The sequence below is a fragment of the Pogoniulus pusillus genome, chromosome 17 (genome assembly GCF_015220805.1).
Source record: "Pogoniulus pusillus isolate bPogPus1 chromosome 17, bPogPus1.pri, whole genome shotgun sequence".
Taxonomy (NCBI): Eukaryota; Metazoa; Chordata; class Aves; order Piciformes; family Lybiidae; genus Pogoniulus; species Pogoniulus pusillus.
This window is the reverse complement of record NC_087280.1, coordinates 10634487-10706024: the sequence shown is the minus strand read 5'-3', so window position 1 is coordinate 10706024 and position 71538 is coordinate 10634487. Positions and strand designations below refer to the sequence as shown.

The 71538-nt window shown below is 45.0% G+C and overlaps 1 protein-coding gene across 1 annotated transcript; it reads left to right on the top strand.

Moving 5' to 3' along the window:
- The first annotated feature begins 37909 nt into the window (after positions 1–37909).
- Positions 37910–53016, top strand: MAPK6 (mitogen-activated protein kinase 6). The gene is made up of 6 exons (XM_064157604.1): positions 37910–38067; positions 43945–45159; positions 45827–45971; positions 48965–49129; positions 49777–49978; positions 50584–53016. Exons 2-6 carry the CDS (start codon positions 44605–44607, stop codon positions 51680–51682), a joined length of 2166 nt encoding a protein of 721 aa, XP_064013674.1. The 5' UTR covers positions 37910–38067; positions 43945–44604; the 3' UTR covers positions 51683–53016.
- The last annotated feature ends 18522 nt before the right edge of the window (positions 53017–71538 follow it).

The following is a 71538-nucleotide window of genomic DNA, read 5'->3' as shown; positions in this document are numbered from 1 at the left end:
AACAAAGGTGCCATCTCCTAGTGTTACTGATACTTTTTTTAACTTGTTTTACTCAGTAATTCTAATGCAACAGCCAGAGGAAAGCTGCAGCACGAGTTCAGTTTTATGCAGGGCTGGTTTCGTGATTTCTTCATTTGTAATTACAGTTTCTGCCAGTGCCTCTTTGGTATTTTTGATCCAACCTCAGGCTGAAGAGAAAGTGCCACATTCCCTAGCCCAGAAGACATGAGTAAGCGTGTTGACTTGGATTCGGTGCAAGATGAGCATTGCTTTGCCTTCAGATTATCTAGATCAGATGCTATCCGGTACTGGGAATCTCATTCATCCAAACTCAAAACATTGTCATCTGGCAAAACCAAAATGCTGCCAAGCAGTGTTTAATGAGGAGCTCAGGCCAAGTTCTGGCCGTGGCATGGATACTGCACAGTTGCCTGGGAAGGCAACAAGTCAATGTGTGTACGTGAGTGCAGCACCAGGCTGCTGATGGTGCTTTCAGGGTAGCTCTGCCTGCAAGCAGTACAGAAACACCTGCAGCGCTCATTACAATGGAGCTCATTGCATCATACTGTTAAATAAGTATCTTCTTCTGGTAACTGTCAAATGTCAAAGAAAACAAATGAACAAAAATCAGCAGAGGTCTCTGGAGTCCAATGACTGTGAGAAGGATATTTTAGGTCTCTAGAGGCTGAGTTCTATGAAAGTGAAAAGGGCATTTTAGGCTTCTCTAAAGGTTAGTACTTGGTGAAACACCTAAGGGTCATTCAAAGTTTCATGGTCAATATTGGAAACTGTGTCAGAGCACAGATAGCATCAGTGTGTGTCTGTGTCTATGGTTCAGCTCCATGATCTCTATCAGATTTGGCATTGTCAGTTGCACAACTCCTAATGTTTCCAACAAGGCAATGTTTGTACAGCGGATGGGAGCCTTCATTTTCAATCCAAAACCATTCACGAGTCTGCTCCAGAGGTCAAATCCTCAAAGGGTTTGGTAATTCCCCCATTGTATTCTTCATGTGATTCCAGTACAACCTGGCTTTTACTTGGAAGTATGTGAGGGGCTATGGCAAACTCCTCTGGACTGTTATGTTAAGCAAACTCTGGTATCTCTAGACTTTGCTTAACAGTTGCAAAATGGTTAGCCAGTTAATATTTATCCTACTGTTACTAAAAGTCACAGTTCTTCGGAGAGCAGGACATATGACAGTAGTGATTAGGAGCTGTTCCTTGAGTTAGAGCCCCCCAAGCTAAATTAAAAGCAACTGTAACCTGAGCTAAATGACTAAAGGACATCAGATGGCTAATCCTTGAAAGATGCAATTACCTTCAGTTCCTATCTCTTTTGCATGGGAATTTAATTCCTAATTTACTATAGAATCTTTGTGAGTCCCTGGGGATATCTACTCCATTAAAGGACTCTTTTAAAGTCCTGCTTGAAATCTCCCAGCTGATGACTGGTTTTAGTCTAACATCTTCTGTGCAAAATGGCATAGACCACATCCTGTCTAGAGATTGCATCATTTCAGGAAGAACAAAAAGTGCAGCAGTGATCAAGGACAAAAGCAGTTGTAGGTTTTACTAGAGTTTAAGCATTTGAGTTAGGATGGCTCAAAGGGGCAAGGTTTGTGTGAAGTTGTCTGCGAGACAGTGTGAGTAAGTCCAGGACATGATACAAAGACACAAAAGGTGTTTTTAATCTGTCTGCCTTGGCTCTGAATTGTAATGATGTATTTGAAAGAGTTTCAGCTGGTGTCCACTTCCTTTTGACTCCTCTGGAGCTGTGCTGCCTGTTGCACTCCACAAAGAGTCACAGCCACCCTTTAGTATTTCAGACCATGCATAGTGCCTGCAACGTCTTGGGAGGTGCCACCTGTGGGCACTAAGAAACTACCTCCTTTCCGCATTGCCCAGGTCTCTGTGAACCAGAATTGCTCTCTCAAGATGCAGTACAATGCTTTTGAGAAGGCTGCTAGTGGATGAAATGTGCTGGATTGCCAGTGTGGCTTCAGTATAAAATTGGCTGGCAATCCTTGTCACAAGGACTTGTTTCCCAAGAACTTGTTTCCTGACATAGAAGGAACAACTTTGGACTAGTTTGGAGTCAGCTGGCTGCCAGCAGCCTGTCTGGGAGAGGTGATTCTGCACTTGTAAGTACCATACCCAGTTCTCATCTCCTCAGTTCAAGAGAGACAGAGGCAACTGGAAAGAGTCCAATAGAGAGCTACAAAAATTATGAGGGGACTAGACCATCTCTCTTATAAGGAAAGGCTGAACAATGTGGGGCTGTTCAGCCTGGAGAAGACTGAGAAGGGCTCTTCCCGATGCTTATCAATATCTAGAGAGTAGGGGCCAAGAAAACAAGTCCAGGTGCTTTTCAATGGTGCCCAGTGACACCAGTGGACAAGGGGCAGTGGGCAAAAACTGGAACCTAGGACGTTCCTTCTTTCCTTTGAGGATGATGGAACATTGGAACAGGCTGCCCAGACAGGCTGTGGAGTCTCCTTCCTGGGAGAGGTTCGAAATCTGTTTGGATGCTATCTTGTTCAACCTGCTGTAAGCAGACTTGCTTTAACAGAGGGGCTGGACTAGATGATCTCAGAAGGTCCCTTCCAACCCCCACCATGCCGTGATTCAGTGCAGCCAGCTGCTGCCTGGGAAGCTGTAGCCGACCACGCGGCTCCCGCACCAAGCCACTGGAAGGACTGACGTGCTTAATGGGATGCAGGCTCCCCAGCTGAATCAGCCTCGGCACGGCTTCTGTTGTGTCAACTCTTTCTGCTGTTGGAAACTCTGCTCCACTGCCATCTGTAAAGGCTGGCTGTGTACCACTGATGTCGTGCCAGCGCCCATGGCTGCTGTTAACTGGGGAGTATGAGCCCTGCTCCTGGGCATTGAGAGGAGGTGGAGAAGGGCAGCTTAAAACTTGACCTTTTTTCCCTGGGGCAGCTGAGCTGAGGTGAGGGAAGGCTTACAGCCTGGCCAGCAGTGCATCTACTTTGCTCCGGGCAGCAAAGCAAAAACCATGGTTTTGTGGAGAGACAGCGAGAGGGTGGCAGCTGTGTCAACCCACGCTGCATGCTTAGTCTAATAAGGTTTTGTCTGCCAAATGCACGTGGGCTCTGCTGCCTCCAAACGTTGTTTCCAACCACAGCCACTGTCACCCTTTGTTTGGGGCAGGCAGCTGTGCCGGGGCTGTGCTTGCTGGGGGGCTTTCAGGGCCTAATGGTTTTTCATGCCTCCTCTTCCCTTGTCACATTGAAATGAACACAGAGAGAAACAGGGATACATGCAGGGAGCACCCTTGACACTTGCCTCCCTGAGTTCCCAACTGTCTTTGCCTAGATGCAGTGAAACTACTTTCACATTACATAGTCAGGGACTAGGTAAGGGAATGGTCACACTGGCTCAGATCAAGACCAAGATGTCCAGTGAGACACAGACAAGTAATTCTCCAGATGTGTTCAGCGGAGGTGCAGCTACAGCTGGGTCTGTGATTTGGATGCTCTGACTGAAGGAAGCAGTGGACCACATTAGAGAAGAGCAGTAATAGTGGCAAACCCCAGCAGAATTAATAGCAGTGCAATTGTCCTGCCCCATATTGTGTATGGAATGACTGACATCGGGGTTACCTCACCTAAGCTAAAAACAATTCAAGAAGGAGAGGACAGGCTCCAAGTGTAAAGTCATACAAAAGGACTTCAGGTCTGTGGTGTATCACATAAAAACACATGGCTGAATCTGCTGTCAAGAGGTTTGGTGTGAAGGAGGAGAAGCCTAGGGCTGGACTGCTGCCTTTCTGCGGCAGCCAATCTGAGTACATTTACCTGAGAAAGAGGGACAGTGACGCTTCCTTGCTTGCAGGCATGTTTTTACCACAGGTGGGGGCCCTATGGGAAAGAGCACTATGCAGATGTCAGATATGGAACCCACAGGAGCTGGTCTGCAGCAGAAGACATAATGGTTGGTTGCTTCTATCCCAGCAGCCTGCTTGCTTCTGAACTACTCGAGTGCCAGAGAGGTGGACGGGAGCTGAGCCAAGCATTGCACTTGAGCAGCAGCTTGCGTTCATGGTGTAAAGCTGTAGCTGGTGAGCATGAGCACACATGGGGAGTGTGTGAGCATGTGTGCTCGAACCAATGGCTCTCCCTGCATGCACAGCAGATGCTCCTACATCTACAGCCATGTAAGCCTGGTGGCTCCATACTGGAGAGCAGAGAACAGCCTGTGTTTTGTCTTGTGACTGTATCAGTGTTGCTGCAGGCATTTTCAGGTCTGTTTTAAAGTGTGGCAGAGGGTTGATGCTGTATGCAAGAAGAATTTGATTTTACTGTCAGCAGAGTCCTGCACTGAGCTCCTCTGGGCCATGAGAATTTATGCAGCCAATGTTGTCTCTTATGCAAGTCTTGTGGATAGCAACATAGGGACCAAAGCAGGGATGTGGCAGCATGACAAAGGGATGGGTGCTTGAGGCACAAACTTCAGGGAAACCTAAGTATTTTTTAAAGACAGATGAGGAAGGAAGGAGGTTTCTAGCTCTTGTGCTTGCAGAGTCTTGAGAATGTGAAGGGGTTGCAATCTCTTTTTCATAGAAAGTTGCATACTGGTACTACTGCCTCTTGAAAAGCACCTAGGTCAGAGTATTCCACTCCCAAACATTGCACAAAACTAATGAACAACAGGGAAAATACTGCTAAAAGAGGAGCCCTTCTTTAGGCTCATCCAGCAAGCTGAGGGTGCTTTACCTGCCTGGTATGCTGGCTGCAGGGTGGAGAAGCGTAATGGGAGAAGAAGGATGGTACTGGGGATAGGTCAGGAGGGACAGCACTGTAGCTGGCTGCAGGGTGAAGTGTGATGGGAGAAGAAGGATGGTACTGGGGATAGGTCAGGAGGGACAGCACTGTAACCCCAAGTTCCCTCGTAATCACCACCAGTTAAGAGCAAACAACAGCAAGGTTGCAACAACGTCTGTGTGGGGCTCAGTGCAAGTCCTCATCAAGTGAGACACTGCACATCTGCTCCCTTAGGCTTTACCCGGGTGCTTGGGGTTGGCTCCAGCTCCTGGCAAAGCCCCTGAAGCCCTTTCAAGGTGGCTGGACTGTGCACTTCTATCATTCTCTTATGAGAGGATCTGAACACTTCAGGGCTGAGGAACTCTAAGGTTTAAGCTTTATGCCAGTGGCTCCAGTTTGTACTTTGGTGGCATTTGATGAATTTCAGGGAACAAGGCTGTTTTCAGCATACTTTTCTAAAACCCTCATTGCTCACTCTGCAGTGCAGCATCTTCTACAGTTAAGGCTGTCTATAATTTCTAGCCTTGACAGCCTTCACCACGACCTGGCTGGAGTCTGATCTCTTTAGGTACTGCAGGGCTTCTTGAATGGATGCTTCAGCACAGATCTGATTCTGCCTGGATCTGATGCACAGAGGAGCTGAAAGCTCTTCGTGTAGATTGCTCATTGAAATGCAACCCTCATCTCAACAAAGCTTCTGTCTGACAGTGTCCCCTTTGACAAACTGGCAATCCACGATAATAGAGAATTTTATCTCCATTCTTAAACATCATCAGGCATAATTATTAATGTCTTCCTGTTTCACAATAAATAACATTGAGACCTTAGTTTTTCTGAAAGTGAAGGCATGCGAGTTACATCTGCACTGTGGGCGAGCTGTGCATTTGCTGCTTCTGCAATCAGCTAACAAACCCCTCCAGATTTCCAAGGCCAGACTGTTGCTGTTGGCAGTTTATCTCCTGACTCAACAGCAGAACATACTCTCGAGGTGAAAAGCTGGGCCTGTTGAAATCAGTGGCAAAGTCCTGCTTGTTTTACTTGAGTCAGGATTTCTCGCTTCATCTCTTCATTTCTGAGAAGGCAGAGGAAAAACTCCTTTCTTCTAAGTGCCTTTTTCCGAGTGCAGGCTGTGTAGATGTTCTGATTTTGGACCTGCAGAAGACAAGTAAGGTGTTAGAGGTGCTGCAGCCCTGTCCTGCCCTAAGTGAGATGTGTTTTGGGAAGGAGGAGTGGGAGGACTGGGTCTGTCAGTGCACCCTGCACATGGTAGGTACATGGCTTGCCAACAGTACCTGTTTTTCACTCCATCAGAATTGAAACACACATCAAGAACATACTCCAAAGATTTAATTCTGGTTAGGATTTAAGCCAGGAACATCTCTTTTTAGATCCTTTGGTAACTTGTGTAGCTCCTTCGTCTCGTTAGGCAAACTCTGTGGCTTGACGCAGTTCATACAAACTCATCTGGTCTCTGGCTTCTTTGTGCTCTGCCCACTGGTGTTCACAGCAGCATGTCCTCACCAGGTAAGAAACACAGGTGTTCATTGGACTGTAAGAAAATCTTGGAGGCATTTATTTTTTGTGGGAAAGGTGGAGAAGTGCTCCTGTGCTGTCATCTCGTCTTTCACAATGGTCTGTGTTAAGCTGCTGTCTGAAGGAGCAGGGCTGGACAGGGCTTTACAGAGTCTCTGTTGCTCCTCACTCAGTTGAAGGCATTGGTGTTGAGGAACCCTAGACACACCTTTCCCCCCAACCCAAACACAGTGCCTGTGCATGTGCTGGCACCTGGCTGCAGGAGGGCCCTACCAGCAGGCCTGTGGTGTCTCTGCTCTCAAGACAAGCCCCAGCAGAAGCAGTGGTGCTGAGCCCTGGTCTGCCTTACAGAGATGGGGTTATAAATCCAGCAGTTCTTCCAGAGCAAGGGCAAACACTTAACCTTGGGGCTGGATGAACCACCAGGGGTCTGCTGGAATGGTGCCAGGCATAGCAGTAGTGAAATGTGGATATCTGTGTGTATTTCCCTGTTCACTTGCATGCTCAAGACATCAAATTGATTCATTTATATTCAGTTACCACCTATCTTCAATCATTTAAACTCTGCCAGCTGTGTTAATGATGGCTGCATCACATCAGGCACTTCTGCTCTCTCCCACGCTTGTTATTTTTCCCACTGGCTGTTCTGTCTGGTTCATGAGAGTGCTACAGTGCAGTTTCTTTCACACAGTCTCCTCAGGTAGGAAACTGCATTGTAGACTATATATTTTTAGCATTACTTAATTTGGACTGGCAAGATCCTAGGTTCCTGAGAGCTGAGAGAAACCTCATTGCTTGGATCAGCCAGCTGCAGAGGCTGAGGCACACTGAAAAAAATTGTATATTATTATCTCTGGAAGATTTTAAAAGCATATGCCTCCCCTCCAGTACTCCAGACTATTGAGCTTTATCAGTTTCACTCCAAACTACAAATGCTTTTTGTGTAATGACAGCTCTTTAATTAGAACTTGGAAGCAGTAGCATCTGCTGATTACAGCATGGTCCGGCGTGTTCATATTCCTCAGTTTTATTTCCAGCTCTGCAGCTAAATTGGTGCATGCCTCAAGGCAAGTGACTTCACCTCTTAGAGTCTTTATTTCCATAGATGAGATAAAAACCTCCACCAGACCTCCCTGGACAGAACCTGCCTAAATGGCACAGTCTTGGGTTACTTTACCATGTTGGGCATAATTAAGAACTCATGCATCAGTTCAGTGGATGAGGGGTTGGGATTTGCCTTATCCAGTAATACTCTGTGAGATACTCCAGGTTTGAACAATGGAAATTTTATAGACTTCAATTAACCATCTGGGCAAGAAGCAACAGCTTCACAATAATGAGTCTTCACTTGCATGGAATGCTGTTTAGTGTCTGATCTCTCCTCGCTAAAGAGAGGTATTAACAGCTGTTGATCCAGAGTGCGTTTCTAGAGTGATGAAAAAGGGGAAAACCCCTCTCTGTTCAAAGTGATGCTGCTTTCTGCTAGTAAAAGGGTTTGTTTCCCAAGAGGGATGTTATATACTCGCAGTTATGGAAACAACGCAGCAATGCTGTGCAGAGAGAGAGACAGCACAGCTAATTCTGCTTTCTGCAGCCTTTCCCCACAACCTGAGTTGGGGGTACTGGTGTAGATGAAGGAAGAGGACAGCAGTTGCTGTGCTGCCTCTTTACACTCTTCAATTTGTGATTAACATTTTGAACAGGAATAGAGTAGTTATCCTTACAGCCAAAGGTGACAGAGTGCTGTGCAGTCCCCTACCAAGTCAGTGCAGTTCCCTTCACTAAGGGGAAAGGGATTCCAAAGGCAGGCATCAGAAAATTGTCTTCAAGTAGCACCACTCACTAGATTGAGCTGGGGCAGAGTCAGAAGTAGCCAAGGAATGGAAGTCATATCAGTAGTGAGAAGTGGCAGAGGACAGTGAATTGCTTGTGGGCAAGCAGTGATGTAAGTAGCTACAAGCAAGTTGCAATGTTTTCCTAGTCTTACTTAAAAATGTTCCCAAAATGCAGGAGTACAGCGTCACAGAACGCCTGGTGTTTTGTAATGCTGCAAACACCGACCTTAAAAGACTCCAGCAATCTCCCTGGGAGTTTCATCCGTTTGCAGTGGAAACACAAGGTCTTTAATAGTAAGAATGTCTCAATAACTTTCCGGGATTTTTTCCACTTTGGCACAGCTGTTCCCTGACAGATTGCAAAAGAGAGGAATTCAGTACTAACAGCTTGATCCTGCAGGATGCTGAAGCCTTTCTGCCCGCAGCCCTGTGCCCTCAGCCCCTACTCAGGTCAGCTCAGCCTCTCACAGCATTACTCAGCTTTTTGCAGCGTGGATCCTCTCTTAACCTCTTGGCCTTGCCACCGACTTTGTTTGTGTGGCAATGAGCCGAAGCCAGTGCCACTCTCTGAAGGGACTCATTAGCCTTTCTGCTAGGAAAGGGCTTGGCGGGGTTGTAGGAAAGCTGCAGAGTGATGGTATGACTGGAAAATTTATGCCTCATTTTTTTCCTCTTATAAAAGCAGCATCTCCATGCAGGGTTTAGTAACAACAGCAGCATGACTGAATTGTTTATTACATTGTATCAAGGTTGTGTAGAGGAAATGTCAAGGGAAATGGCTTTCTCCTGTTTCTAAAAGTAAGTGTAGACTCCAAATGGGTGTTCCTCCTGATAGAATTTAACAGTTTGGGAAGGGGTGGGTTTTTTAGTTGATTAAACAGGGAAAAAAAAGATATCTTTGCTATGGCTGGCATGGTTAACATTCATTAAACTCCTCCTTCAGACATAAAATACCTGCTATTACATAAAGAGTTCCTGAGCTTTACCCTTACAGCACTAATAGGGTTACTGGTAAAGTTCTTGCCAGCTTCATCAGGCCAAAGGGGTTTCAAGCTGTTCTGGCCCTTCCTGGTATTTGCTTCCTCACAGATCAGTGTATTGCAGAATCCTCTGCTGTTCAAATGAAGGCAGAAAACATGTTTTCCCTTTTCCTGCCCTGCCTTCTTTTGTGAGAACAAGGGAGAAAAACAGATGCTGAAGCAAAACAAACATGAGCAGGGAAGGATGATGTTTGATTACTTAGGGTGCAACTTAGCTGGAGAGAATGGTTTTAATACACCTATGGAAGTCTACGTAAGAAAAAGAGTTCCTCACTCCTCACCCAGCACCTCCAGGCTGCTGTTGCTGCTGCTCTGCACTGGGAAAGCTTCTGCCCTCTGCAAGAGGATCCTTTCTCCAGAAACAGACCCAAGCTGTGGCACTGGGTTGTAGCTGGGAATGGTGACTTTATTTTTCTGGCTTAGCAGCTAGAAAACCCTTCTCCTTGCAGCACATCAAGTCAATTGTTGCTTTGGCCCCAGTGCCAAATTCATTGCTGCCAAAGCCCAGCCATGGGAAGAGCATAAAGCCAACCTCTTCCCTGTCTAGCTTGAAAGTCCTGTATCCTCTGCTGTAAGGAGCTCCTAGAAGAGCCTATGCTGCTGGCATAAAGGATGGCCAGATGGTGAACCAGCTGTGGTGGTAGGGAACTCCTGACTCTCTTGGCAAGGACACAAGTGCTGATGTTTGTGTTCCCAGTGCATAATCAGACAGGACACCTCCAGTCACCTGCTGCAAGGAGTTTAAGCTGGTCAGACTGATACCTTTCAGCTGCTGGGATGGTAATTTTTTTTAATTGCTCCAATTGCCCTTCAAGGAGAAAATGCAGAGAAGGAGGTTTTAACACTGAGCTCAACCTCTTCTAATAACTCCTCTAGGCCTGCTTTGGAAACTTCCTATTTGACCAGTGTTAAAGAACAGGTGATTATTTATCTGAATGAAGGCTGCTTTTGCTGCCCTTCACTAACCTCTTGCTCATTAACTACAGCAATATAAGTAGGCTTTCAGCTCATAGAACCCAAGGTCCTGCACCTGGGTCGGGGCATCTCTCAGCATTAATACAGGCTTGGGGACTGATGTGACTGAGAGCAGTCCAGCAGAGAAGGACTTGGGGGTACTAGTGGGTGAAAAGCTGGACATTAGCCAGTAACATGCACTTGCAGCCCAGCAGGCTAAATAGAAGGAAGAAGCTTTTTACACTAAATGTGGTGAAGCACTGACACAGGTTGCCCAGAGAGGTGGTAGAAGCCCCATCCTTGGAAACATTCCAGGTCAATTTGGATGGGGCTCTGAGCAACCTGCTCTAGCTCACTGCAGGACTGTTAGATTAGATGAATTTTAAAGGTCCCTTCCAATACAATGATTCCAGCAAGTGTGGAGCTGGGAGCAGCCTGTTCTGGCTCCGGTGCTCCTTGGGACCTGCTGCCTTCACTGTGGGGCTTGCTGCTCCCCTGGCACTCACTTTTTGCCTTCGAGAAGCAGAGCTGGTTCTTTCCATCTGCCATCAGCAGTGTGACCTTGCATGTTTATTTGGAAAAGCTGTCTTAAAAGCTATTTAGAGCTGTTCTCTATTGCAAAGGGGAAACTCAAAATTGAGTGAAGAGTCACCCCATAGCAAGTGATTTCTCTTGGGTAGCAGTGTGCACTGGTTTCTGTATCTGCAAAGGATAATGGTTACAGCTTTTTCTATCACCAAGTGTCACTGTAATTTTGTCCACAAGATCCTAAGGCCAGGCCTACACAGAAGTTCATGTTAACAAGGAAATGCTGGTTGACATTTCTTTTTACACCATTTCTGTACCATTAAAATCCACTGTAGGTATATAATCATATCAATTTTTTTTTCCTCTTTAGGTTATTTTTCTTGCTGAACTGGGAGATGATCTGCCAGCAAAAGTCCCCTTCCTGGGAAGGTTTGTAGTTTTTTATTGCATTGAGAAAATCTGGAGACAGGACTGTTATATCAAGAGTTTTCTTAGTCTATACTGTGTCTACAGACCAGACATTGAGGAGTATTTTGGAGAGCAGGTAGTTGCCAAATTGCCTTTATCAGCTTGACTCCTGGGGACCAAAGCCCATCAGCTATCAGGTGTCAGTTCTGACAAGGTGACTGCCTCTTTGTACCACCCAGCACCATCAGTTTTGCCACTGAGAAACAGCTTCTGTTAGAGACAGGATACACAGCCTTTCCTACAGAAACATCAGCATCAAAAGCATGGAGGGGAAGCTATCTTTCACTTATATATACTTAAGTGAATAGAATAACTGAGGTATAAAAGCAACTTCTGAGTGGAGAATCTGAGTACTCTTTTGATCCTGATTCAGCAAACTGTTTAAGCATATCCTTATCTCTACTGCATATCTGCCTGGTTACAAAATAAAAGAGAATTGAAGTGTAGTAGCCAAATCTCCAATATGCTGATTTAAGGCTTTTCCTCCCTCTGTGGTTTTCTTCTGTCTGTGAGAGAAAATAAAAGAGAGAGAGAGAGCAGCTTCTGGCTGTTCTGGCAGCCCTGAATGGCAGCTCAAAAGGCACAGAACAGCCTTTTATCCAGGGAGAGGAGCAGCATGTCCATCACATGAGAGGGGAAGAGTTCCCACATTCTTCAAGGCTTGCAATGGTGTTTGTCAAGCTACAGTCCCACTTAGGAGCCAGGGGTGATATTCCTGACACTGGGCATGCCATCCAAGTGCTATTGTGTCCTGCATTTTTGACATTGCTGAGTTAGTAACAGATAAGGAGAATAAGCTGCTAAAATGAGTAAGTGAAGTAGGCTCCCAGCTTAGATTACAAGAGAGGGAAGGCACAAGGTCATGGCTGTAGCATGGAGTGCTCAGAGTAGCCACAAAGTGGAGGGAGAAAAAAGCTCATCAGGCAGCTGTTCAAGTGTTGGAAAGGTTTATGGTCCTTATTCCCAGTGGACAGCAAACAGATGTGGTAATTAAGGCAAAGAACCTCATTGTCAGGTACAGAGATTTATGTTCAGAAATGCTGACAGCTCAGGGACAGGTTTGATAGTTGAAACCATCGATATGTAGAGCTGCAGCCTGTGTGCTCTGCTGCTCCTGACTTGCCTATTCTCCTTCTGCCTTAGTTCTCCTTGGAGCCCCTCAGCTGCTGTTTTCTTCACCAGCCTGAAAACCCATGCCCTGTCAGCAAGAGAGATTTGAGTTTTGTTCAGACCTGCCCTGAGGTAGTTGTTCTGAATGGAGATTCTGGAAACACCTGTGGCTTCATCAGTTTTGCTTTGGGTTTTGGGTAGAAACCTGCTCTCAAATCAAGGTTTGCATGCTGCAAAAAGAACGAGGCAGAATCATTCGCACAATCTGATGGAAGTTAAAGTATCATATTTGTTCAGGCCCAGAATGTCCTCTTTTCAGTTCCCAGGGTGCTAGGACAGCAAAGACATCTCTTGGCAAGAACAGAGGCAGCATGCATCCTTCCACTTCTCACCCTTCTCCCTCTCCAGCCTTACCTCCAGGAGATTTTATCTGTGAAGGTTCTGGCTGATATCTGGCTGGATTGTGTCAGCAGTGAGGGCACCCTAGCTTTGTGCCACTGTGCATGGCAGTGACAACTCACAGCACATGATGCCTGGCAACACACTTGACTATCAGCTCTCTCAGGCTGGCCCTGGCTGAGGAGATGGGATGACATGATCTGTTGCTCAGTGTTGGAAAGGGTAGTGGAGGACAGAGTCAGAACAGAGCAGAATGCCAACCATGGGGCATTCAAATCTGAGGGCCTGCTGAAGACCAGCAGAGTTCCATGGCTGGGTGCTTTGATGGCAAAAATATAGAAGCCTGGGATTTCAGTCCCAAACTTCACTCTGACTATGGGATTGGTGAATGGAATAGGTGGATGTCTGAGGAACATGGAAATAGTTAACCCTCTTGAAAGGGCATGATGATGCAGAGCAGTGTCATGACCTGCAGCAGTCCTGCTGGCTATCTGTATAGTCCTGCAAACTTTTTGGCCCTTTTGGTTGTGTGTGTTGAATATAGGGTATGAACCTTAGGGATTCATGACCTGCTTCTTTTTGACTGTGGGCCTGTTGCTGATACTCAGGTAGTCACTGATTTTGCTGTGTGATTCCTAATCAAGCCCAGGTTTTGAGAGCACTGCATATCATTGAGCTTAATCTTTATTTCAGTGCTAACCCACTGCCCCAAATGCAGCTTTCCTTCCTTTCCCTTGTCTTGTAGCTCTGGTTGGGTGCCTTGGATGCACACTGGATGATTTCTCCATGTCATGTGAAGGATGAGGTTGTAGCTGTGCCCATTACTATATAAGTTCAGTATCTTTTAGAAGTGCCTGGACTGAAATTTGTAAGTAAGGAAAGCAGGGATTAAAGAGCAGACTCCCAGCCCACCCTCCCATTCCTGCCTTCTCAGCCCTAGCAGAAAAGCAGTACTGGTCTTAGGACTCAGTGTGACATCTTAATTATGCAATAGCTCTGTCCTGTAACAGGTTAAAAAGAGCCAACTGTAAGTACCACAAAATATTGAGAGGGCCTGTCTGATTTGAGATCATGTGTGGCATGTTTCTAATTGTCATTGCGTGTCCCCACCCCTAAAGCCACCCCCTCTCCAAACACACAAGTGGAGCCGCTAGAAGAAAGAAGCTCTGTGACTTCTCAAGCTGAGGAGAGACACTGCTCCATTTGTCCTCATACAGTATGCTCTCCATGCTGGAGCTGGAAGTCATTAGCTGGCATGTTTCCACCTACTTCAGACTCTGATCTAAGCTTATTATGGTAGAGTTTCCTTTTTGGATCCGTGCAATGCTGATTTTGCTGCCACTCTAATGAAAGAATAGCTGTTTGGTGGCTTAAACACTACCCCTTTGCTTCCAACGTGCCCTTGTGACCTGCTCAGAAGATATGGGCTTAATAATGCGGGATCATAGGTAGTTAGGGTCCCACCTGCACAGTGGGAAGGAAGCATATGCCTCTTTAAATGGGAAGCTCTCTGGGATACAGGAAATCTGCTCCGGAACAGGCAGCGCCGGAAGGTCCTGGCAGTATATATGAGCCATATGTAACCTGGAGCATTATTAAGTATGTTTCTTGTCCCTTGGGACAAAATGAGGAAACGAGCCCCATTCATCTTTGCAATCAGCAGGAGTTTGTCTGAACAAGTGGGGTAGGACTCAAGATGTTGCCTAGCCTTCTGGCGAAAGAGAAGCATTGAAATGAAGTATAATGCTGCACTAACTCTGCCTGTAGTGAACTCAGAAAATGAGAACAAAAGGGTTTAGAAGTAGGATGTTGAAAGCAAAGCTGTGACTAGGTGGTCCTGGATAGATTCAGTTGAGGGATATCTAAACTGTTTATCCTTTCCCAGTGGTAAGGAGTGTCATGAATAAAGCAGTGTGTGTGCTTTGATTGACAATTAATGGCTGCATTTCAGCTCCGTCCCTTATCGCACCACAAGTAATAGTTATTGAACAAAGCTGTGTCCAGCCTGGGTGTATAAACACATTAAACAGTTTCCATCTGAACTAGATATGTTCATCTAAGGTATCCTGTAAGTACAAGGTATATACCTCTAGTGATAGCATCTGTTTCAGAAAGGAAAAACCACCACATCATTCAGGCTGTTGTAAACATCACTGAGAAGAGCTACAGTTTCCCTGAGAATAGCTGCTACTGCACTTTACTGCAAGAACATTTGTATAAAGGATTTCATGGCACTTTAATCTCCTGAGCCTCATGCACAACAACTGCTGTGATTTTTTTCCCTTCCTTTCTTCCCCTTTCTCTACCCTGTTCCCCCCTCCTTGTAATAGTTGTTTGTTCTAGAGTTTGTGCTCTTGAGAAAGAACTTTTCCTACCTTCACTAGCATTAGGAACTGTTCATTTACAGGGTCAAGACTGAATCAGCTACAGTGAGGATATGGCAGGAATATTTCCTGTTGTTTGGAGTAGTGTATCTGTTGTGGATGACATTCTTCTAGCCCCTATATACACACTGCCCAGAGAGGTGGTGGAGTTGCCATCCTTGGAGGTGTTCAAGAAAAGACTGGATGAGGCACTTAGTGCCATGGCCTAGTTGACTGGACAGGGCTGAGTGATAGGTTGGACTGGATGATCTTGGAGGTCTCTTCCAACCTGGTTGATTCTATTCTATACATCCAAAGCTCTTGTGTCAAGTCAGTAGGCAGCAGGGTCAATTGCTCCTTATAGATTCACTTGTTACAGCTGGGCATGTACAACAAGGACTCTCAGCATCTCTTATATGCAGCCACCTATCTTCAGAGAATTTACAGGACCATATAAGGATGGTCATGTCTATGCTGCCCTGTTACAACTTCCTCCCAGCTGTGAACTTAAGGTTAAATGTTTTACCATCCAAGTTGCTGAAACTACTTTAGCTGGCCCACAGAAGGGCAGTGAGGGAGGCTGAGCAGGCAGAGCAGGTAAATCAAAGAGATGGGTTTCTCAGGCAATCTCTCAGCCTGCTTCAGCATCTCTGTTGAAAGTATGGGAGCTGCTGGTGCTGAAGGCAAAATTGCAAGTGTTTAGCCATAAGCTCTGGAAGGAGATACCAGCCAAGAGAGCATCCCATAGATAGATCTGCTGACAACTCCTTCATGCTGAGCTGGCAAAAAGCTGAGGGCTTGCTGGGTGGCCAGCACCCAGCAGACAGGGCAGTCCATGCAGGTGGCAGTGCTGAGGTCCAGGTGCTTAATCTGTAGCATTATTAGTTGTAGTGGTGGTTGCTCCCAGCTGAGGTCCTTGGCCTAGCTGTATTAGCTGTCATAAGTAGAGGTGCTAATTGGACATCAGATAGCCGAGGGCCATATAGCTTTTCTTTTGGATTTCTTCTGCTGAGCCTTGCAGGTTGGTACTGGACACCTCTTAATGAGCATGCAAATGGGCAGCTCAAAACCTGAGTTCCACATCCAGAAGCACGGGGCAAATTAGGGCACTTTGCTCCCTTGTGCTCAGCAGAGCTTGGCTAGGACATGGCATGTACTTTGTTCCCTGCGTCCCTCAGGAGCTACTCTGGGAGCATGAGCTCCAACGAGAAGCCAGAATACAAGGGGCAGAGAGGGACTTGCCCATACCAGACTTCACCAGCCTTGGCAAAAGTGTGGGGCCCTCCAGGGAGCTGTGGCCTCTGAGCTGTGTGGGCTTGTTCCCATAAACTGACCTAATCTCTCCTTGGCCGTCCTGGTTGTGCTGTGACTAGTATGTGCAGGCAGAGCGCTGACTGCTGAGTAAGAGTGGAGGCTTTTCTTTGTTTGCTTTGGCTTTTTTCTTTCTCCTAGTGCAGCAGCATCAAGTCTGGGCCAGCTAGCAGGGCTGGAGCAGCCTTTCTGCAGGCGGCTGTGCAGCCTGCTTGCACTGAAGGAAGTGGAGTTTGGTTTAGTCTGGGTTTTAAAGAAAAGTCTTTTTTTTTTTTTCTGGATCAGTGCTCCTTGTGAAAATGTTAAACTTATTTTTCCTTGCCCAGCCCTTTCCACAAAACACTTTTCTATACTTGTCTGTTTTAACAACTTAACCTTGCTGGAGTAAAACATCCTAATTACAAAATACCTCTGGGCTGCTGGCACACACTTGGCAAAGCCATGAAGCCTTTCTGCAGTGAATACCTGTGCAGGGCAAAGCCACCAGGCACAAAGCTCCTCTGGAGGTGAGGCAGAAGTGGGGAGATCTGGTGTTCTCCCTAGTTTGTACCCCAAGAGTAAGAGCCTGAACAAGGCTTCCTTTTCTGAGCTTGCTTGCAAGAATGAATGGTGGCATGGGCCTGACAGTATAGCCAAGCTGCATATTATGACAGGTGGAGGAGAGAGATTTGCGGGTGTGGAGAACTGTGGGTGTAGAGAAACGACTTGGTAGAGAGAGGTGAGATTGGAAGGAGTGGATAGGGAAGAGCCAGAGGCATAGATGTTTATTAGGATATGGATGAGGTGGCATTATGCACAACCTTCTCCTGGACAAACTCCCGCTGGTGAGGTTGTTGGAGAGCATCTCACCCTCTGAAACCCTCAGGAAGCTCCACAGAACAGCCCTTATATCTCCAGAGTGGTTCCTGCCCAGCAGCAGTGGGTGCAAATTCATGCCCTGTCTCACTGCAAACACCACCAAACATGTAAAGGCACTCAAGTATGTGCAGCCAATGTCACTCAGCCTCAGAGACCACTGAGATGACATTGGTGCTACTGGGATTGCTGGTGCTACCCAGCTGTGCTACTGACTGCTCGGCATGGCTGTGCCTAGGGAGCTCTGTGAGGGATGCATGTTGAGTCACAGGGTGGAGGTGGGCCCTGTGGACTCTAGTTCTGCAAAGGACAACTTCTCCCACTCTCTTTGGCAGTGTAGTTCTCTTCCTCCCCAGCTGCAGATCTTCAGCCCTTCTGAGTGTGCTGGAGCAGCAAGATCCCTAGGTGATGGCAGACCAAGTCCCAGGTACTGCTGCTGCCAAGCTATGAGGGGTGTATGTGTTCCAGGAAAACTGAGCATCCTTGGATGAGGAATTCCAGGTGGTCCTCACATTATCTGCCCTCTCTCACTTTATATAATACCCAGAAAAAAACAAGGAAGAAACGAAAGTTGTTTTTCCCCATCTGCTTCTTTAAATGTAGGTGCCACGTAACTCAATCCCGAAGCTCAGAGAGGTGTGCTGAGAACACAGGAGTCCACAGCAAGGTCAGTCACGGGTCACAAAGCAGCAAAACAGAGGCTCTGCCACCACAGAGCAGAGGAGGAGGTTAATGTTTCATGGTATAGTTAGCTGAGGGGAGTAGCTGTGTCAGTGTTTCATTTGCTAGCAATTATTTATTGACAAGGAGGGTTTCCAGACCGTCCCAAGGAAAACCATTTGGAAAACCGTTGGGATTTCTTCCAAGCGAAGCGGAGCTGTTTGGATCATGATTTGAAAGCTGACCCAGGGACGCACACTCCTGTCAGTCAGTTACACTTAGGAAGCATTGGAAAACTCTGAGGGAGAGCCAAGCACTTCAAACACACAAGTCTTTGCACTGATTGCAGCGGTAAGATGCCAAGCCTCGTGATTCCCTGGCCCAAGCGTGGAGAAGTGAAAAGTACGAACAGGCCAAACACCGAGATCCTCGCTACAGGAAAGGGCTGCCTGGGAGCACCAAAAATCTGGCCTCTCCTCAGGGAGAGAACAACCATTAAGGAAGTTGTAACTGCAGTACTCAGCCATAACACAGTGCTCAGCATCCTCAGCAGCCTTCTTTTTCCTCATCTGCCAGCTTTCTTTTTGTTTCCATTCCAACTGGGAAAAAAAAAGAGAAGAGAGATGAAACTACCTGTTCTATTTTTAATCCTATTTGTCTGTAGATAAACTGCATGGTAGATGATTCACAGATCTTTATCACTTCATAAACTTTAGACTATAAAAAACCTTGTCCTCCTTTTTTTTTTTTTGACTGATAAACCTTGATGCTGTTAACTTGAAATCTTAAGTTAGGCACAGCACTTCTAAGTGCCTGTGTTAGTTCCTTGAGTGGGCCATGTGGCCTCTGCAGAGCCAGAGTGGAGTTTATCCACTTGTGTGGCCTTCAGGAAGCATGACTGCCCAGCCTCATCTAGAAAGAACAAACTATGGAGCAGTCTGGTTAAGGAAAAAAGGTGCAGGTTGTGTTTGCCCATGACCAGCAGTGTGCATAGGGTGGTCATGCCTTCAAACCCTACTGCTGCTAGTTAAATTAGGATTTGCATGTTACAAGGGCTTGGGGGGGTTGGTGCCAGCATGCCTCCTCACGCTGATGCCTACGTTCCTAGGGCAAGTGCAGTGGCCAGCCTTGCAGTGAACTCTGGCAGTTGCTTTGTGACTGTGGTGGGCACCTGAGTTAGATTACTTCTCTTGAAATCAGACTCATCAACAGACATAACAGCTGCTGACCAATCTCTGAACTTCGTACTGAGTTCTCTGACTGGCACTTATCTTATCCAAGGTGAATGGAAGCTACCCTCAAATCTACAGGAGAAGAATTCTCACACAAAAGTGCACTTGATAAGTTAGTGGTAGCTTTCTTGGAACAGGATTCCCTTGTTTATATTGCATTTCAGAAACCAAAAGAGCTGGGTGAAATTACCTTTAGCTTTGTTTGTTCGTGCGTTTCCTTTTAAAATAAGAGTATAGGCTGCAATTTGGGTAGACACTGGGCAAAGCCTGAAAAAGCCTTGACTTTAAAGGTATTTGTCAATGGAGGCTGGAGCCTTGAGCCTTTTCTGAATCGAGACCATGGATTTGGATTAAACTAGCAACTTCTGTCACTAAAAGGAGAGCAAAACTGAGCCTGTGCTTCTGGGCCTCCTCAAACTTTGTATGTTGATCTGGTTGCCATCAAGCCCCCATGGAAAATGATGGTTGCCCATAAAGACAGTATAGAAGCTGTTGCAACGTAGTATTTTATGGAAGCTATTAAATCTGTCAGCTGACCCAATCTGTGCCTGAAAATGTTTATCTTCTATCACACATTCACCTTCAATTAACAACTCAGTGGTTGCAAAGACTTTTTAACCTTTGTCCACAGTTTTTTCTTCTGGTTTGAAATGATACATTAGCCTTCCCTCCTTGTTAATGTGTACTGCTATGCTTCATGCAGTTGCTTTTAAAATGCAGGCTAAAAGGAAGGAAGGAATAGTAGTGAGACCTTTTCAAGCTACTGAAAAACTGTGGCAAAACTGGACATTGCTCTGAAGATTATTTTACCACCTGTATGTGGATGTTTTGAAATGCAGACACCTGCTTGGATATGGAGAACTTTGGTGCTGAAATAGTGTAGGTGTATACTGCATGGAGGAGGATGCACAAAGAGGAAGAGAATGAGTTAGACTGATCTGAAATCATGGTTGATACCTCTGGTACAGAGAACCACAAGTATTTTGCATTCCAGTGAGCAAGACCCAACCCCTTCACACAGGAAAAGAGGCTTGATACTTAGGGACTCTTCTTCCAGCAATTTTCCTCAGCACTTCTGTGGCCAGTGACACAACTCAGCATCCAAGCTGGTTGAAGACTGATCAAGTTATGAAGACCAGTTTTAAGTGGTCACTCTGCTGAGACCCTGGCAGTGGGTATGGAAGAGATCTGATGAGTAGTGGTTTATGCAATGTATAAAACCACAAATCCTGCTGTACAGGATGTAGCAAGTAAAACCTTCACGTCAGTCAACTAAAAATAGCATTAACATTAGCTCAGGCTGTTTGCAAACTTCATCTTGAAGGATTAGGTTAATGAAATGAAGGGGGGGGGGGGAAGTCTGCTTCAATAGGTAAACCCAGAAATCTTTTGATGAAGAATTTACCTTGGTGTGCTACTGTGTGAGTTTAGCATCTCTTCACAGTTGTACTTTGTGTACCTTGCATTTTCATGCTGATCCCTAAGCTGAATGCTTCTCTGTGGATTTGTTCTGTTAGAAGCTATTTGTTATTTGGCCTCGTGGCCATTTCTGAAGTCTATGTCTGTATTTCTGGATAAATGGTTGGTTATTACTTTTGTAGAGTTACACAGCCAACAAGGCGGTGCTCAGCCAGGGCCATCATAGGAATGCTCTTTCTGCTAGTGGGGAGTTGTACAGAATGAAAAAGAAAACCCCAACACTCCAAAAACTACCATGTGACAGATGTGTTTATACTGAATTGCTGGATAAAGTTGTGCAAACCTAGATGAAATCAAGAGTGGCCAGGCTGCCTCTCCTGCCAGGGATGCCACCCACATCTGTCTGGGTTGTGCCTGCATCAGCTGTTTCCTCCAGCCTTCCACCTTGTGCTGAGCCTGCTGTTGCTGGGTGTTGCTGCTCAACCTCCTGAAGCTCCCCTAGGCTCCCTGGAGCCGAGGCTCTGTCCCTCACAACACCTCCTCTCGCAGGCTACGTCTCCTTGCAACTCCTCAGGTCTTCTGAGCCTGCCTGTGCCAGAGACCCTGATGGGCCAAGATGATGGAACAAGCCTGGGGGTAAGCCCTGATGAAAGAACTGGGTTTTATCAGCATGTCTGTAGATAAATGGCAAAGTATGGCAGCAATTCAGCAATTCCCTGTGAGGAACTGCCAGGCTCCTGTGGATGACTCTTTGCAGGAAGCACAGAAGCTTGCTGGAGATACACTGAAATCCATGAAACACCATGGACGGCCTGAAAGCCCTGATTGCTGGATCAATTTGTTCAGTAGGCAATGGCTGTTTCTGAGAGCAGAAGCAGAATTTAACTTGCAGTAGTAAAACTAGGCTCATTTTTAGACTTCTTTGTGGACCAGTCTGCCCACTTTTATTCATGAGGTAATGAAAAGAAACCCTCCCACTCGATAGATCCTAATGCTCTTTCTGTATTGGTAGCCTATTTTTCTGCTTAAGGACAGGGAGGGACTGTTGAGTCACACACAGTCTTGTGTGCTCCTCCTCTCATTTAAATATTAATGCTATGAATTATTACTAGAGTAACAGCTGTGCACTACTCATATCACAGCAACGTAACCTTCCTCTCCTCACTGGAACGCAGCTATTCCTGACTCGTGCCTTCTAGTCGACCTTCTTACTACTTCTGGATGACTTCTTAAAAATCACTTTGTTAGTTCTTGTGTGGTGTCATTAGGATAATTGTTCCGTTCTTTCTTCTTAAATATTAATGATACTGAGGAAGTCAAAAGATACCTTCAGTAATGGTAAGTTAAATGTCTGTGTCTATCTGTTTGTTTAGCGAGAAAGAAGTATAAAGGATTAAGATTTCTCACTAACACTTAAAACCATCTCTCTCAGAATTCCCAAAGTAACAATACATTGTGTTTTATACAAATAAAACTAATTGTATGTTAATTAGCTAAAATCTCTAGATCATTGAGAGGAGTACCTAGAAATAGTAATGTATTGTATTCTCTGTAACAAAGCATTATAAGAGAGAGTGCTGATAAACAGACAACTCTGTGTACTTCGCTGCAAATAAATATTTGGCATCAAACAAAGAAGGGGAGGGAAGATAAAAGACAAACCCACCATGAGTTAGCTTGATACGGTTGGAAATAGCAAGGTAAAGCATTCCCAGGCAGATCTGGAAGTGTTATGGGTGTTAAGTTTTGTGGGTAAAGGTCCTCCTCTGCTGAGCACCTTCTGCTTGGTTCTCGTGTTTCTGTGTCTGTGGTTTACAACCCCCCAGGTTTTTTCTCCTGAAAGTGTCACTCCTTAGAGTACTTTCATGCTGCACAAGGGGCAGCTCAGCTTGTTGGCTTCTGGACCAGTGTTGTGGAGAACTTAATGCCAGCAGGAGCGTGTAGAAATCAGGCTTTCTGGATTTGCTCAATTGCTCATATTGAACATTGGATGAATCTATTAACTCAAAGCTCTTGTTACTTAAGAGATGAAAAACAAAATCAGAAATGCCTTCAGAAAGATTTTGAAGTAAAATGTCCAGATTTTGGGTTGAAAATTGTTCATTTCCAATTTCTGTTTTAGTAAATCAGCCTTCTTAGAGTCAAACAAAATGCTTCCCACTCAAAATATTGGTTTATTGCTTTCTTGGGGGGTTTAAAATATAAACCTAAAAAAAATATGAATCCCCATTTATAAATTATGCCCTTCTTTTCCCACTCCTGGAGCACTCAGTAGAACCTATTTTCCCCCCCAGTCAGCCTTATCAGTAACAAGAGACAGGGAGGCAGGAGGCTTCTACTGATCGAGAACTCTTTCTATTCAAAAGCAGCATCTCAGCCCCAAGCCTGGTTAAGGTTTTAGGATGAGAAAGAGTGAAAAGAGAATACTTAAAAACATGTTGCTAAGTCATTGAGCACTCTGATATCATGTTAAAAGTAGTGCTGTTCCTTATTGCATGTTTTTTCCACTCTGCTTTTTTTCCTGAACAAGTAGTTGGTGGAAACAGAGAGCCTGATCCTGACCATTTGCAATTCCCTCTGTAACCAGCAAGTGTAAACTCATAGTTTGAGACATCCTCAGTACCCCCTACGTATATCTATGCATGTTAGATTTTTCTCTCCTCTGTGTTCTGTTCCTCCTAAAGTTTGCAAGAGTTGGAATATATATATGTGTGTATATATATATATATGTATGTATGCCCCTCAACTTCACCATCAGGGATTTTTGACATTCTTGTGCAGGTTCCTGTGTTGCAAAGTATCTGGCAGAGGTGTTGCTTTCATAAAAAGCCTTGATGCACTTGCAGCATATCCCCCAGGTGAAATGTCATCTCACAGTGTCCCTTCAGCTGATTATCTGCAGTGATTGCAAGTGAACCTTGCAGCAATCTCCTAACAATTGTCCTCCTTGTCGGAAGAGAGACCTGCTGTCAGAACTACAAATAATTTACGTAACCCAATTTAAAGCTCTAACACAATGTTCCCTTGTTAAGAGGATTGTTATACTTAACATGTGAGATGAAAATACTTTCTGAAGGTCAGGAATGCACAGGAGATAGATTAGATCTCTCAAAAAGACAAAAAATAGCGTGTGTTTTTTTCCAGAAGTTTTTCCTCTGATAGACATTCAACTTGGCATTCTTGGAGGCTTATATAAGCACAGCTTTATTCCTGCAAATGCTGTGTTTGCACTGCAGAGGTGGAGGAGCCCCAGAGCTTCAGCTCTGCACATGTTAAAGTATAACTGTAGGTAGACTGAGGTCTCAGGGTTGGGGTTTTTTTGCTCACTGGCAACATAAAGAAAAGTTCCTTTTAAAGAGCACAAGGGTGAATTTTTGGGATGCATTTCCTAGATTCTGCCTGCTTCAGCTACCAACACTGAAGAACCTCAGGCAGTTAAAGCATCTTCTGCAGCTGACACAGCCACCCCACAGTGATGGGTGCCCAGCCCCAGGAAGGTCCCACAGGTGGCTGCACTGTGGGAGCTGGTGGGCCCACTGATGTGCTGCAGCATTAACCTGTGTGAGCAGGAACATCTGAGGTCTGCCGCTCATGACCATAGCTTGGTAAAGGTCCTGGGAAATGATCTGCCTGCCTTGAATAATCAAGAGATAGAAAAGACTCTGCTGAGGCTGCAGACTGAGGTTCCAAGAAGCAGGTCTAACTCAGGCAAGTCATCAGGGCACATAGTTATGCACTCCTGGTGTTCAGTGACCTGGTTGCTTATGTTCAGTCAGGAGTTAATGCTGTCTTCACAGAAGTGTCAGAGCTACAAAACCTGACTCTGACACACTGGAAAACAGCTTTGTGAGATCCAGCTTTTCCTAATAGGATCTGGAAGGTGGGGCAGGTTTTGACGTACTTTTCACATAGGATACAGTGGAAATAAACAGAAATTGCATCCTCTGTAACCATCAGAAAGTCAAGCTAATGTTGCTGTTGTCCCAGTGCCCTGCACAATCACATGCAGTTTCTGGGTCTCCAACCAGCCAAGAACTAAGATTACAGAGAAGCTGATGATGGAGATTATCTGAACACTTGTGCCCTCACCTCCTTGACTGTTGCACTCCCCAAACTCCTGGGGTCCTTCCCTGTAACCCTCTTCACCCTGTGCCCACCTCCCCAACACTGTCTCCTCCAAAGTCCTGCACCAGCAGCTGTAGCAAGGGGCACAAAGTCTGTGCCCCGGATGCATGGGAAGAAGCAGAGGCTGGATGGAGTGTGACTGTGTGTTGAAGAGACATAATGGGAAGAAACTTTGTCCTGGAGAGTGGGATACTTTCCTCCAGAAAATGTGCTCTTGCTCTGCATTACTGAGAGCTTTTTCCCAATATGTCTTTGTGAAGTGGAAGAGAAGCTTGAATAAGCCTTGTGCATCCCAGCAGCAAGTGCCCAGTGCCCCTGTGGGGCTTCCCTGTGCCCACCTAACAACCTGTCACCAACCCACAGGGAGGGCCCTGACAGAATCATAGCTTTCTCAGCTGATTTTTTTCCTTCCTTGTGTCTTCTTGTGTAGGAAGACCTTTTTACCACCACCTCCCCTGACAGCTGGCCGCAGGGATGTTAGGAAAAGGCTGCCTGGAAAGGTGAAGAGGCTGTGTTAGCTTTCTGGATACCTTCTGCTGGGAAAGGAGAAGGTGTGAATGTGCCTGTTCCTTTGTACAGGCAGAGGAGTGGTGACTGTATATGTGGGGAGCACTGGCACAGCAAAGCAGAGTATGACGCTTGCAGCCTCTTGGTGGAAGTTCTCTTGTTAGGATTGCCTTGGTCTCAGTGCTTGCCTTGGTTTTGATAGATCACAGCTTTGCTGACAGCTAATTCTTTGGATGGAAACGTTTTTATGCCAGATGTAGTCCCAAATCTGATCTCTGCTGGAATGTTTGGCTCAAATATTTTTGTCATTTTACAAGAACCAGGGTGGAGAAGAGTGTTTTGTCCTACTTAAAAGCAGGCTTTTAAAAAGACTCTTGCCTGTTTCAAATGAGTAGGGCACTCTTGAAATCCAGCATCAAAAGATCTGAATTTCATCTTTGTGGAAAATCTCTTGATGTCTCTGAATGGGAGACCTCAGATTATGGTAGCAGATAAAATTCCCACGCTGTCTGTTGGTCCTGGGTGTGCTCCAACCCAATCACCTTCTGAACAGAAATTTTCCTGTGCCTGCACCTACAGGCTGCTGCAGGCTGTGTTGAGTTTGGGCACTGTAATTGAACATAAGTGGACTGTTCCTCCCACACACTGCTTTTAATGACTCCTGTTGGCTCCAGTTAAGTAGCTGGTGGTAGCTATCTGACTCACGTGCAGAACGAGGATAGGTAAGAATTTTTTAAGGAGTAGGTTAGGGAAAAAAGCTTGTTAAAATGATATTTGAATTGAAAAGAAGAAAAGAAAACAGAAACTGGGAGGAGATTTGAGTAAACTAGATGAGCAGCTGAGAGGGAGTGGAGGGTGTGCAAACTCAGGGTGTACAAGTACACCTTGTACAAATACAGGGGCTTCTGGTGCTAGGGGAAATCAGAAGTGACTGGACAAAGCCTAGAGTAACTTGCAAAACCAGAGAATTCAGAGCTTCAAGAATCTGTACTTGGTGCAGAGGTTACTGAAAAGCAGCTTGATAAATGGAACAGTGGAATAAAGTGCTCAACCCTACCAAAATTCAGTTCTAGATGTCAACTTCTGTGTCTGCCATTAAGGGCCACTGTGACCTTGATCCTTGTGACTTATTTCAGGAAAGTGGAAATTAAAATACCCTGACATTCTTGGAGATTGTAGTAAATCATTTAATGGCAGCCTTTTAAACCCTGCTGGTTCTGTCCTCAGACTGGGGCAATATGTGGTGAAGAGGACATAAGTCAGTCTGCTGCTTTCATTTATTCCCGGTGTGCAATTACCGGTAACGGGGTGAGCGCTGTCTTGAGCAGGGAGTGAAGCAGTGCAGTTGTGAGGAGGAAAAGGAGCTCATGCAGTGGAGATGTATCAAAGCAGATAAAGCTTTTTCTGATTACTGGGACTGTCACATCACATGGAGTTCCCTCCACAGGTCAGAGAACTCTACTAGCTGACATTAGGACCTATATTCCCATGTTCTCCTGCTATCTGAAACATTGGAGCAATCAGGGAGATAATCTTCCTGTTTCTTTGTGTGAAAAGGTTCACAAGTTTCCATTACTACCCTGCTATTTCACTTGATTACAGTAGGTTCTTGATTGACGTTTTTCCTACTTGCCAGCAGACAAGCTTTGCCACTGATTTACCTTCACCTAGCAGTGATTACATTTGCATTGTTTACTAACAAGCATCATTGGACCTAGGATGATAAACACGGGGTGCAAGGTTGTACTTTGATCACAAGTTGTACATGTAGTCTTTGAATCGCTTTTACTACAAGGAAATGAACTGCCTCAGCTATTTAAATGGGGACGTTATTACAAACCATAATAATCTCACTTTACTCTGCACTTCTAGGAAGTATTTAGCTAGTCTGTGCAGCTGTGGAAATACCAGCCTGAGTAGTCTGTCACAAAAACAACCCAAACAGCTGACATCTCAAAGCCTTTGCTGGGCTGAAGGGAAAAACCACCACATTCATTTTAATGATATTGCACTGTCATGTGAAGTCTCTGTGAAGTCTCTGACAGACAGGCTTGAGAATGTTAAGCCCTCCTTTTGTTCGACTCTGAATGCAAGGGCTGAGACTTGTTCTCATCCTTAGTTTCTGGGGTATACATTTTCCAAGGCAGTCTGTAGCTACAGAAGCTGTCTGTCCTGGAAAAGTTAACAGCAAGGGAAAACTGAGAGGTTTGTGAGCTTCTCTCTAAACCCTCTGGGCCACACCACCATTTTAAGACACGGACTAGCAGGAAGAGCTGGCTCACTGCTGTCTGCTGGCAGAAGCCTGATTCTTCATTGCTTTGGTGACCAAGTAAGATCTCCCGCTGCATGGATTGACCTTGTCACAAAGTCTCCCACTACTGAGCATGACTTAATGGATCTGTGCACCTAACTTCTGTGATAATGGATGCAATGGAATAGAAGAGCCAATGGCATCCTGGCCTGCATCAGGAACAATGTGGCCAGTAGGACAAGGGAGGTTATTCTTCCCCTGTACTCAGCACTGCTCAGGCCACACCTTGAGTACTGTGTCCAGTTCTGGGCTCCTCAATTCAAGAGGGATGTTGAGGAGCTGGAACATGTCCAGAGAAGGGCAATGAAGCTGGTGAGGGGCCTGGAGCACAAATCCTATGAGGAGAGGCTGAGGGAGCTGGGCCTGTTTAGCCTGGAGAAGAGGAGGCTCAGGGGTGATCTTATTACTGTCTACAACTACCTGAAGGGGCATTGTAGCCAGGTGGGGGGCGGCCTCTTCTCCCAGGTAACCAGCAATAGAACAAGGGGACACAGTCTCAAGCTGTGCCAGGGTAGGTATAGGCTGGATATTGGGAAGAAGTTCTTGACAGAGAGAGTGATTTCCCATTGGAATGGGCTGCCCAGGGAGGTGGTGGAGGCACCGTCCCTGGGGGTCTTCAAGAAAAGACTGGATGAGGCACTTAGTGCCATGGTCTAGTTGATTGGATAGGGCTGGGTGCTAGGTTGGACTGGATGATCTTGGAGGTCTCTTCCAACCTGCTTGATTCTATGATTCTATGATTCTAATCAAGGAGGTTTCAGCTGGTTTGTGGTGCTGTGAGCCACTCAGAACATTAGGTTAAGGAGAGGAACAGTGTGGCAGCTCTTGCTGTCATCCAAGGCAACACTGGAGTACATCACAGAGAACACATGAAAACTATGATCATGTTGGACTCTGTTGAATTGCAACAATCATGCAATTAGAGCTTGTCCAAAGGTTGGAACTCTTCTCATCTCTGAATCATCTTGATTGCTTTTGTTTTGGGAGTGTCCAGGTTAAACAATAAGAAGAAATTTCAGACAGCAGCTAGCAACTTTTTGTTTACTAAAACAGGTTTATCAGGCATTGATTTTATTTTAAGTGAGACTTAAATGGTTCTCCAGTGTGTCATAAAACATAAAGAATGAGAGAGGAATACCTTCCCCCTGTCACAAAATACAGCTTTAGCCTCTTAAGTTTTCATTTAACAGCTTTTGTCTGAATGCAACTGAAAGCTGTTTAGAGATGTGCTGGAGATAAGAGAATGCTGATGCACTGAAAAGCAGAAGGTTTCTTTACCTCTCTATCTTTCTTAATTCCATCTCACTTGAAAAATAAATCTTGCTATTCAGATCTTGAAAGAACTTCTAGACACACAGTGAAATGTTGAGAAATACAGAGAACTTTCCGGGTTTAGGACTGCTTCTCAGTGCTTCCTCAGCACCTAGAGAGGTGTTTCTGAGAAGTCTGCATGTGCCCTTTACAAGAGAAGTTGTCTCTGTGGAGAATGGTATCCAGTGTTGCAGTAAATATGCCAGGAAGCAAAAAAGATATACAAGATCCCTTTCCAAGTGCAGAAAAGAACGAAGTCTGAGTTTACAATTTTCAGTGGTTTTATGCTTCTGGTCATTAAGCATAGTTGGATCTCATGCATAGGAGTTCTCATTTAGCTCTGCACAGGCTAACAGTCCTGCCCTCCTTCCCTCGTGCCATTCTCTCTTGCACACATGCAGTGCATGAACAGCACTGACAAGTAAATTTGCTTTTAGATCCTGCAGTGCATACACTGACAGATGTCATCCATTTCTGTTTGCAGAAAGAGTTTCTCCTTAACTGAGAAAGTTTGAGATTGGCCCAGTTTCAGCACTGTTGTACCTCTAACAGAGGTAACAAATCTTGTGTTTCCAAAATAACAAATATTCAGTCACATTTAATGTCTTTAATGAAAAAAAAATCAAGTTCTTCTTTAGAGGTACAGAAATTCAGATCATGGGTAAAATCAGTAACTCAGCACAACAGCTCAAACAATATGTAATGTATTATTTACTCCTTTCATAGTTAAGAGTGCTTCCAGACGCTTCTATCTGTCATGGGAACTGCTTATGAATGATGGGTAGAAAAACTGAAAGTAGGCTGCCTCTGAAGTATGGTTGCAATTCTCTGCTAAAGGAAAAAGCTCAGCAGAAGTCTCAGGCTGGCCTCCTCTGTGCTGGAGCCATGGGAGAAAGCGCAGTGCATGGTTATTCCATTGTCTTTGTGTGGGTGAGTGGTGAGCTTACATGTTCATGCACTTCCAGTGCCCAGTGCAGAAAGCAGACCAGTCCACAGCTGCCTTAAGGCCAATTCTTCCAGCCCTGGAAGAGGCATAACTGCAGTGTGGGAATGTAGAGGACTTTAATGTGTCACTCTCAGGTCTGAATGACTCAAAAAGCACATCTGTGGGGGAGGTACACTATCTGCTTCTCACTAGTACTTGTAGTCCTCCATGTATAGCAAGCTGCTCAGCTATCAGAGCTGTAGAAATGTGGTAAGGACTAGGATGAAAGGTGCTTGCTGCTGTTGGGAAGAGGAGCTAACTTGGTAACGAGGAAGAAGGCTGGAGTCACTTCACTGAAGTTAAATCTGTGGAGAGTATTGCCATGGATTTAATACTGAAAGTTTGCCCCATTTCAACTAAAGTATTTCATTGGCATTAAACTGCAGTGATTTATCTTCATGAAAGCTGACAGAAACAAAAGGAGACAGTGAGTTGATGCTCCATTCTGTACTGCTATTGCAAAGAAGAGCAACAGATAATTCTTGGGATTAAATTAATAGACACAGATTAACCTCTAAGCAGCTATTACTGGAACCCACTTAAAGCAGTTTGAGTTGGAAAAGCCTTTGCTGAAGCTGATGGGAAATGCCAGGGTAAGAAGATGATCTTAGTGTTTGGCACCAGTCAAAGTCCAGAGAATGTCCAATGCATGCATTGGCATTTATAGCATGTTACGAGTGAAAAGCCTCTCCTTAAGAGTAAAAGACAAAGAGAGTTTAGACAATCCTGATCAGTCTTTCCTCTTCCAAGGCTTTTTGTTTGTTTATTTGTAGTTTTTTTTTTCCTGCTTCATTGTAATGTAGTTGCAAGCAAACAGACTTCTTGCTTGAGCTGCAATAAGACTGAGATCTTGTTTCATAAGTCTGATATTCTCTGTAGTAAATGGTAATTCTGTGCATTTATTTTTTTTCCCTACGTCGTAGTCAGTGGTGCAAGTCCCTCTTTCCTGAGCATTTCAGACAGCTGCTCTCTCTGGAGTACCCTGAGATCTTGCATCATTTCCTGTCATCTGTCCAAAGCTATTTATAGAATGTCTGCTGATTCTGGCACACAGGCAAAACCCAGCTTTCATGAGAGAACAAACAGTTTGGAGATCTATTCCCTCCCAGAATGTGTCTCAAAACCTGAAGCATCCTAGAAAGCGAAGATATGGAGTTGGGGAATATGGGACATTGAATAGTTCGTGTTACTTGTAGTGGGAATCTTCAGAAATAGATGGTGCAAGACGCACTGAGGAAAATGTTACAAAGTATCAATGGGGAGGAAGTGGTTCCAAAATGCATTTCTTAACAACATAAAAACTTTGAGGTTTGATGTCTGAAGACAGCACAAAAGTCACTCAAGGTAGCTTTTGTGATGCTGAATATTTGCTATATTATTTCATGGTAGATGCCTATAAAAAGTTTCTACTTCTCAGTGTTTCCTAGATTTTGCATCTCTTCAGCCTTGGGAGACTGACCAGGGCAGGAGTCTGGGAGGCACAGCAGGAGGCATTAAGTGAAGCAGCATGCTGCCCAGTCAATCTGCCATTCATGATAACAGCTATTTTGGGAATTCTGAAAAAGCCTGTTGCCCACAGACAAAATGCACCCTGAGCAACAGCATTCACATCAGCATCCCACTGGCCTTGACCCTGCTGGCACTGTGCTTCTTGCCTTTTTACCTTTAGACATGCAATATGCTGCTTGCTTGTGAAACTGCTGCGCCCATGAGCTCTGGGCATGGTAGACAACTGTGCGCAGGGCAGAGTGAATGGAGGATGGCCTTTGCCCGAGCAGTCACAAAGACAGGATTTGTTAATGTGTCTTTCAATCCAGCTTGTTCTATCCTGTTTTCACAAACCACCATAAGAAGCATCAGAGTGACCCAGGTGGCCTAGTTGGGGTTGGAGTTCATGTACTACTCATGAAGGTCGCTTCAGGATACAAATCTAAGCAGCAGTAGAGGTCTATAAGCTATTGGTATTGTTTTTCTAACCTCCAAGTTTCTCATGGCAGCACAGGATCAGGCTGACAAAGGTTCACTTCTGGGTATGCCATTCATATGTATTTTATTATAAAATAATACTTGAAAGTGTTTGAAATGCCTCAACTCACTGCAGTGAGTTCTTTCTCCCCATGTATACCTGTAGATAACGTTCATTGCTATTTGATATGTAGAAGCTGTGTAGCCTTAGGCTGCTAAAACAGACTATTAGCTGATGCCCATGTATTTGTACTGAGCTTTGCCCCCTGTAAATGTATTTCAAGAGGATCCTGGTGTGGTAGAAGTATTAGCAAATGTTAGTCTGTTTTTTTTCATTGTAAAATACAATCTCTGCAGCTGTATTTACAATTGTACATCAGAGACTTTATCTCTATATTGCAGTGGTAATTAAAATGCTGCTTATAGAAAGGTTTGCTGTTCTGTGGGAATGAACAAGAACAGTTCAACATTGCAATATCTGCAATTAAATCCAATAACTCTAAAAAAAAGCATAATTGTTCTACATAAATCCATCATCAAGCCTTTGTAACTTCTGCCCAGGAGCTGACGTATTTTGTAGTAGGGTTCCAAAACCAAATGCATTTTTTTTGCTGAGAGCACCTCACCCTGCTCCCAGGACATCTCTCCACATCAGAGTACTCAAGGTATTACAGATACTTAAATAGTATCTGTACAGTAATATGCTGCCTTACAACTCTAGCAGCACTACAGCCAATACAATAACTACCACAGAGACAACTTAGACAACTGCTCTGGTGCCACTTCAGTGGGCAGATGTTCTCCTAATTGCTTCACTTGAGGTTTGGAGGTGAGGATGAGAGTAATTCTTTCCTGCAGGTCTGAACAGGAAAAAAATGTCATGCACAGAATTCTCTTCTACCTGAACTGGTAGGGAATAAAACCCAACTCAAACCAAATTGGGTCCTTCTTGTTTCCATTTCATCCTACAGTTTGTCACAATAGCCCTGTTTGTCTTTTTGTGGAATGTTTTTCAGCCATAGATTTATCCATGACAGGATCTACAGCCCTGCTCCAGCATACCTCCTGTGTCCCGTGCTGGGAAGTTAGAAGCAACTCAGGTGACTTAGGGCACCCAAGTGTGAAAGTGCTCATACTAGTCATCCTTTAAAAGGTGATTAAACCTAACACATACTGCCTTAATAGCCTACCTTGGTAAATTTGTGTACACATTTGTTATTCTGTGCATGAAATACTGACAGCTTTCTCTATGCAATGTTAACTAACAAGGAATTAATGAAAGGCTGAGAAATCTGGGAGAGCTCCAGCCCTACAAGTGAATTTCTCATGCAGGGGGCTGATACTTTCAATGATGACCCAGCTACAAGCAAGCTTTCCAAGCTTTCCTCATCTCCCGTATTGCCACGACTTTGCCAGCTCCTGCTTTAGGAAGCTGCTGAGTCCCTTCTGCTAAGGGTTGGTTAAGAAATAGAAAAAGTAATGGAATTGCCTGACTTAATAAAGATGTGTGATATCAAGCAGGGAGCCAGCATGCAGCTGGCTGTACTGAAGTGTCCTAGATTGCTGACGATCTACCAGGGGGGAAGAATGACTTGTTTTTCTTTAAGTGCTTAAGGATTTTTCTTTCCTGCAGATTCTCAGAATTGCCAAAGTATGTCACAGAACCCATGTATTTCAAATCCCAAAGCTGAAAATCTTCTGCAACCTTCTTTTTTCCACCTTCATTTGCTCTTTGTACTTTGCTGCCTTTGTTTTGAATTGGTCTGCTTCTTGCCCATTCTTTCCCAGTTTCACACAGGGATGAAGATCTTAGGGTTTGCCTTTCCTCTTTCCTATAAGTACCCTAATGTTGCCATAGCTTCTTTCCTGATTAGAATGCAGATGGTGCAAAGCTCACTGTGCAAAGTCAGTTTAATGAGCGCAAACAAGGCAACAGCACGCTGCATGTGCTCAGGTAGCTTTGGCTACTGCCAAGTAGACCTTAAAATATTCTGCATCAAAATTCTTTTTAGTTAAAGTTTTTAAGATGATGACTTCTTTGTAGATATCTGCTAAAAATGCTGGGATGAAGTATACCTTAAGATTTCTTTGGAGCACTTTAAGGGCTGCAAACCCAGAGAGTAATGTGTTTGTGTTAAAAAGAACAAATAAAAACTGCTATGTTCAGCATGGAAATGTATAGTTTGACCTCTTCCTGGAAAATGGAGGTACCCAAGGAATGAAGCCACATAAGCAGTTTGGTTGTCAGCAAAACCCAAATTTATATGGACTGTCTGTACTGAACATCAGCACCTTGAAACTGTAAGCTGGAAGAGCAAGTGATTTGTAAAGGCTTTGCTTAAGCCTCGCAGAGAACTAGGCTGAGAGGGCAGCAGTTAAAAAGACCCAAATAAACTATTAGAAACCCTTGGGAGCTGTGCCAGGAAAATGAAATCATACTTGAGGGCCCAGGTCACTCTGCAGAAAACAGGTAAGCAGAAACAGAGTGTTTCTTGAACCTCCATCCTCTTTTTATAAGTTGGATTTTCTCTCTAAACTCATCCCTTTCCCTGTGCAAAATGAATCCCAGACATTAGTAAGAAGCATAGCTAGTCCTAGGATACATTTCCCTTCCTCTAGGAGGACTTGAAAGCTGAGCAAGAACAGTTCAGTGGATGCCCTTGTGTCTTAGCAAATTCAGCCGATCCTGCAGGACAGGCCAAGTTGCAGGTATCACCTTAGATACCTTAACCTTCAATGAGAGCAGAGGCTGCTCGATATGAGGCACATGCTTAAGTTGAGCCTCTTCTGAACATACCTGGAATCATTACAGAGAGCTGCATAATGCCAGAAAACAAAGATTTCCTGCAGAAAAGCCCAGCAAAGCAGCTGAAACTGAGACAAAAGCCTAGAGCTGCCAAGTCACCTTGGGCAACCTTTTCAAACAACCTCCAAATCTTTCTTCCCTTGCCAATCATAATGGGTGTGGAGACTTAAAAATACTTAATTCCCTTTTATGCCACAAGTAACAATTCACACGCAGGACTGAAATGCTACATTGGAATTTACTGTTTGATCTTTTTGAACTTGGACATAGTACATGAATCATTGCTTCAACTCTAATTATTTTTTAATTGCTGGGCTTTATGACCTTCAAAGACCAGTTCTTTCCTTACTCTGCACTTTACTGACAGTAAGTGTCTGCAGATGTTTTAGAATGAGTTGCTATCATATCATCAGCAAGCTACGTAATTGCATTCCTGGGGGGGGATGGGGGAGCAGTTTGACACGGTAACCTACAGCCTGACCAACAGGGCATCACAAATTTGAGAACAGATAACCAACGGGCTGGAACAGACAGCTACAAACCGCCATGTGGCACACAAATCGTGAGATATGCATGCTCTGGTATAAATTCTATAAACAGTGAGGCTGAAGACAAGTAACATTCCTGCACCATGCTTTTCTGTTACATGCTTTTCCTCTAGATTGAAGGATCTCATTCACTAGGTCCTACCACCTACGCTCTTAGAATGGCAGAAAAGAATTCGGAGGGGAAGAAAAAAAGCAAGTCTTGATTTATTAACTATGAACTCAGAAAAATGGTGGAATATGTGAGATCTATGACTGAGCGTGTGCTATCCAGGCCTCCTCTATGTTTGCTAATCTGCTTTTCTGGGCTGCCACAGAACGAACTCCACCTGACTGAGATGCAGGTGTTGGTAAACAGTATCACCAGATACAGTATGAGAATGGGCTTGCCAGGTGCTGCTGAAAAGCTGTAACATCTTTTTTCTTACTCGTATCAGCTTGCTCTGTTGTCTCTCACAACGAAAATGCTTTGTACAGGTGGAAGGACATTTTAATTAACTAAATAGCTGGATTTAGACATGCAACCACTGCTGCTCCAGCCTTTTCTGAGTCCCAAATCTCTTCCTTTAATGCAAGTAAATACTCCTCTGTGGCTTGGCTCTGGTTGCCATCCTAACATCACATCTTCCAAATATGCACTTCTGCAGATTTTTTTATAGACTGTATTTAAATACAGGCCCTGTGGAGCAGCCAGTGCTGTAATCTTCCAACTGTTTTGCTGGGTGGGCAGAAGAATTAGAACCTTTTTTCTGTCTTGTCTTCATTATTGCCAGCATGTAAACAGCTGCCTATAAATTAACAACTACTGTGAAGTGTCTGTTTAGTTACTGACTTCCGTATGTGTGCTATTATTGCAGTGCTGTATTATCAAATACCCAAATGCCCAATGCTCTCACTAGTAAGGGCAATGTCAGAGCTAGCAATGCATCTGACTAAAACTAAAACACCCCAGAACTAACTAAATCATAGAATGCTTTGGGTTGGAAGGGACTTTTAAAAGCCCTGTAAATCCAATCCCTCTGTAGTGAGCAAGGCCATCTTCAACTAAAGCAAGTTTCTTAGAGTCCTGTCCAACCTGACCTGGAATGTCTCCAGGAACAAAGCATCTACCACCTCTGTGGGCAACCTGTGCCGCTGTTTCACCACAGGCCCCTTTAACTACTGGAAGCCTGCAGTGAGGTCTCCCTGGAGCCCTCTCTTCTCCAAGTGAAACAACCCTAACTATCTCAGCCTGTCCTCACAGCAGAGGTGTTCCAGCCCCCTCTGATCATTTTTATGGCCTCCTCTGCTGAAGTAGTAAAAACGAGTATAATTTTTTTTTATCTTGAGTCATCCTGCACTGGAAAGGCATATAAGGGACCTCTGGAAATCACACCCTGTCTTCAGAGTTGTACGAAACTGCACAAGGCTCTTCTGATACCTACAGGCATGGTGTTTTCATGCCTCTCTCTCCTAAGACTGCTGTACAAATGTCTCACAGGGAAACATATTTTTTTTTAAATAATTTTGCTTTATTTAGTTTATTATTTGTGATTTTCAGGGGAAAGTAGACTTCTGCTTTTGCCTATGTCCATTAAAGGGCTATGCAACATCAAGGCTGGAATAATTTCTGGTGTCTGCAGAGGTGATGGGTGTGGCGAGTAGTTTATAGGTGCTCATGGGGAGAACATTCAGGTCCCCCATGACACCAAGAATGCAGAACACATCAGTGAAAATGTCACCTTTGGATAGGAAACGCCACCTCCATTTTTGATGGCTCCTGCCTTCCAACCATGCTTTTTGTTTCTCTACTATGAGGGACATTTAAAGCCAGGACTGTTGAACTGGACCCGCACCGCCACTTTCCTGCCTGTGTTCAGCCCCCCATATGCTGACATCAACAGCAGAAGTGCTTGCCCAGCAGTCAGCGATGCGAGGCCTTCTCATCCCACTTCTCCCCTTCTTCACCACCGGCTGTCACGGTGCCTGTGACCTGGGCTGGCTCTTCTCCCCGCACACCCCCGGCTGCAGAGAACACCTATGACTGTTCCCTTCTCTATCTGCGGTCTTTCTCTGGGCGTGCTGCATTGCAGCTTAAGGCAATGCTGCAGTAAATGCTCAGCAAAGTGGTGCCATCACCATCTCTGGAGATAGTTGTGTGGAGTTGGTGCTGAGGGACACGTTTTAGCCATGACTTGGTAATCCCTTTGAACCAAAGTGATTCTGTGCTGCTCTAATTCTAAACCAAGCCCTAGGCCTTGCAGGGTGAGTCACTGGCAGGGCTCAGGTCAAAAGCAGGTTTCCAAAGCAGGAGCCTGATTCCAGGGAAGCTCTCAGGAGGCAGCTGAGATCAAACAGCAGGAGGTAGTAGCAATCCTAATAGAAGTTTGGAGTATTAACAGAGTACTCGGCTACCGTTAGTGCCGGCAAGCCTGTAGCTGGCACCCACCCTGGTGGCGGTGGTGCCCCTGCACGCAGTTCCACCAGGTCTATCTGTCTACCGAACTTTGAGTCTCTTACTGAGCTCCTCTGAGGGCTAACTTGCTATATGGGCTACTCGGATCTGCCTCCTCCCATGGAGACAGGCCAGGCTGCGGCGTGACCGATCAGTGAGAAGCTGTTCGCCGCGGCTCCCCGGGCGAACCCCGCTAGGGACGCAAAACGGCTGCCCTTCGGACGCGAGGGCACGGCCCCGCCGGCGGGAGAGCCCTGTAGCGCGGGCAGGCCTCGGAAACGGCCACGTCTGCGGGGCCACACAGCCGGGCGTACGCCGCAGCTGACCTCGTCCGCCCTACCCGCCTGCCTCTCTGCCTGAGGGCCGCCCAGGCCCGGCCGGCCGCTGTGGCGCCCCGCCCGGCGGAGGCGGGGCCGCCGCCGACACCGCCCCTCCCTGCCCTCCGCGCCGGGTTACATGGCGGCGGCTGCTGCAGCGGCAACTGCGGCGAGGCGGGCGGGCGCCAGACGGAAGCCGGTAGCGGGGCCGTGGGGCCTGGCCGTGTGAGCAACGCAGCGCAGCCCTCGATGAGCCTGGGAAGGCCCGTGAGTGCGGCGGGGTGACCGGCGAGGCGGGGAGGACAAGGGGGTCTCCAGCTGCCGTACGCGTGGGCCCGGCCTCGCCGCACAAAGGCGCTTTGTTCCTTCCCGCCGGGCGGCGGCGGCGCTCCCTAGCCCGCTCCGCGCTGCTCCGCTCTGCCGAGGCCCGGTTCCTCCGCACTGCGGCGGTTGCGGCCCGGGGGGCAGCGATGGCCCCGGGGCCAAGGGAGGCGAGCGGGTACTGACAGAGCGGGCGGGGGCGGCCGTGCGACACCGCGAGGGAGACGCTCCCAGTGGCTGCGGCCCCGGCAGCGCCGCGCCGGGCCTCGGGAGTCACCTCTCTCGCCGGAGCGGGGTCCGCAGGCAGCGACAGCGCCCTGAAGGGCGTTTGAAGGTAGGGCTTCTCCGCGCTGCGACAGCCCCGCGGGAGCTTGTAGCTGTGGTGTGGCCGGAGGCCGGGTTGGTCGCCCACCACCCTGCGTCCGGGCATGGCGAGACGGAGGTCCTCTCTGCCCGAGCGGTCGGTGGTGCCTGGCGTGCGTGTCAGCGAGTCAGAACGACGCTGGCGGACTAAGCCGGGTCCTTCTAGGGGGGCAGCGGGAAGAAGGATGTCCTCTGCAGCCCGGCGCTGGGGAGAGTCCGGCCTCTCCTAAGTCCGCGTAAGTTTCGATGCTGAATTCCGGGCTGGTGGGGCCTGGCAAGGGACTGCGCCGCTCTTCGTCCGCGGTGCCGGTGACATGAGAGCCGGGTGCCGCACGCACACTCCTGCTGTCAGGGCTTCAGCAGGCTCCTCGGTACCCTCAGGCACCTTCCGTGGAAGAAGCGAGCTAATGCTTTTCATAAGTAGCTTAAAATCCCGGTGAAAATAGCTTGAAGTGAGGCTGCAGGAGTTTGAGGGCTTGGAAAAGCAGATACCCTTGGCCAGGCGGGCAGGATGCGCACACTTAGCTAGTGTATGATGAGTGTCTGTTTAGACAATTCAGCGCCGTTTAGAATCGGCTTGGCAATAGCTAAGTTAATCGCGTCGTGAAAAAGGAAACAGTTGGCTTCTTGTCATGTGTCTGGTGCAAACACTGATAAAAGCACTGTTGCTAGGTGTTTTGTTTTTCAGTATATGAACGTATTTATATAGATGTGTGCATGTATGTGTTTCCACAGACTTTTTAAAGACACATATTTAAAGTGTGCGTGTTTGTATAAGTAATATTGTGACTGCATGATGTGTTTATAAACCAGTTACAAATCCCAGAGAGTGGCGCCTGAAAACAGAGGTAGATTTTAGTTTGGTAGTCAGGTTTAGAAAACGTGTGCTGTAAAGCTAAGATGGGAACTTTGAGCCTTTCACTTAGGCTGAGTTCTTGCTTCCTGAGGTCTTTATCTTTAATTCACTCTTGACTGGTCAACTGTTCAGTGGAACAGCACACAGTAGCAGGTCTGCAGAGGTGCAGGAGGCTGTGGTTGGCTGATGGTAGACATCTTCAGTGGTGAGTTTTCCTTAAATTACCAAAAGAGACAACTGAGACACTTTCATTGATGATGCAGAAAAACGCACTGGATTTTTGTGTACTTTCACAGATCCTTACAAAGATTTATAAATCTAATAGTAACGTTTGCTGACTGCCAGCACAGAGTTCCCTAAACAGCGTGAGAAGCAAGTAGGAGGCTGTAGAAAAGCAGCAGTTTTGTGAGTTGGACGATGACTCACTCTGCCTACTGACTGCAACGTGGCTGATCTAAAAAAAAATACTTCTGTGCCACTTATTTTTATAGTCAAGAGGATAGTACTTATCAGGTTGTATAATGTGTCATTAGTCATTCTTGGTCTTTCTCATGTGAGTAATGGTTTGGTCATTATGTGGTCTGCATAATCAAATTAACTGGTATCCTTCCATCTTATTTGTATTTCTGAAAAAGTAAACATCTCATTCATGACTGTTTCAGTGTACATCCTGTTTCCTGAAAACTGTGATAAATCCATGTGCAGAACTTGAGCACGAACTGAAGAGGCTTCTTGCATGATGCTGGGCATGTGTGATGATGTCTGCCGGCGTTAGGAATTTCAAAGACAACAGCCCTTCTGTGGGTAACTTCGGTTGCCCTCTACCGAGAGCTGAGCTGATTTAAAAGCGCAGTTGTAAACCACTTAAACTAGTATCTTTGTTTCCTTCTTTAAACTTAATGGAAGGAAGGAATAAAAGTATCGCTAAAAAAAAGCGCAAGTCTTTGAAAGGTGACAGCCTAAATGAAAACATTGGTGCCTGCATGAACAGCCGGTTTGGCACAAAGTGGAGTGATAAACCTCCTTTTTTTTATACTGTTGGCCATCGTGTGTTTCAAGTGGTTAGAACATATTGCCCAACAGAAGAGGAGGTTGTCATTTTTGTTTGTTTAGGGTGTACTTTCAAGACAGTTGGGCTGATGTTTTTTACTTTCATTGAAACTGAAACTCTATAAGCTTAACAGGTGCTGGTGTCATTCTTTTAAGTATTACTGTTTTAAAAGCCCACCTCATTATTTTCCAATGTTAAAAATTACTACAAAATGAATATAAGAATTTGGTTGGTTGTTTTGGTTTTGTTTTGGTTTTTTTTTGCACTTTGAGCTGGTTTTGGCTTGAGAGAAGCCTGGATTGCTTTTAGCTGATTATCCTTCAAGAAATTATTCTTGGTCATCATGAAAGAAAGTTTGGGGTTAATATTTTCCATCCCCTCTGTCTGCTTATGGTCCACAGGTCTATTTATCTTGAAGGTCTGTTTGCTATTAACTTGTGGATGGGGAAACTAGTTCAGCTGCTGGCCTGAGCTGTCCTCTGGGCACTGCAGCCCTGGCAGAGGGGCCAACTCACCCTGGGGCGATGGCAGCAAGGGGTGCAAAGTGCCATTCTAGGTGAGAGATGGAACCAGCACAGTGAAAGACGTGAGCTGTTGATGTGAAAGAGAAGATATGTGTAGGTCATGCCTGGGGTTAGTTTAGAAGTGTGGTTTTTTGCTCATACAAGGATATGTGAAACTGCTACAGCAGTTACATTTCCAAATTAGAGTTCTCAGTGGCAGTAAGCAAAAGATCATTCTTGATTACTGAGCTTAATTTGTTTTCATAGTGGAACATTTAGCTAGGACAATTTCTGACTGTTCTAACCATATGTATGTGAGGTACTATATCTGTTTGGTAGATGGGCTGCCTCCTGGTCAGCTTCCTAGGACTTGATCCTGTTTGAATGATAGCTAGGCCCTACTTCTTGTGGCTTTGGGATTAAGTCATTTGCTCATAGTTACATAGGAAGGTTGTAGCAGGATAAGGTCAAACTGAAGGCTGCAGTGGATTGCTGATGTTGCCATTTGTTTTCTTATCTAAATCACTGATTCTGAAAATCATTACATACTTTCTGAAAGTACTGTGGTTAGGGATCACCTAGTGGAAAGATAAAGTATAAGCTGATGATTAGAAATGCATAATTTCAGAGATACAGAATGATGATTTTAGGACTCTTACTTCAGTAAGCAAGTGGACCATAACTCCCTTTCTCCTTGAAGCAGTAATGTCATTACTGCTTTCATGTTGTACTTAATGCTGCTGCCTTCATTTGATCATGGTAGTAAAGGCTAAGATCTGAGCTATGGACATGAGCAGATCTTACTCCTTGCTACCGATGGGCATCTTTTTCAATCTGTTCCTGTGCTGTTTCATGGAACTAGCTGAAAGAGAATTTCCAGATGTGTCACCCAGCTGGTGCAAACCAATTTGGTGTGGCTACATATTGAAGACATTAGCAATGTGAAACAATAAGCCCAATTATGGGGAAGAATACAACTGGCTTTAGATGGTCCCAAGGATATACAGTAAAACTTATTGCAGGGTATTTGAATAGAGGCCTTGGACCTTGAGTTAATGTGAAATTTAAAGTGTTAGTATAAGCTACAGAAATTAATTTCTGTAACAGTGTTTTTGGGGGGTGGGAAATGAGATGAAAATGGTCCAGGGTGATGTGAACTCAGAATGAGTGACCCTGAAAGTGGTGCATTTGAATGATAAAATACTATAGGCCTTATGAAAAGTTAAAAGTCAAGAGGCTAGGCTTTTGGTTGTTACAGTTGTGAGCAGAGTTGAGTAGTGCCTGGTGCTATCCTCTGTATCTCTACATTAAATTTTGTATTTGTTCTTCAAGTAAATTCATAGGCATTGAAAGAAGGGTCCTCACATCAATCTGATAAAAAATCAAGGTGATCTGGGAGAAGTGTTAGTTTGTTACAGTTGTACTAAGATTACAATAACCCTTGTAAAATGCTGTCTAAAGTTAGGACTCTCGGCAGTGTACAAAGAAAGGAATCTCTAGGCAGTAGTTACACGTGCTGAGTAAAGAAAGCTCTGAGAAACCATCCTTCTAGCAGGGCAGCTCAGTGCATTTCAGTTCAGAAATAATCCATTTGATGATCTTTAGTTAAAAAGAAAAAACCTGTGCTTCCTTCCTTTTCCTGTGTTTGTCACACGGCTGTACAAATACCTGAAGGCAGGAGGGAGCCAGGGCATGGGGGGCTGTGTGTCTTGGTGGCAGTCACGCATGAGCCTAAGGAATGGTGATATTTAAATGAGTTGGAACAGTTTCTGTTTGCCAGTGTGATGCTTTTTTTTCTTGTCTTTATTTTTCGTTTGGTATTGTTTATGCAATTCTGATTAGTGAATTGAGGCCATTATTTAGTATATGCTAATATTTTTCAGCTGCTTTTGCTGCCGTGCAGGAGCAAGGGGACTTACTGTAGTGCTAGCACAGTTTAAGGGAAAGCACTCACATAGAGTTGACTCTGGAGCATTAGGATAGTTTGGAGAACTTTGTATTTATTTCGAGATCCAGGTGAAGAGCTGTAATGTGTTAATCTCAGATTGAATGCCAGACATTTAGTGGTTTGATGTGACCTATAGTTGTTGAGTAAGAACGTTCAAGTGCCCAAACCTTACACCACACTCTGTAAGGTACAGCTCTGACTCTTCTCTTTCTGGCATCATAGCACTTCTAAAAGAAACGAGGATGTCATGTGAAAATGCAAAGTGTGGGGTTTATGACTACATTCTGCTGTTGCAGATAGGGAAACACTGAGAAAATTGCCACTTCTGTTTTCATAAATAGTAGTTGCATTTGTTAGTCTGAAAGTGCCTGTTTGTTAGGGAAATTTGTTATAGAATATATCAGTCACTGTGTAAAATATACTTGCTGGTAGTTTTCCCTCTAATCTAGGTTGGGTAAGTGTAGACTTAAGCGAAAGAGTAATAATATTTGTCTAAGATGTAGGAGTTAATCTTATTATTCCTGTAATGATGAAGCCATAGAGGCAAAATTATAATTTGAGATGTTAGTCAACTGCCCAATGTCTGAAGGATTTAGGTGGCACTGGATATGTACTGTATTTTCTGGAAAGCCTATAAATACTGGGAGTGCACAAATCTTACCCATTTTGTGTGAGCAGTACCCAGCTATCTATTATTATGGCGAAATGCTTAGAGCCCTGATTTTTATCTTTGAGTGAGAGTTTAGTGGACAGAATTATCCTAAATTAATGACTGAGATGTAGGACATTGTCTCTGGCTTGTCTCTTAAGATTAGAGAATTACCATGTTTTCTGTGATATTCCCTTGCTTATTAAGCTTCAGTAGGATAGTTCGTTGTGTGCCTTATATTCTTAATTACATCTGAAACTTTGACTAGATATGTTTAGACATGATGATTATTGTCAGTTTTCTTCCACAAGGATGAAAATCATATGCCATGACTTCTTATTTTGTGACTGGACAATAAATAAGCTATATAGTTAGGAGAATGTAATGACTTGTGGGAGGAGGAAAAGCCCTATATATGCTGGAATACTAATGTATTTTTCCTCTCCTTTTCAGGTTGTCACGGAGTAAAATGGATGGTAGCTTCGATTGTGATTGTGGTGAGCTGGAGCCACCTGATCATTAGCGGAAGGCATCTTTTGTAAATCAAGAGCTGCCAGTTTCCTGTTTAACTAGACTGTAAACAAAGGAGAGAAAAAGGAGGAAGAAGGAGGAAAAAAAAGTAGTGCTTACCAGCACCATAGAATGACGCTGCTCAGGACCAGTCCAACACTGAATGTATCTGCACTGTGAGGAGGAGGATGTTAATAGAAGCCTATTATGTGCATATTTATTCACACTTTTGTTAAATGTTAACCAGTTTAGCACAATAGAGCTGAGTGCGTAGTATGTCATTTCATTCCGTTTGAGTTCCTTGTGAGTATTCTCTTTAATGTCTGCAGAAATGCTGCACCTTTCTTGAACTATGAATGCTGCAATCTTTCTATCTTATGCTCGGTTTGAGTTCTAGAGCTTACAGGCTCTAAATTCAAGGGGACACAACAGGCCTGGCTGGCTTACAATGAAATGAGAGTGTCAAGAAACCATCTTGCAGTCAAAGCCAAGTGTTTCTTCTCCCTTTCTGTAAGACCTTTCCTTCAGATACCAGTGGAAGTGTCTCTGCGTGTTTACAGAAGCTTAGTAGTTTGAGGAAAAAGAAACGTAAAGAGTTCTAAAATGGCAGAAAAATTTGAAAGTCTCATGAACATTCACGGGTTTGATCTGGGCTCTCGCTATATGGACTTAAAACCACTGGGCTGTGGTGGAAACGGCTTAGTTTTTTCTGCTGTCGATAATGACTGTGACAAAAGAGTGGCTGTCAAGAAAATTGTCCTTACGGATCCCCAGAGTGTTAAACATGCTCTACGTGAGATCAAAATTATTAGAAGGCTTGACCACGATAACATTGTCAAAGTATTTGAAATTCTTGGTCCCAGTGGAAGCCACTTAACAGATGATGTGGGCTCCCTTACAGAATTGAACTGTGTTTACATTGTCCAGGAATACATGGAGACAGATCTGGCTAATCTGCTAGAGCAAGGCCCTTTACTGGAAGATCATGCCAGACTCTTCATGTACCAGCTGCTACGTGGGCTCAAGTATATTCACTCTGCAAATGTTCTGCATAGAGATCTCAAACCAGCTAATCTTTTCATTAATACTGAAGACTTGGTGCTGAAGATTGGTGACTTCGGTCTTGCACGAATCATGGATCCTCATTATTCCCACAAGGTATGTGATGAGTGGATGCAATGACAACCAAGCCACCTTAAAATAGCCTCTTACTTACCTTTGCAGAAGGGAGACAGTCTGTGAAAGGCCTTGTTAGTAGGTGGGATGTCATGTTAGGCATCATACAGCAGAACTGGAATGCTTGCAAACAGGGTGAAACAGATCTCTGGATTACGTGTTTTTTCTTGGAATACTGCAAGCCTAAAAAAGCCTTTTCTTTACTAGAGGTGCTTAGAAAAGCAGATTTTAAACAGTGAGTGTAGAACCTGAGATTAAGGCAAACATTTAGAGTCTTCCCTATGGAAGCCTTACCTAAGTTTTTTAAGTGGTGATTTCATAGTGTGCAAGTGTGGCTGCTTGCTGGAGCTGATAGATGCTGTCATCTCGGTTTAGGTGGTTGTACAAGAGTTCATTACTGACTCTGCATTTATTTGGAATAAGAAAGTTTAGCTGCACTACCTCGTTTAAATAAGTAGTGTCTGTTTCTGTGTTTTCTCTTCTCTCATAATAAAGGGTATTCCTGATCCATTTCTAAAGGCAAAGGGGATAGTAGAACAGTACCCTTTGGTTCTTGAGATAAAAAAATCTTCTGGTGCATATACAAGTATGAAACAAGTCATTTAAAAATCTAAGTTAGCTTTTTTTCTTATCTTTTTTCTTTCATTAGGGCCATCTTTCTGAAGGATTGGTTACTAAATGGTACAGATCGCCCCGTCTTTTGCTTTCTCCTAACAACTACACTAAAGCCATTGACATGTGGGCTGCAGGTTGCATCTTTGCTGAAATGTTGACTGGGAAAACCCTCTTTGCAGGTGGGTAGAAAAAAAATGCATGTGTCTGTTCATAAAAGGAGTGGTTCTGCTTAATTATCTTGCTAAGGAAAGGTTAATAGCTAATATTAATAGGAATTGACTATCAAGATATGCAGTATTATTGTCCAGTTACATAAGCAGAGTATAATTCGGTGTATTTGTAAAGCAGAAGATATTTCAATTGTTGTGACTTGTACCAGTGTCTATTTAGATAAAAAGTCACAGTTATTCATGTATGGTAAATCTGTCTGTAATTAAGTTTAATTTATTGATTACCTAAGAAGTGTTCTAACTACATTTATTTCAGTGTTGTATTTTTTTGTGTGTGTCCAGGAAATATTTGAAGATTATGAATGCTGAGTGTCATATTCATAAAGAGATTCTTTAAAATGTAGACAACCTAATTGCTTCTTAATATTTTAGATTATGAATGAGTAGACCCTGTCCCGGTGTTCTCAGTTACTTTTTTTGTCAAAACCAGACTCTGATCTGACCTTTGTTTCAGCGATATAAACAAGACTCTAACATTTGAAACTTAGTGTGGCATACCAAGGGAATGTGTAATCTCAATGTTTCTGGTAAGGTAGGAAACAATACTCTGGTTTCATTCAGTGTATCTCCATTAGTGCTGTGGTAGGATCAGGAGCAAATTTTGGAAACAGTCTTGATGGCCATCCTGTGCTGCATTGCTGATCTAACTCCGTGCACAGACTAGCAATCTTTTTAGATACAATTGCCATGTGCTCTTTGGAAGATCACCCACTGTGCTTCACCTACTGAGAGGCTTTCAGTTCATGGGAGCAGATTATCTAGTCTACAGTAAACCCCTGAAATGGTTGTTTTGTGTGCACCTTAAGGCCTCAGCAGCAGCTATCTCTGTTTTATTTCCCCTTGGATTTGCTCCTATTGGTCTAAATTACTGGAGCAATACAGATAAACTCTCCAAGAACTCAGCTTGCATTTCAGAGTTCACATTCATTTAGGTGCATATGGATTAAAAGCACTTCTGCTAGTTTGGTCTAGTTGATTGGATAGGGCTGGGTGATAGGTTGGACTGGATGATTTTGGAGGTCTCTTCCAGCCTGGTTGATTTTTATGCTGTAGTTCTTGGCTTTGTACCTCAAAGTAATGACATTGAGAGCTTTTTCCTGTTAAGTGCTATTAATGGAATGCTGTCACCTGGAAGTCATTAATTCATAGAAATCAGTGATTAACATGCAAATAGGGTTATCTTAACTGCAGTGAGTTACTAACCATCAGAGTAATGTCCCCAGTGTATTAAACGCTCAACTGATAAGAGATTTATTAAGCTTCCATTGCATCAAGGACTTCTGTTGCAAAATAGTGAAGCAGTGGGCAAAAGTCTGTAGATTGCAGCATACAGCACAGATTGATTGCAATTGCTGCCATTTTGTCTGCCTTTTTTTGAGTATCATTGGTATTTGCCAGAAGATGTTACTGATCTGATAACTGCACAGTGAGTTAGAAATTGGAGGATTTAAACTTGCTCACCAAAATCTGACGTTTGTAAGCTTACGTGCCCTAATTGTGTTGTGTAGATGTCTAGTAAAATACTTGTAGTTGTAGATGTGTCCCTCCAAAAATGTAGGACTGCCACAGTTTTCTGATGTAAAGATGTAACACTGTGCACTTGGAAAGGAAAAGTGGTTGGCGATGTGACAGTTACCCTGTCCCGAGACTCCGGATAAAATTCTTTTGCAGAGTTGTTTGGAGGGCTTGGTTTAGTTAATTTCCAACTTCCTGTCTTTCTGAACCAGCCCTTAGGAATCCTGCTGTCTGGAAAACCAGTGAGAAAGGGAAGGAAGAGTGCACATTAAAATTGTGGAGTACTTGGGGTGAGGGAGGGGAAGCTGAGGCAGAGGAGTACAATAGCTGTTCAAAACAGCTCCCCTGATTCTTTCTTCTAAAGGAGTATTTTAAAATCCTCATTTCACTTACAGTGGAAAGAAATGTCGTTAGGTTTTAGGGTGGAAATAGTGATACAGTAGAATCTGTTTTCCAGCAAATTACAGACAGTATAACAGCCAATAGATTACATTAATTAGCAGTAGTCTGAAGTAGGAGAACAAAACAGCTCTTCCAGACCAGCAAAGAACTTGGTATGAGGCAGTACAGATTAATCTAGGGAGTGTAGGTCTTGGTCAAATTTTGTGTAGTGAATTTCCCTCCACTTGTAAGTTGTTGGGCAGCTGTATGGTAGGATGTCCAGTGCAGACGGCCATGCAGACTGCTGAAGTGAGCTGACAGTGCATAAACTTTGAGATGGTACAGACTCTTTCTGGCCCTATTTATTTCTGTATTTAATGTGCCATGCATCAATATTGCTGATGATTCCCCAGAGCTGCTGGGTGAAGGAGGGAAACACTGTCATGCAAATAATCCTGTATAGTTTCACCTGCTAGTTGAATTTCTCAGGTATTAGGTGCTTCTTGGAGCTGAACATTAAAACTGAGGTGGACAAGCTGTATTTCTGAGTACTCCAGCTGCACTGGAACTGAATATAGATGCTGTTTGTTATTCAAAATTAACCTGTTCTCTAGGCTTGTATAGTTCTTACTCAGGGAAACTTCAGATAGTGCTTAGAAGTGTGCTGCATTTTCAGTGACAAGAGAGCACTTTCTTAGTAAATAGGTTACACAGCTTAACTGACAGGTGATTTTTCTCTTGCATTAGAACAACAGCCTATCTTTTTGTTATGTACCTCATTCTTGATGAAAGCCTCCTTGCAAAAGCTTATGGTTGTGTTGCCTTAACTGCGTGTAGCAGCTCTAATTCTTCACATGCTACAGCATTTCTGAGAGCTGTTCAGATTTATTATCATTTAAATTTAGAACTTAAGCCTTTCTTCTGTAGGAGATAACAGTGTACTGAAAATAGCTGCTCATAGCACGAAAATGTTGATGTGTTTTGTATACAGGGATCAGATGTGTTTGAAGTTGAAATGGCAGCTCGTGTTTTCTCTTGGTGCTTAGGTGCGCATGAACTTGAACAGATGCAGTTGATTCTAGAATCGATTCCTGTTGTACACGAGGAGGACCGTCAGGAGCTTCTCAACGTGATTCCAGTTTACATTAGAAATGATATGACTGAGCCACACAAACCTTTAACTCAGTTGCTTCCAGGCATCAGTCCTGAAGGTAAGTAATTCAGAAAGAATACATCCTGTGTTTCAAAATCCAGACAGTTAACAGTTTTGCAGTGCGTGTGTGTGATTGCTATAAACAGGTTTCAGTTAGAAAAGTCTGTGCGTCCTCTCAAAAAGGGATTGTCTTCTGCTGTAGTAAAAATTGCTAGCGTCATAGCTGCTTCAACATCTTTGGAGGAGAGCAACTGTGAATCTCTGCTGGACCTGTTTACACTGTAATTGCTCTATTGTGAGACACCAGCTTTTGAAATATAAGGAAACACTGGAGTAGACTCAGTATAAAACAACTGTCTTTCAAACAAATGTCTTGAAAGAAAGTCCTGTGACAAAACTGACAGCAATGTTTCCTGGTAGCAGTTGGTGCATACCAGTTCAGCTTGAATTTATTTTTTTTTCAATCCCTTTGTGTTTTCCTGATGCAAGTTAAATTATTGTTCTTGGATTTGACCTCTACTCTTCTATCTTTCCTACGACTACAGAATGCAGATTTGGCCATGAGCTCTCAGTAGATGATCCTTCACAGGTGGCTACTTTTAAGCAAATGCATGTCTCTAGAGCAGAGCAGCTCTCTTTTACCTTGAATTCTAGGTGTCTGAAATGTTGTTTTTCTCCTATTTAATGATCACCTCACCTCTGCAGCACTGGACTTCCTGGAGCAAATTTTGACGTTTAGTCCTATGGATCGATTGACAGCAGAAGAAGCTTTGTCCCATCCTTATATGAGCATATATTCCTTTCCAACGGATGAGCCTATTTCAAGTCATCCTTTCCACATAGAAGATGAGGTTGATGATATTCTGCTGATGGATGAAAGTCACAGCCATATTTATAATTGGGAAAGGTAAATTTATCACTTACTGTGACATGCAACATAACTGAATGTGTGTGTCCTTGAAGTAATGTTGCTTCATTTCCTCTTCTGTTTGTTTCTTCTCAAGTTGAGCTGAGAATAAATTTTTCTCTTATAGGCAGTACATTGCCATTGGGTTTATAATCCATTAAACTGACTTGGATATGCTGATGCATTCCTGAGATGTACTCTAGAATCTAAAGTTAATTTCTGTCTTACTTTTTTTCTCCCCAAAGTATTTATTAAAAAAACCCCAAACTTCTAATTAAGAGACTTTTAAGTATGATTGTGGTGTTAAATGCTTAGTGCATAGAATAGTAGTGAGATTTGCAGTAGCCATTGAAAGCCTGTTAAAAACATATTAAGGAAGAGTAACTGTAGTTGCAGACCTTTGTTTTTCAGATGTGCACGTGAGGATTGCTTTATGCCAGGTTAAATTAAAAGCCTGGAAGGAGATACTCAGTTGAACTGAGTAAAAAACTTAGCTGAGTTGAATTATCTTCATTATGTAAGGGTGTTTCTAAGTGTAACTGTCTGTGTTTTGGGAGCTAGAGGACTATTGTTTAGCTGCTAACGCTCAGGAAATTGTTTTGCAGATACCATGAAAGTCAGTTTTCAGACCATGACTGGCCTATTCATAATAACTATGAAGCTGATGAAGTTCAGCGTGATCCAAGGGCTCTTTCTGATGTTACTGATGAGGAAGAAGTGCAAGTAGATCCTCGCAAATATTTGGATGGAGATCGTGAAAAATACCTGGAGGATCCTGCCTTTGACACCCACTTCTCTACTGAGCCTTGCTGGCAGTATTCTGATCACCATGAAAACAAATATTGTGATCTGGAATGTAGTCACACTTGTAATTACAAAATGAGGTCATCTTCGTACCTAGATAACTTAGTTTGGCGAGACAGTGAAGTTAACCATTACTATGAGCCCAAGCTTATTATAGATCTTTCAAACTGGAAGGAACAGAGCAAAGAAAAGTCTGATAAGAAAGGCAAGTCTAAATGTGAAAAGAATGGGTTGGTGAAAGCTCAGATAGCGCTTGAGGAAGCATCACAGCAATTTGTTGAAAAAGAAAGGGAGAAGAATCAAGGATTTGACTTTGATTCATTTATAGCAGAAACCATTCAGCTTAGTTTACAACACGAGTCTACTGATGTTGATAAATTAAATGACTTGAATAGCTCGGTGTCTCAAATAGAGTTGAAAGGGTTAATATCGAAGTCAGTAAGCAGAGAGAAGCAGGAGAAAGGCATGGCGAATTTGGCACAGTTAGAAGCTCTGTACCAAACGTCTTGGGACAGCCAGTTTGTAAGCAGTGCGGAGGAGTGCTTCCTCATAGACCAGTTCTGTTGTGAGGTGAGGAAAGATGAACAAGCTGAAAAAGAAAATACTTACACCAGTTATTTGGACAAATTCTTTAGTAAGAAGGAAGATGCTGAAATGCTAGAACCTGAGCCAGTAGAAGAGGGGAAGCTTGGGGAGAAGGAAAGAGAAGAGAGCTTTCTCAGTAACAGTGGAGAGCTCCTCTTCAACAAGCAGCTTGAGGCTATAGGTATTCCTCAGTTTCATAGCCCAGTTGGTTCGCCACTGAAATCAATTCAGGCCACGTTAACGCCTTCTGCTATGAAATCATCTCCCCAGATCCCCCACAAAACATACAGCAGCATTCTGAAACATCTAAACTAAAAACACTCAGCAGACATTTCTTTTCTATTCATGAGACATGTTTGTCTTTTTTTATTACTAGTGTAAGTAATTTTTTTTTTTACTTGAATCAGACGGTGTAATTTTGGTATGGATTTCATTAGTTTTCTGTTTACCATTGTTTTTACAATCCAGAATTTCTTTCTCTACATGAGTTAGGTTTCGTTTTTTTAAACTGGCATGTCGTTTGCACACAATTAATGAATAGAGCAAAATAATGCAAAATGCAGGAGGTAACAACAAAAAAAAACCCTAAAAATGCACTAAACCAAGTTAAAAAAAAAACCTTAAGAAACAAACAAACCCCACATTCTTTCAGTAAAAGTGTCCATGTTTTGCAGAAGAAGAACCTTGCCTTGAAATGTACACAGTGAGACTGTACATAATTGCATGAAAACCTCTCTTTTTTTCCATCTGTGTGTGTTTTAGCATTTCTCATACTGTACACATTTCTCAGACACATGATACCAGCAGCAACTGAAACGAATGCAGAACTTGGTACGCATGTGTTATCTACCTCAAGGTAACAGCAGTATGTGGCAAAAAAACATTAACCACCCATAGTGCTTCTCATTCTGCACTTCTATTTAGCCAGCATTATCCTAGTAGCTATTCTTATTGGAGACCATTCAATATTTATAAATGTGTTCTGGTATGCATTCTTTATAGTGAAGTGTTAATATGCAGCACTTTTATTTATTTTAGCAAATAAGTGTATTTCTGTAATGATAGGAAGTCAAATTTTTGAGTTACTTCTTGGATAAAAAGGTTTTTTTGTTAGCACTGTGGTTTTATTGCCCACATAGCTGGATATATAATTAACATCAGCTTGTTCTGAGGCTATCCAATACATTTTTGGGTTTAGTTTTTTTTTAATTTCTATATTATTTTTTTTAAGTTTTCATTTCAAGGAAAGCACTCACTGTGTATACAAATCTGTAATTGGAGGTGCTTGATCTCTACAAAAGAAATTAGAATTGCTTTATTACCTGATGCTCCTAGAAGTCTTAATTGTGTTCATTTTTAAACAAATTTTGTAATGTTAGTTGTGTGCATGGAAATAATTAAGGTACAACATTACTGTAGGTTAAAGTTCTATATGGTGAGGCATTTTGTTTTTACTGTATGTTTTTACTGAATGATTCCTGTCCCCTCCAAAGCAAGCATGAATAAAATTAGGTTAAATATAGCATGTAGCATCTCAGTCTTCTGAAAATTTGTTTTACCTTCTGATTTATTTTGTTTTTTTAATACTGGATGTATCATTGGCTCCCCTGTTCAAATCGAGAAACAAATAAAAACATGGCCAGCAAAAATGCCTGCTGTTTTTTGGTGCTAATGGTTCTGTGAAAGGTGAAGAGCTGCTGCTGTGGTGCAGGCGTCTTGTGAAGGCAGGCTTGCTTTCTGTGCTCCCCAATACATGAGGTGCTCAAGGGAGCAGGAGAAACTGCTGTGTACTCTACCCTGAAAGTGGTGCTGGGCATGCAGCGTCCTGGAAAAAGACTCCTGAAGAACGCTTCTGTCACAGTGCCCATGGCATAAATGGAGGAGAATCTTCAGTACTGTGGCTAAAAAGTGGTAAGTCTGCAGTAGCTGCAGTAACCATTTTTGCTGGAAATAGAATTGACTTCCAGACTGTAAGTGAGCATTACTGTTTATCAGCTTTTTAGATCAAATAGTGTTAAAGTGGAAAAGCTGCTGTGAGCAGAGCTGAGCGCTCTTGTATCGCTGGCAACACACTGGAGATAATTGTGCAGGTGCCTTAGTTGAGAGCCTGTCTGGAGCACTTTTGCAGGGAGATTTCAGAAGTAGGAGCAGGTAACTCCTATGGGATGTTTCAAAATGTGCTGATCCAATCTCTGCTGCAGCAAGCCCTAAGAACAGTGTGTATTTCTCTTCCAGTTCCTCCTGTCAGAGCCAATCCTTAGGGAGCTAATTAGCTGTACAATGAAGCTACATCTTTTGGCAAACTACTTTTTCCATGACGGTGGCTTAGTTATTCCAAAAGTTTCCATTCCTTCCTCCTCTGGCAGGTAGCACAGCTGCAACTTGCCTGGAACAAGCAGCTGCTCCTGCAACATGGTAGGAAAAGGTTACTTGGGGAGATGGAACACAGCAGCACATGTCCCATGTGAACGTCTACATCACTCTGCGTACAGGACTGCAGGGAGCAGGAACTGGAATGAAAGCAGTGTGAAATATACTGGAAACAATTCTACTTTAAAAGACTTCCTGTGCAAATGAGAGATTTTCAGTTTTTAATTCTTTTTTAACATCAGTGGAAACAGTAAGCCTGCAGGGCTACAGGTGTTGTAAAGGGAATACTGTAGTCACCAAAAGAGAGTCAAATGTTGAGCCAAAGTCCAGTGTGGTGCTTCACTCCTGCTGAGGGAACACTACAGGGACTGCTGTCTGCTTTGGTGAAAACCCTGCTCCTGTAACAGGCTCCATCCACAGGTCACTAGCAGGTACTGCTGGGCAGTTGGATTTATTAAGTAGAATTCCCAATGTGAAGATGATTAAGGAAAACTAAAATGCTTCCGAAGGACCGTGCAGAGTGAACTCTACTGCTAGAAAATGAAGACACTCTGAGTGTGGTGGTGTTGTTTTCCTTTGGCAAACCAGGACCTCCTGGATTGGGAGAGCAGCCTGCAGAAAGTGCAGGGTTTCACAAGGTGTTCCCAGCAGGTTGAAGGTAATTTTTGTCCTGCACTGATGAGCCATGCCCATCCTTGTAAGAGAAAAATGAGATAGTTACATGTGTAGCACTTTGGCTGTGACTTAGCAATTGAAATTGTCTATAAAGACAAATTATGGAAGAGGCTTAAATTCTAAACCAGATAAAGGGGTTCATTGTTTCATGCCAAGGCTCTTGACAAATAAAATCACAGGATATTAGGAGTTGGAAGGGACCCAAGGAGATCGAGTCCAACCCCCCTGCCAGAGCAGGACCACGCAATCAAGCACAATCTGCGTCCAGACAAAAAGGGAAGTAAGAAATCCACCTTTTAAAAACACCTCTGTGGCTTTTGGTTGGAGGGCAGCATTTTGAAGTAGAGCTTGTTGTAGAAGAGGTGATGTATACCCTCACCAAGGAAACTAAAGCAGGGCATTTTACAAGTGCTGTTGTCACAGGAGACCTAATAATGGCAGACTGGCATAATAACTGAACAGTTTGTTCTGATCAGGAGTTCTCAGTCACGGTCAGTTAACTTCCTCACAACTGCATTTCATTTTAATAAGAGTTGCTATGTATAGTCTCAGCTATTAATATCAGACTTTGCCCACACTGTGGTGTGATTACAGCACATGTAAAGCATCATCACCAAGTTTGCCTGGAGCACAGCTGGTCTTCTGGGGCTGTAGTTGTGATGTTCCACAAACCAGCTGGGAAGTGGGGCAGCTGGGAAGTTCCTGCTGCTGCTGCTGCACCTTGTCTGCCCCTGGTCAGCATGCTAGCCTGCATCTGCAGCAATGAGCTCATGCAGCACAGCTCAACTTGCATGCCTTGATTTACTTTTTTCTGTTGCCTTGCTGCTGCTTTTTCTGTGCTGTAGGAGTTCTTAGAAATGTGACTGGTACCTATTTTTAAAGCCTTGCTGAATTCTCACTTTGCTCTGGCTTGTTGCCTGGAGGCATTAGTTTACAAGCAGATTTTTAATGCTGTTTTTACAGAGTGGGGCAAGGGGCTTCATAAACACGTAGAATGGTTTGGGTTGGAAGAGACCTGCCTGCTGAAGAGGTTTTTCTTCCACATGGAACTATGTTGCTCTGAAGCTACTCTTGCTATTTTATTCTGTCCCCTTCAATAGGCAGAGGCAGCAGGATCTTCCACATGTGGACTTTTATCCTCTAGTCTACAGGTATGTATGCTGCAAATAGAGAACTGTGCTTGGAGTCCTGAGAATTCAGTGATACACTGCGAAGCAGATTAGTTCTGAGTATCAGTAGTGGGGAAAAGCATCCTTGAACAAAATCTTCTCTGACAAGTCTTTATTTATACTCACATTGCTTTTCTGTTGCTGTCGATCCTTCAGGTAGGTTTTACAGGTAATTAAACAGTAAACAGTCTTCATTTTCCCAGTCCTGAGCCACAAGAGCCCCGAATCAGTCCATTCCTTATTCCTTGAATTATTTCAGTGCTTACAAAGTCCTGCAAATTCTTGTTTGCTGTTCTGCCACCGTGTGCGTCAGACCTGAGCTGAACAACCTGGGAAGTAATGCTGCAGGGTAGTTAGTCACAAGCAAATAATCCAGATCATTGCTGGCACCCAGTGCTCTTGGGCTTCCATTCCAGTGTCTCTATATTTTAAATGGCTATCTGCTTCCTCACAGTGCTGTTTGAGAACTTCTTAAAATATTGACTCCTGAAAAGTTCTGTGACTTCTGTTGACTAAGACTTAACATCACTGATAAGGTTCTTTGGGTGCATTCAGAAGGTTGTGACCAGCAGGCTCAGGGAAGGTTCTCCTCTGCTCTACACTGGAGAGGCCACATCTGAAGTACTGGGTCCAGTTCCAGCCTCTTCAGTTGGAGAGACAAGAAACTCCTGCAGAAAGTCCAACAGAGGGCTACAAAGGTGATGAGGGGACTGGAACATCTCTCTGATGAGAATAAGCTGACAGACCTGGGGCTGTTAAGCCTGGAGAAGACTGAGAGAGGATCTTATCAATGTCTAAAGGACAGGGGTCAGTGTATTTTCAGTGTTGTCCACTGATAAGATAAAGGGCAACTGGCACAAAATAGAACCCAGGAAGTTCCACCTAAACACAGGAAAAAGCTATGCTGCTTTGAGGGTGATGGAGCACTGGAACAGGCTCCACAAGAGAGGTTGTGCAGTCTCCTCTGGAGACTTTCAAAACCCACCTGGACATGATCTTGTGCAACCTGCTCTAGGTGAACCTACTTGAGCAGAGCTGTTAGACTAGATGATCCTCAGAGGTCCCTTTCAACTCCCACCATTCTGTGATTTGCATGCACCAGACCATGTGTGGAGGGAGTGCTGTCCTAGCAGCCCAGGTGGATATGTTGATAGCTGGGTATGGCCATGCTCTGCAAATAGTGACAGTTAGCTGGCAGCAGTCACATAATGTCATTGGCTTTCCTCTGGCATCTGTCTGTTGCATCCTGGCTGCAAAGCAGACCTTTTAAAGAGAACTTAGATTAGAAGAGGGGTTTTATTATCAATGTGCAGCCAAAATTACTTTTAACCTTTAGGCCATCCAGTCTGGTGTATGAAATATGAAAGGCTGGCTGACTGCACCTGTATGGCTCTTGGGCAGTTAATCAGGACCTTGCCTTATTTCTCTTGTCCTGATAAAAGCATCATTGTCAGCAGTGAAGCAGGTTTTTTGGTTCTTCAGCCATCATGGAGCTAAATAGGGAAGCACAAAGCTGCTTGAAGGATTTTATGGCTGAACAAAGTCTAAATAAATTGGCATGAAGCAAGTGATTGACCATGATGGGAGTTTGAGGCCAGCAGCAGGTACCAGTGCTGGCAGTGGTGAGGAGTCAGGCAAGACCAGGAAAGAGTTCAGGTCATCCTCCAAAATGCTGGCACAGCCCAGGGAGGGGACTTCCAGCCTGCCTGCCAGGAATGGTCTGTGCTGGCTTGGGCAGGAGGGAAAATATGTGAAACAGGGAGATTAAAATATTCCCTGTAAAAACAGGATGTTGTGAAGCTGGTAACAGAGCAGGGCTCGCAGGGCTGGCTGCCACAGCGGGCTGCCAGGAGCAGGGAGGCTCTGACACGGGCTCGCTGGGAGGAAGCACACGCTTCTCACGTGGCTGTAGACCCACACCAAATCCCTGGGGCTCTCCTGACAGCAGGCTGGCATCTTGTATATCTCTAAAGTATGACTGATTATGGCTACTCACACAGAGGTCTCTGCTCACCTTCTTTCAGCACCTGCCTGCTCTCTTTTTCAGCAGATGAAGGTTACAAACCATTTCCTATGACAAATCAGTCTGGCATCATGTTGATTTAGCTAACATCGCTTCCAAGGCACTGTCGGGAGCTGCACTTCAGACCCGAGTTCTCAGGAGGGAGCTGATCTCAGCCTGCTCTCCAAGCTGTGATCCATGGCTTCCTTCCAGCCTCAGAGAGGTTTGGTAACTGACCTTTCCTTTGAGGGGCTGTCAGCAGCAGTAGTTACTGGTGTGGATTCACAGCAGAGGGGTCAGGTCCTGCAGATGGCAGAAGCTGGGTTCCATCAGCAGTAGCCAGCTTATGAACCAGCGGAGATTTCTGCCGCTGTTGACTGGTGCTTGTCCAGTTCATTGGTCCCTTGCACACCCATCTCCCAGGTACTTCTACTCCTCTGTGAGTGGGGAGAGGTAGGTGCAGATGTGGGCAAGCATGAACTCAGCCTTAACCCATGATATTTGAATTCATCGAGCTGTTAAAGATGTTTAATAAAATCTCTGAGGGTAAACCAAACTGGTTTCTTCTGTAAGAGACATATTGCTGCTTTCCAAACTTATTTACCTTCCATGGTCAAACTGAATCTGTTAGGTACACTGTGGATCACAAGGGTTTGTCAATGCACTGCAGGAAGAGATGGATGCAGTAGTCCTTGGATGAGGAGCATGTCCTCAGTGTTGCTCAGCAGGGCTGCTTGACGCAGAGCAGTTCTCGTCAGCGATCGTCTGGTCTGCTCCCAGTCAGGCATCACAACTCAGCAGGGATTGTCACAGTGCTCTGTAGCATTTCAGCAGAGAGAAAGTTCAGTGAGTGGTGAGCTTCTCCAGGCTCTGCCCAGCACCATGGTCCCACAGCAGTGAACACAGGGTTTGATGGTGTTCTCCCTGCAAGTTACTTTACTCATCAGCAGCATGTATGATTTGGGTCAAGATGCCAATGTGACTGGTGTTTGCTATAGCTTCAGTTTCTCTTCTTCCATGCTCACGTTGCATGAGCTAAAGTTTTGCTGTCCAGGTCCATAAAAATGCTCATCCATGAACATCACAGGTGTCCACTACATCATTTGATTTTTGTGACAGGTGGAAATTTAGAAGATGAGGGACTGCTTAAAGTAAAGTGAGTAGCTGGCGTTTGTGGCCTGGAGCAAGGAGATGCCCAGCTCCTTTAACCATCAGCCCCAGTACAATTTTTGACCATGCAGAAATAAAAGGAGATACTTTTAAGCTACACATTTTCACTGTTGCAAGTTTTGATGTGAATTTTGGCATCTGCATACAGTGTCACAGGAGAGCTGGGTTTGAACTCATAGAGTTGGCACTAGAGATACTCCTGCACAGCAGGGAGGCGAGAGGGAGACCTCTGGGGCAGCCCAGAAAATAGTTCAGATTCATCTTAGTTTTAAATATTTGTCTCCAGAAATCTCTCTAGGCACCACTTTAATCCAATTTACAGCGTCTGGCTCAAGTGAAGTGTGAGAAGAATTTGCTTAAGCTATTTGAGTGATTGGGTGAAGCAGTGGAGAGCTGAGGAAGCAGACAGGGCTGCCACCAGGTACCATCCCTGTGCCCTGGCACCATGGTGCTGAGCAGGCAGGAGGGCTTGCACAACCTGGTGTTGAGAAAGCCCTGGCTTCCCGGCATGGGTACCTTATGCACTGCTATCGAGGACAGTGGCAGCAGATCAGTGACGGAGCACCTTGGTCCTCGGAAGAGCCCTCTGGGGATCCTCCAGTCAAACGTCCTGCTAAAGCAGGCTGTGCAAGAGTCTGTCCAGAATTCTGAAAGTCTTCAGAGAGGGAGACTCCACAACCTCTCTGGTCAACCTGTTCCAGGGCTCCAGCGCTCTTAAAGGAGAGAAGTTTTTCCTTATGTTTAGGTGGAACTTCCTGGGCTCTAGTTTGTGCCCAACGCCCCTTGTCCCACCACTGGGCACCACTGAAAAGCGACTGACCTCATCCTCTTGACATCAATCCTTCAGCTACTGGTAAGCATTGCTAAGATCCCGCCTCAGGCCAGCGAAGAGACTCTTGCACGGCCGCTGAGGTAAGTAATTGTGTATTGCTAAAGAGCCTGTTCCCGTTCCTGCTTTGTTTCATTTCTGAGAATGCCGCCGCAGTCACTCGGGTGACTCAGCAGTGCTCCCACACCCTGTGATAGCTCAGACTGTCTGAGGATGGCCAGGCAGCACTGAGCTGCTCTCTCTGCTCCATTGGAAACACATTCAGGCTGTTGCAACTCAAGAGTCCTGAATATGAAGACAGTACTGAGGAATAAGAACATTTCCCTCCAGTTAAGTATTCTGCTATTGTCAGGGCAGTGTGGAGTGAAAGCAAAAACGGATCTCAGGACCAGCTTTCAGCTGCCTGTCAAGGCTCTGATTATAAAAAGCAGCCTGAATGCACCATGACTGTATCAGCCTCCTCCCCCTGCCCAAACCTTAAGCCAAAGGATTTAAACAAGCTCTTACGTAATATGGTTTTAGTGTTTCCAGTAGAAATAGGTGTTCTAAATATAAATGATTTGCAGATAAAATAGGCTTACATAAAATACTTCAAGATTTACATAACTCTATACTGGCATTGTACCCGACACCTCCACCAGCCACAAGCCTGGCGGCAGTGAGGGTCGTGTGTGGTAGCAGCAGTGCCCAATTCCAGGGCCTGCCGGCTGGGGCACAGGCTCCAGACTGCACTGGTGTCTGCAGTAACAGATAGATCCCCACACACACCCAATGCTGTCCCCAGTCTGCCAGCCAGTGCCTCTCCAGGGGCAATGCCTCCTGGAAGAGATGTACTTGGATTGGTACTTCTCATGTTGAACTCCCTTCCTTCTCTCCCTGACTCTGCCAGCAGCCATCACAGGGTACTCCCATGGTGATCCCATTAGAGTCAGTACCCTGGCTGGTGGGGGCACCCCAGTTTTGAGCAGCAGTGGCATGGTAGTGGCAATTAGCCAGAATGAGCAGCTGGGCAACTTCAGATACTGTCCTTTGGGTCGACTGCTTTGGTGATTTAGGCAAAGAAAGTTGTTTTCAGCACTGAGAGCTGGATTTCTGCTTTGCCTCCACGTGCAGGTAGGGATGTGTGCCCATTATATGTGCATATGTGTATATACATATGTGTATGTATATATTACATATACATATGACATAGGTAAAGAGCTGACTGCCTCCCTCTCAGGCTGCAGCATAGCCTCAGCTTTGTGGGCTCTTCAGCCCCGTCAGCTGCCAGGCACAGCTTGCTGCCACAAGCAAGGCCAATGGAAGATTTCAGACTCCCCCACTAAATATCTCCTTCACTGTAGTGTGTCATCAAAGGGTGACCCTCAGCTGTGATAACTCTTCTCCATGTCCAGGTTCATCACAACTGTGGTTGATGCAAACTGGCATTCTTCTTGTCCTGCTCAGTAATGCATTGGGAGCCATGGCAGGTGCCACTAAGAAGACCAGCAACAATTAGCTTGAAGTAGTGTTTTCTAGGCAGAAAACAATGGTTGTCACGTTACAGCCTTTGTGTGTGGGAAAGACACTTAGTCCGATCCTGCCCAGTACCCTGCAGTGCATCACAGCAACCAGTTACTCTTAGAGGAAGGACTGATTCTAAGCATTTTTAGCTGCCAACATGTGTACAACACATCCATAGGATCATAGATAAATACCTAGAAGTATGAAGGGATATGAAGCATGTCTTGTTCCCACATGTGAATTTTCCTATATCTGAGCCTCAAGCACACATTTTCCAGCTACAGGGTATTTTTCACAACAGAACAATATGATTTATATCTCTTTGCCATTAATATTTCCATTCAGATAATGCCTTATGGCTGTAGCAGAGAAGCTCTTTTGACAACATGGAAAGATGCTTTTTACTGTGAAGCCAGAACTGTCAACAGCCTCTATTATTTCTGGTGGGACTGTCAGTTCTCCAGGTAGCATGACTTCATTTTTAATCCAGTTTGGCTGGAAGACACTTGATCCATCCTGCTTTTTCAGTCAGGGAAAGCAAACTTGCCAGAAAGAAAGAGTACGTGTGACCTTCGAGAATGACTGCTGCCCTTTCGTTCCCAGCCTGTGCTCTATTTTTCATAAAGAGCCTGTTCCTGAGGTGCACTGTGGGGGAAATGAGCCATTCATCTTTGTCTCCACTCCCCTCACTTCAGCTGGGGCAGTCACTGCCTGCAGGCGTGGGGAGAGTGTGCTGGGTCAAGCAGCATTTGGGCATCTCCTAGACACGCACCTGTGGCAGTTCATCAGTTGAGTCTCTGTTGGAAATCAATAGTAATCTGTAGTACAAGAGCTTCTGACTCCTAACAGCTATTAAACAAAGTCATGCACAGATGAAAAGATATACCTATATCTAAAAGAAAAACAGAAAAAAAGGAACAGACCTGCAAAGCAGTCAGAGTGTTTTATGCTTCCCAGCACTACAACAACTGTAGCAGTCCCTGCATTGAGGCTGTGCTCAAGCCTCAGGGGGTCCCTTTAGCCAGCAGAAGAAGCTATGTTGCTGCATCTGATGTGAGGGTTTGGGTGTTACCCCCCCACACACTCTTATGAAATCACCCAGACTAGACTCAGCCAGCTGGAAATTAAGGAATGACTCTTTATATTTACAGCTTAGCACAATATATACGCAGGCATTTACAATGTGTGCAGCTATATACAGAAATATGCAAGTTAAAAGTGATACAGCCACACAACAGCCCTCCCAGAATCCAGAGTCCCCAAGAGGGGCTCCCAACTGCCCTTCCACCCCTCTACCTTATCCTAGAGTTTGCCTTATGTGTAAGGTGAGTTTGGGGGGTATTGGTCAGGGAGTTAGAAAGCAGAAGGATTAGTTAGTTACACAGAAGCAGCCCAAGGAGAAAAAGCACAGGCTCACGGAGACCCACACAGACTGTGTTATCTATGTTTATGTTATTGGTTTTATACATCTCAGCAAGCCTATGAGTGAAGTAGACATCACCATCGGTTCTTTTTCACAGCTTACAATGTAATTTCTCTCACTAAAATATTCCAGCTAGCCTCAAACCAGCACAGCTAAGTATTGGCGGGGCGGGGGGCAGGGCATAATTAGAAGGTGACTATGTAAGGTATGGTTGTGTGCAGAGCAGCATACTTGCTGTGCACAGAATAGCAGCCTCCCTTCTCCTCCCATCCAATCCCTTCCCCTCCTCTCCGTTCTCTGTACATACATATAAAATACAGCATCATATTATATGCCATATATACACACACATGTACATAAACATATATGTATGCAAAAATGTTGCATATGTACAGGTAGATGTGTGTGCAGAACAATGTACAGAGTATGTGTGTATTATATGCATAGATACTACATGTAGTAGGGGTACATGATAAATGCATTACAACATATACATGAAATGTCCATGTATATGTTGTAATGCATTTATGTCCATGTGTATAAAACACATGCACACATGTGTGCGAGGTGTGTCTATATGAACGTGTGCATGGATGCAATGCACATGCAAACATAAACAATGTCCATACACATACACAGCAGTAAAGGGAAGCCCACCTTGTGCAGCAGAGGCACAATCTGCAAGCAGGTGACAGTGGCAGAAGGTTCTAGCACTGCCTGTGCTTATTTCCGAGAGTTCACTGGCGCTGCTTGACCCAGGACCCTTGCAAGGGGAAGAGATTCCCAGCCCCTGTCTGCACTGACAGCTTTCTCTCAGTCTGTGTGGACTCACACAGAAGCCACCTGGTTTTCTAGACTGTGTTTGAGCACCCACGGGGTGACAGCAACCGTGTTTGCCCTGACAGCTTAAGGGAATTTGGTGTATTTCCCACCTCCCAGCTTTCAGTGCCCCAGCACTTCTCTCTCGAGCTTTTAAAACAAGGAAAGAAAGCAGCCAGAAGCATTGAGCTTGCAAACACACAGCAAGCTCTTTCCCTACTGGGACTGGTGCTTACAATTCATTAAGGAATGTCAATATCTGATACATTGATTGGCCTGCAAAAACTAAGCTGTCACTAGCCCCTCCTTCCCCTTACATTACAATATTGCTGGGTTTCTGAAAACATGGCTCCAGTAAGTACCAAAAAAACCCACAATGCTAAGAAAACTGCTAGAAGACTTTGGCTTGCCTGGTTCAGAGGTTGGTGATAGTGCACTTGGCATGAAGAGGTACATAAGACTATGAGCCAAGTCCATTAAACTTAGGCCAACTTAAGCAGCAGCTCCTAGCAGCAGCCCTTGGCAAGCCTCAGGCCATGTGGGTCATCATCATTTCTTCAGATGTCTTGGAGACTCTGCTAGAGGCCATCATCCAATCTGGGTGAGTGCTGCTGGGTGACAGTTCAGGTTACTTAGCACACCATTCCTGCTGTGCTGCTGCATTAACTTTCTAATGCTGCACCTTTGCACAAAAGTTTTTCCACTCCATATCCCTGAAAAAAAGAGATAACCCTTTGCTGTTGAAAGACAGGGTGCTGGAAGGAGCACAGCATGCAGCAGCAGCTGTAGGACTGCCCCAAGGGCTTCTGCTAACAGCCTGCACCAAGTGTGAATGAACTGAAGATAGATAGGGACATAAATGTGCCTGTCCCAGAGTCAGAAAGATGCCAACCTACATGCACCTGATATCACCAGAACCACACTGCCTGTACTGCATCCCTATATGTTTATGTACACATATGTGCATAAAAATATCACACAGAAACATGCTGGTCAGAAAAGCCCCTCAAGACCACCAAGTCAAAATGATATCCCTACTCTACAAGGGTTACCCCAAATCGTATCTCCAAGCACCACATTCAAATGGCTTTTAAACACATCCAGGGTTGGTGACTCAACCACTCCCCCAGGCAGCCCATTCCAATGCCTGACCACTCCTGTGAATTTTTTTTCCCTACACAGTCACAGCTTGAGGCCATTCCCTCTTGTTCTATCACTATATGTATACATGCACAGATGTGTATGTATACATAAACGTGTGTGTGTGTAGAAGTAAGTGTGTATATACATGTATATTTATAGCCTTTGCAGTACTTGCAGCCAGGTAGGAAGCACAGAGCTGGTGCCTGAACTCTGGATTTAAAATAAGTCATTTTACTCCTCAAAACATTCTGGTGGGTCCTTTTGCAGGCACCAAGCAAGCAGTTGCTCAGTAGCCAGGTAGCAAGTGAACTGTGTGTTGTTGCAGAGGGTGCCATTGAATTCATGCTCATGGAGAGCTAACAACAACATTTTTGAACTAGATAGACATCTCTGCAAAAAAAGATAGCAGCTGAAAACAGAGCTGACCCTTGTTAAGGGAGTAACTCCTATCTGGTCTGGCAAGAGGCATGACATGCATACTTTTGTTAAACTACCAGCAAAAAGCACAGAGAACAACCACTGGAAATCTGGCAACATCTGGTTTTCAATGCTGAAAACATGCCAGCCTGCTCATCACTTTCAGAAGATGAAAGACAGAAGACGAAATGGAGTTATGCCCCCACGTTCCCTATCTGGTGTGGTGAGAGGCTGGCCACCATGCTGTCTTGGCAGCTCATACCCTGCTGCTATGTGGGCACTGGTCGGGCTCAGATGAACTCCTGGCATCCCCAGCTTAAGAGTAAAGCTGGATTTGCAGAGGAGGTGGTCTTTTGCTCACCAAAGGGCACTGCTTGCCCTTGACCAGCTCAGCTTCCATTTCCATCAGCAGTCAGCTGTCCCAGCCTGCTTCTTAGAGGGCATCTCTACTCCAGGACTCCAGACTAACCCACTGCTCTGAATTTGCTGTGCAGCAGCAATATAAATGGGTGAAAAAAGGAAACATCAACAGCCTCAGCTCCTGCTTCACTCTATCTGGGTTGGTAGTTTCTCCTGGACAATGAGATGAGGGCTGCACCCTGCCTGGAGCAAGCCGAAGACTCCGAGGAATGTCAGCACCAGCAGGGCTCTTAGGGTTTGGCCCTTTATCAGCTTTGTCCTGGGGGGCACCTTAGGCTACCTCACTACGCTCAGAGAGGGGTGTAGTTTTGGGCTTCTTTCACTAGGTGACCTTCAGCTCATGTTCTTTGAGGCTATACCTAAGGAAGTGAGATTTAAATTAATCCTTTGGCACCATCAGGTTCAGCACTTCCCCCCTGAAGGCTAATGAGCTGCATTAAGATGAAATCCCATCAAGGAGAATGTCAGTGCCTTTGCTCCTCAGTGCTGCTTCGGATCCTTCCGGAGCTGCTGTCGCAGTGCCGTGGCTTACACTGTTCAGGCTCAAGGGGTTTGTTGTCACTGAGCAGCCTGATGGACCTGGACCCATGCCGAGCAAAAAGGTGGGCCAGGCAGCCTCGGGAGGCATCTTCCAACTTAAGTTTCCCCTCAATTCTGATACTGAAAGCCATCTCATGGAAATATCAAACTGAAAACTACTCACGGTAGAGGAAGCTTCTGTCTTCTCTTGCTGTTTGTGTGTGTGGCATGGTCACGAACAGCTCTTTCTTCTGTACCTCTTACCAGGAATGAAAGTGACAGAGAACATGCACAAGAAGAGAGTCTTTTTCTAGTAAAGTCTTGGCCATAAATGAAGGCTGGTGGCTCGCAGTGTTGTTACATGAATTCCCTCTCAGCTGAAGTTCATGGGAGCTGTAAGCCTAGCCACGCTCACCACTGACCACAGGATCAGAAGCACTCACAAGTCACATCCACTTTTGAAACAGCAGCTGCATGAAAACAGCTTCAAAAGGAAATACAGATGCAAATCACCAGGATGCTCAGGCATAACACAGCTGAATCAAACCCCCTCAGCTGCCTCCTGAACTTTGGCAAAATCATCCCTGGATTTGGGTGCAGATTTGTCCCTGAACTTTCTGTCTCTCAGCCACCCTGAACATGTAGTTCAAACTCTCCAGCAATCTCTGCTCTTTCAGGGTTAGTGATCAGATGCAACTTTGAAGCTGCTGGACTTGTGAACCAGAATGTGTTGGGAAAGGCTGAGGCATGCAAAGATTAGCCTTTCTCAGGAGAAGAGTGTTAGCTGAAGCAAGAGGGAGGTTTGCATTTGGCAGACATTTTGCTAGTGGGGGGTGATCTCATTGCCCTACACATCCACAGCAACCCCTTTCCCGTTTTGGTCTCCCCATGCTCCCTACAGTGCTGTGCAATGAGCAGTAGGCATAAATCCATGGCTGCTACGTTGGGCTATATAGGGTTAGAGGGGGTTTTGTGTGGTTTAGTTCAAATGAATCAAACTCAACCATTTATTACAGTATTTCTGCAAAACATTACTCTCCTCACCTACATCTACTCACTCTAAGTCAGCCAGAACCATCATCTTGGGAACCATTTGGACACAGGTGGAGGGTGCTCTGCTTTGATCAGCCCAGAACTGAAGCCTGTGAGGAAGCAGGCAAGGGGCAGCCTCTGCAGTCTCCACCCCAGGCTGTGAGGCTATGACCATATTCACCCCAGTCATACTGCTTTGCACCATCCTGCTGCCACTGCACGCAGGTCACAGTCTGGACCAGGACAAGGACAACCCCTGTTTCCCCTCTGATTCTTTTGTCCCTCCCCTCTCCCAGGCACACCAAATATTTCCCAGATGACTTCAGTTTTACAAGCTGTTATGACATTACCTGGTATGAACACATAAGCAGATCAACACTAATGGGATGGAAGAGGTGTTTGTAGAAGGGAGAAATGTGAAATATGTGGCTTCTTCAGAAGAAGGTATTTTCTTTCTGTTTCTCCAGCACATACTTTAAAATTGCACAATTAAAGATCTCAGAGTTTCAGTCGTCTCAAAGCCATCCTTGACCTGGCATCATGCTCATCCTGTTACCTCCTCAGTAGATTAGCAGTAGTTTTCACTACAGATCTAAGGTCTCTGGTAAGAGATCCCAGCTGTAGTATTGCATCCAGCTCTGGAGACCTCAGCGCAGGAACGGCATGGACCTGTGGGAGCAGATCCAGAGGAAGCCACAAAAATGATCAGGGAGCCACAATCTCTCTGCTTTGAGGACAGGCTGAGAGAGTTGGGGTTGTTCAGCATGGAGAAGGCTCCAGAGAGACCCTACTGGGACCTTTCAGTACTTAAGGGGGACCTGTAGGAAAGACGGGCACAGAGTTTCCATCAGGGCCTTTAGTTACTGGCTGAGAGTTGGTAATTCTAAACTAACAGAAGGGAGATGTATCTCGGCTATAAGGAAGCTTTTTAATCATTTTTACACCGAGGGTGGTGAAACACTGGCACAGGTTGCCCAGCGAGGTGATAAGATGCTTCATTCCTGGAAACATTGCAGGTCAGGTTGACACGGCTCTGAACAACCTGATCTAGCTGAAAATGTCCCTGCTCACTGCAGGGAGGTTGGGCTAGATGATCTTTAAACAGCCTTTCCAACCTAAAGCATTCGATGAGTCTATGACCTTTAGTGTGGAGAAAATGCTTGTATAAATAGAGATTGCTGCATTAGACGTCCCCATCTTCTTACTGTGTTACAATTCTGCCTTGTCTACAGCCTACGGTGTCCTACCACCACAGTGTGAGCGTCACTCCTTGGTCAGCCTTTCTCGGCTTTAGAGGATCTCTCCTCAAAACACAGGCACTGAGCCTGGCTGTGGAGGCGGTGGCAGCAGGAGCCTGCGAGAGCTGTGACAGGCAACAGTGACACCGCCTGGGCACCAGCGACAGGTCTGCTGCACATCACCTCATGGAATGGTCCCGGGCTGCTGGAGAGGGACACTGACAGACCCGCAGCCTGCACAGCCCTCAGCAGGCAGAGCTGGCTTTAAGGCTTAGGTAGTGTCGGGTTTACAGAGATAGAAAACCACATACACAGGCATACGTGTGTAAACTGAACACATACGTGCACCGGAGGTGATCTGGAGGAGGAGTAAGTCTGCAGGTGACAGCAAATTCAAGGTGTACATCAATCTGCTTGAAGGTCAGGAAGTTCCACAGAGGGAATCTGGGACCAGTTGGATACATAGGCCAAGTTCAATAGGATGAGGTTCAATAAGGCCAAGTACCAGGTCCTGCACATGGGTCACAACAGGCTCCCGCAATGCGGAAGGCTTGGGGCAGAGTGGCTGGAAAGCTGTCCAGTGGAAAAAGACCTGGGGTGCTAGTCCATAGCCAGCACGTGTCCAGGTGGCCAAGAAGGCTTGCAGCAGAAATAGCGTGGCCAGCAGGACTAGGGAAGTCATCGTGTTCCTGTACTCAGCACCAGAGAGGCCCCATCACTGAGTACTGTATTCAGTTTTGGGCCTCTCACTACAAAAAGGACATTGAGGTGCTGGAGTGTCTCCAAAGAAGAGCAATGGAGCTGGTGAAGGATCTAGAGCACTAAACCTTGTAAGGAGTGACTCAGGGAACAACTAACGTTGTTTAGCCTGAAGAAAAGGAGACTCAGCAGAGACTGTATTGCTTTCGACAACTACCTGAAAGGACATTGTAGTGAGGTGAGAATCCATCTCTTCTTTCAAGTAACAAGTACTAGGACAAGAGTAAACAGCCTCCGGCCAGGACATGTTTGGGTTGGACAGCAGGAAAAATTTCTTCCCCAAAAGGATTGCCAAGCCCTGGAACAGGCTGCCCAGGGAAGTGGTGGAGTTACCATCCCTGGAGGTATTGAAAGTTGTGTAGATGTGGTGCTGAGTGACATAGTTCAGTGGTTACCTGCAGAACTGTGTTAACAGCTGAACTTGATCTTAAAGGCCTGTCCAGCCAAAACGATTTCCTGTTTATATCTACCTACCTATGTGTCTCTATCTTATACACATCTTACACACATAAGTATGTGTATATATGTACACATATTGTATGTGATATAGAAGCATATGCACGCATATGCATGTACTTTTATATGTATGAGGTTATACGCACAGATATCCATATGCATGTATAGAGTTTATATGCATATGGATACACGAACCCAGGCAAATGACATCCGTACCTGTTTCTCCGTGCAGCTCGGGCTGTCTCCCAGCAGAAGCGGAGTGCGGAGCCGGCTTCTGTCTCTGCCACCGCCCTGCGCCGGGGCCCTGCAGTCGTCCGAGCGGCCGCCAGAGGGCGCCTACATGCCGAGAAGGGGCGAGCCGCGGGCGGAGGGAAGGAGGCGGTGGAGGGACAGTCGCGGAGCGGCGGGGGAGGCAGGGCAGAGGAGAACGGCACCGCTGTGTTCAAATCCTGGCAATGCCCTCGCTTGGCTGCCGTTTCGGATGCTGCGTCGTACCAAATGAAGCACTTTTCTCATTTAGCTGTTCTCTGGTATCACCGAGAGGCGAGCTGCCACAGGTGACAGGTGGGAACGGCAGAGTGAGCCTCCAGGATTAGCCCTAACTGATGCAGAGCTACTCCTTGTGCGAATACTGTTGGTTGCTCTGCCCAGTGTGGCGTATGCGACACGCATCAGCCAAGAGGCTCAGATATCGCAGCGCTGCTGGCTCTGGCAGCAGGGTGAATCCTGGCCCTGCTGTGACCAGCACCTCAGAAAGCTTTCTGCTGTGGCTTGCAAACCCACTGGGCACTGTCCCGCAGGACAAAGCAATAAAACCAGCTGTGCCACACCTTCCCAGACAGTGCCAAGGCTCCCAGCCCAGGCCCTTAAAGGTCTCTGGAAAACTAACTCCCTGCAAGAGGATCTTTGACCCTGCCAAAGAGAAAAGGTGTAAAACTAAGAATTTTGGAGGGGGGTGGGACCACCCCAGCCTCAACCCAGCACCATGACCTGGGCTGGACTGAAGCTGAACACCTACCTGGAGCCCCCCTGCTTTAAAGTTCATCCTCCCTTCACCTGCAATGACAAAACACATACTTTGAAGTACAAAGTGCAGCAGAGCATCAAGACTAGCCATTAGTAACTACATTTCCTACAGCCAGCCTCCGGCAATATCAGGTTTCAGCCTTTATCTCTTGTGAAGAAAGTCTGAGGACTTCCTTGTGAATCATCTCACTTACTTTAGAAGCAGATCCCTGTACCCAATGTAACTCATGTCCCACAGTTGCCCTGTAGCACTTCAGAAAAGTTGAGCTCATCTGCACAGTAACCAAACTTTCATAGAGTAAGGGGTGAGGAATTCTTCCTCCTTACGTTTTGCTTTTGGCATTGCCAAACCACTTTCGGGTCCTGATTTTCAGTCACTTGATTGCTGGTGCAACTTGCACCATATGATCCCAGCATATGACATAGCATCTGAAAGTGGGGAGCTGTGGCCCCACGTTCCCACAGTGCTGATGGCCCTGCTTTGGCCTTTGACACAGACACTTTGCCACCACGGTGGTGGTGGGATTGCTCTGGGTAACTGCCTCTGCAGCACGCTGTGGGCACAGGCAGAGCACAGATGTAACTTGGGGCTGCAGTTTATGACAGCCTCTTGTGAAAGCATTGAATTCTTGTGCATATTACCTGGGTTTTCCTCTCCCTGGCACCAACTTGCTGCCCAGCTGCCCGCAAAGCCCCTCTGGCAGCTCACCCAGGAGGGCTCTTGGCTAAGTTCTGGCTTGGTTAACTTAACAGCCAAAAATGTGCGGCAAGCTCTAGTGAAAGACACCTACAGTGCTTCTCCATCCCAGTCACATAGCAGCACATGAAAGTTGCCTGTTGCCTGCCTCCAGCTGGTGTCCCCCATGCAGCCTTCAGGACTTGTAATAATTATTAATCATACTACTTTAACCAGTAAGTTTGTGCCTGGAAAATACCCAGAGCCTCCCAGAGTGCCTGTCTGTTGTTTGCACTTATCCACACCACTGTCCTGTTGCAGACAAGGACTGGGCAGAAGGAGCTATCAGAGCACATGAAGCTTTTGGGATGGAAGGAGCTATTGAGATGAAACAGGCGCTGGCAGTGGGGAGATAGTGGGTGCCCCGCTTGCCTTGCCCCAGTGGGACAGAGTGACCCTGAAGAGGTACTGCTTGCCCAATGGGCCAGGGAGTGGAGAGGTTGTGTTGGGTTTACAGCCAGCTGC

Coding starts and splice junctions, on each gene's coding strand:
- MAPK6 (XM_064157604.1), top strand. CDS start 44,605: ATGGCAGAAAAATTTGAAAGTCTCATGAACATTCACGGGTTTGATCTG. Junction 45,972..48,964: donor TGGGAAAACCCTCTTTGCAG/GTGGGTAGAAAA, acceptor CTTGGTGCTTAG/GTGCGCATGAACTTGAACAG. Junction 49,130..49,776: donor TCCAGGCATCAGTCCTGAAG/GTAAGTAATTCA, acceptor TCACCTCTGCAG/CACTGGACTTCCTGGAGCAA.